Source organism: Macrobrachium rosenbergii, chromosome 36, assembly GCF_040412425.1.
Source record: "Macrobrachium rosenbergii isolate ZJJX-2024 chromosome 36, ASM4041242v1, whole genome shotgun sequence".
Lineage (NCBI taxonomy): Eukaryota > Metazoa > Arthropoda > Malacostraca > Decapoda > Palaemonidae > Macrobrachium > Macrobrachium rosenbergii.
The window spans coordinates 19,387,851-19,459,939 of NC_089776.1; the positions used below are offsets into that span (position 1 = coordinate 19,387,851).

General features: G+C 39.4%; 1 protein-coding gene across 1 annotated transcript; it reads right to left on the reverse strand.

Annotated features, from left to right (window-relative positions):
• Nucleotides 1-14,741: 14,741 nt before the first annotated feature.
• LOC136825006 (uncharacterized) lies at nucleotides 14,742-58,846 on the reverse strand. Its single transcript, XM_067081003.1, has 4 exons — nucleotides 58,667-58,846; nucleotides 15,957-16,095; nucleotides 15,677-15,842; nucleotides 14,742-15,401 (listed from the first exon to the last, which is right to left on the reverse strand). The coding sequence occupies exons 1-4, from the start codon at nucleotides 58,702-58,704 to the stop codon at nucleotides 15,391-15,393; spliced, it is 354 nt and encodes a 117-aa protein (XP_066937104.1). The 5' UTR covers nucleotides 58,705-58,846; the 3' UTR covers nucleotides 14,742-15,390.
• Nucleotides 58,847-72,089: the final 13,243 nt, after the last annotated feature.

Below are 72,089 nucleotides of genomic sequence, written 5' to 3' on the forward strand. Positions count from 1 at the left end.
CACAAAATTCTGAACTGAAGCTCCTTTGTGCAAATTACATCAAGAACAGAACAACGTCAATGGCCATAAACGAGATTCTATTTGCGTAGTGGAAATGGGAGAAACCTTGAATGTGACAACCTGAAATTGATCAAAGTGTTCAGCTGTGTAACTTGGGCTAAGCTGAGAGAGACTCCAAAGCTACAAGTTCAAGCAGAAAGAGGTGTCTACATGGGGAGTGTGTCTAAATGAAAAGGGGTAAAAGTTGTGGAGCATCGATAAACAAATCATGATCAATGCCATAAATGCTGAATTCAAAGAAGAGATTTACCCTTTCATGATCAAGGAACCAGCTGTGAAAACCACAACCAAGAAGCAACCAGCCATTTTCTTCTTATCCAACTCTGACGCTGACAACAACACTGATTGGGAGAACCTTCTCTGATGAAACCAACAACAGAAACCTAGAAACAATTGAGAAAATCATCAAGAATCATCTAGAGAACCATGACGAGGAACCACCTGATATGAGGAGGTCTCAAAGGACACGATGAAACCAAAGAAGCGCCAATGTTGCAAGGTCAAGACAGATTTCCAGCATTTGCCAAAAGATCCAATGACCGTCGAAAGAAGCACTCAACTCTTCCAACAAAGACAAATGGGAAGCTGCAATGCTGCAAGAAATGGAAAGATTAGAAAACCTGGTAAATAATGCCAAGACCAACAGGACCACAAGTGGGTATTCATAAGAAAATACAACAAACTTGGTGAGGTAATGATACACAAAAGACTCATAGCCAGAGTGGTTCTGCCTAACACCTAGTTTGGACTATCTCGAGACTTATGCCCTTGTAGTGGGAAAAGTGTTATTTTCATTATTAAATTTTCATATATACTTACCAAGTATAGTTTCAACTTGCACGGCAGCCTTTATTTAAAAAAAAATCCACAGTAGTACTTCAATAGTTTAGTGTGGTGACAAGCCCCACTCACTAACAGGAGAACTGGAAATGACTTGGCAGAAAACCTCGTTCTGTTTGTGCCTTATGTCCATGAGAGGAGGAGAGCGGGTTTTCATTCTGTAATTACTTGGTAAGTATATATGAAACAATTTTATCATGAAAACATTTTTTCATATAAGTAACTTACCAAGTAATTACATAGCTGAATCCACATTGACAGGTGGGGGGATACAAGGACATATTCTACTCAGAAACATTAATAGTAATGAATTTGAAAAAGAAAAGTTTGCTAGCATTGAAACAATGCTTGTCATTTTCTTAACTGGTATGAGAGCTACTGCAGGTAAAAACTGCCTCTGGCTGGTGCACATCTTAACCTGTAGTGATGTGGCGGTTGAGCCATGGGTCGCCTCTTCTCAAGTGGGAGCTTTGCAAAGGAGGATAGGCCTGACTGCTGGCAAAGCATACATTAAGTGCCCTTGCCCTGGGTACAGTACCAATATAAAAACAACCAGACAAAGCTTTCACCTACACTGGGAACACCACAACCCATCCACCAAGACTGGTGGGTACTCAAGTACATTGTACTGGCTCCTGAAAATTCGACACCTTACTTCAGGCGAGGAGACAGGAGGAGAAAAAGAGATTACTATTATTACGTGGTGTACTTAGGTTGAGGGTTATAAATACAGATGGCTAAACGTTGCATTTAATGGTTATAGTGCTGTTACATCTTGCATGGAACCGGCAGGGCTTCTCCAATCCCCAAACAAAACAAAAAAAAACACCCACAATGCAACCAGTCATAAGCAGAGCTTCAACATGCACATATTGCGCAAGGCTTAATACATAACAGTCCCTTCCCCAAGATAAGACAAAACTAAACAATAAGCATCAAGAAAACCATCATAAAAAATAAATCTTCACAAATTCAATGTATCAGGGTTTAACAACTCTGCTAAATCTCCTTAAAACTGGAGTATGGGGTACACATGATTCATCCTTCTCATTCTTTTTGAACATTACTGTACATGGTACATCATTATCAAAAGAATCTACACAACCTCCTGAGGCTGCAGGTAGATTATCATTACAAGACTTATCTGCGCTTACTGGAAGAAACATGTGAGAGAGAATCCTTTAGTTGGATTAACAAGTTAATTGGTAAATCTACGCATTAATTGGTCATGTTTTCTCTTCCATGGCATATTTCCAAAATTATGAACTTGCACAAAATAATTTCTTACTCCTAAAACTTCTGAAATTTTTTCCTTCAAAAAAATTTTTCCAAAAATTTTGTTGACACTGCATCTCAACATTATACTTAGAGCTTCCTGAGAAAAATTTCTTTGACAAAATTTCAAAATCTCTAGTGTCTTAAAATGGATCTTAACTGATTCAACGGTTGTTTTAAAGGAATGACCAAACAACAGTTCAGCAGGTGACTTTCAGTACTAGAATATGAACTTTTTCTATAACCGTACAAGAATCTACAAAGCCTAGAGTTTAGAGGATCCACTCTTAAACTTCAAGCCTTCTTTAAAAGTCCTCACAGCTTCCTCAGCTAATCCATTTGATGAAGGATGAAATGGTGCAGGAGTTATAACATACACCATTTTTTCTTATAAAAGCCTTAATCTCTTCAGAAACAAAATATGGTGTGTTATTTGATACAATTTCATCTGGAATACCAAAATTAGAAAAGGTTTTCTTAAGCAACTAAATAGTAACATTTGATGTCGTTGAGGAAGTAACATGGACATCCGTAAACTTAGAAAATGCATCTATAATCAAAGAGAAAAACTTATGCCCACAGGTCCAACAAATACTATATGTGTAATCTCGACCACACTTTACCAGGTGATGGCCAAGAAAGAACAGGAGCTTGATTTGTTGGTAATTAGTATAACAAATACGACAACTCTGTAACCTCTGCAATATCTTGATCAATCTTAACCACCAAACCCAATTCCTAGCTTCTGCTTTCATAACATTTATACCATCATGACATTTATACCATTATGACCACTATGTAAGTTATCCAACACTTTACACCTCAATAGAGTGGGTATGACAATTCTGTTTCTATACAGTACCACATCATCATGTAAACTAAGATCAGTTTTCACAGAGCCATACTCAGACAATCTTGAATCCCTTTAGACCAACCAAACTTAATACACTGAATGATTTGATTTAAAACTTCACCCTGTCTAGTACATTTCTGTATAACCTCAAAAGAAATATCAAAATCTACTGCTTCTACAAGCTTAATATATTCAGCAGGGGGTATGAAACTTCGGTATCATCCTTAATAAGAAACCTAAGAAGTGCATCTGCCACAACATTCTCTCTGCCTGCTTTAAAGACAAGGTCAAAATCATACCGAGATAACAGTAAAGGCCCAACGATGAATACTGTATGTGCATTGGCAGTGTGGAATTTGATGTCCTTTACCAAAGTAGTCAAGTAATAGTTTGTGGTCAGTCCTAGCTTCAAACTTCCTACCAAGTAAGAAATATCTAAATCTATTAAAACAAAAACTCGTGCAAGGCCTTCTCGATCTATCTGAGCATAGTTCTGTTGAGCTGATGTAAGTTTTTTTACTCACAAAATATACAGGAACCTCTTTCCCATCAACTTTCTATAACAAAACAACTCCAATGGGTGAAGCATCAACTTCCACAATCAATGAACTTTCTCCATCATAATTACATAACGATGGACTTCCAGCCAAATTTTTTTTTCACAGTTTCAAAAGCAGTTTGTTCAGTTTTACTCCATTTGAAATTGCTTTCTTTTTCAACAGGTATTACAAGGGAGCACACTTACTACAGAAATTCTGGATAAACTTACAGTAATACGTAACCATACCAAGAAATGACAACTTCTGCAACAGAAATATGATAACCCAAATATTTTAATGAAGATACCTTTGACAGCAGACTCTTTCTTATTAATCTGAATATTATGCTCTTAATATCTAAAACCTCACCAAATCCAAGGTCATGCTCCTCTTCAGTTTCTCCACTGATAATTATATCTAAATATGCATCAAAACCAACTTTTATAACAAACCAGCAATAAACCTTTGAAATAGAGCAGGGAAGAAGAAAGGCCAAAATGTAACCTTTTAAACTTAAACCCTTATAGGTATTAATTACTAAGTACTTCTGGCTCTCTTCATCCACTGGTATTTTTAAGTAAGCATTTTTAAATCAATAATGGAAAATATTTTCCTTTTACCAACCTCTGGTAATAATTCATCAATCTTTGGTAATGGATACTGATTACAATCTAGACATTGACTCAATTCCTGGAAATCGCCACAAATATGATCAGAGTTGTCAGATTTCATAACAGTAACAATAGGAGCTGCCCATTCAGTTGAACTGATAGACTGAATTATATCATTAACCCAAGTCAACAAAGCATCTTCAACCATAGACTTATAATGAAAAGTAACAGTTCTGTGCTTTCTAAACGTAGGTGTTGAATCACGTTTCACATGAATTCTGGCAAACAAACCTACAATAGGTTTTTCAGTGTCCACCTCGTAGTTATCAAACAAATCCTGAACATTTCTGTCTGTGTTTCGTATCTTGCATAATGAACAGCTTGAGTTCTAGAAGCTTCATACAGGTGTTGAAATATATTTCTGTTGTAGGTTGCTGTGGGTACATGATGAACCAAACAAAAACTTCTTTCAGTTTTCTTCTGAAGATGAAAAGAGAAACCCACAAGATTCCTGTATATAACTTGTTTACTTGTAAATATTTACATATTTGAATCTCGAGTACTTTACGGTCCTAACTGCGACCCTTTTTCAAGAGATGTGAAGGTGGTCAGGCTGGTTCAAGGCCCAGCAATCTTCTGGAACTACTTCTCCCTGTGTTGTCATTTATATGATGGCTGTCCTGGTTTCCATTCTCTTGAGAGATGTTAATCCCCTCCTGTCGGTCTGATATCCTGATCTGATGGTCAGTGGGATTAACCCTTGTTATAAGAGAGTGGTCACCATCAGTCTGTTGGGCTGGAGACCTAACCTCCAGGTCAGAAGGGTCGATCTTAGCTTCTTTTAATATTAAAGCTCGGCTTATGGGATCTTCTGAGGTAATCCTTTGTTTCCTTCCTTCACTTTAATCTCTCTGACGAGTACCCCCTTCCATTACCTTCCTAAGAGTTCCTCGTTGGGCGAGTTGGTAGAGTTGTGGGCTAGCACTCGCCAGGTCCGAGATCGGCGGCTGATGAAGAATTAGGAATTTACTTCTGGTGATAGAAATTCACTTTTTTCGGTATAATGTGCTTCGGATTCCACAATAAACTGTAGGTCCATTTGCTAAGTAACCAACTGGTTCTTAGCCACGTAAAATAAGTCTAATCCTTCGGGCCAGCCCTAGGAGAGCTGTTAATCAGCTCAGTGTCTGCAAAACTAAGGTATACTTAACTTAGCTTAGCTTTTTTAACTACCCTCCTATGACTGATGTTATTGCTTTTGTATATAAGCCTACTGTTTTTAAAATCCATCCTATGGTCCTTTTCCCAACAATGCCTAGCTATAGCACTCCCCTGTGAGTTGAGCTGTACTGCCCTTCTGTGTTCTTGGATTCTAGTCCTTATTCCCCTACCTATTTCACCCACATATTTGTCTCAATTGTTGCAATTAATTATGTATACCCCCCTATATCATCTGCACTACTGTCTTCTCCTTCCAATTTATTTTTACATACTTTGTTTTTATGGTGTTGTCAAAGGTATACACAAAAATATATTTAATTTCTTTCATTTTTATGTAATTTGTTTCATTTTAGGCATATAAGGGAGGGCAACTATTTTCTTGTTTTCTGTATTCCATGTACCCTGCATTTTCCCTGTAAAAAATCCTTCTAGCTTTGTTGAGTGCCCTTTTTCTGAACCATTCCGGGTATGCTAATGTATCAAAGCTTTTATCAATGTAATTTATTTCTTTATTTATCTTACAAGGGTCACACGTTCTCATTGCCTAAGAAATAAACCTGCTAGAACACCTATTTTTATACCATGACTATGAAAGAGAAGAAATGAATATACGAGTTTGTGTGTGTGGGCTTTATATATGTGCTGAATTCATATCCTATTTCTTTCCTTTCTATCAGGATGTCTAAAAAGGGCAGTTTATTATTGTTACTTTTCTCTAGGGTGAATTGGATGTTATCAAAACTATTGAGTTCGTCTAGAAAAGTTTCTATTTTATTTTCATCACCCTGCAGAATGGCAAAAATATCATCCTCATATCTCCACCAACCTTTCAATTTTAAGTTAGGGACATTAATATTAGGAACTAGACTGGTCTCAAAACATTCCATATAGATATTAGCGAGTATTTGTGATAATGAGGACCCCATAGCTACTCCATATTTGTTTGTATACTTGCCCCTCAAACGTAAAATAAGTATCACTAACACAATTTGATCATCTCAAGGAAGACTTATTTCTATGCTTGGATTGAAAATGCCCTCGAGTTGATCAAATTATGTGTTAGTGATACTTATTTTACGTTTGAGGGACAAGTATACAAACAGAAATATGGAGTAGCTATGGGGTCCTCATTATCACCAATACTGCTAATATCTATATGGAATATTTTATCAAATTCATTTGAAATGTTAGACAATTCAAATGAATTTAATAAAATGTTATCCATATCCCTTTGTACCTGTTTTTGATTCTTTACCATTATAGTTTTTTCTGTAAAGCATTAATTTCTTGAGATTTATTTAGCTGGGTTTATTAATTCTATGTGTGTGTTTTTGTTTCATTATTGGTTTTGTTATCGAAGAATATGTATGTTTCTTAGCAGGATCTTGAATTCTCTCATTTTCAATTCTAATTTAGACTTTTATAGACAGCCCTGTTCTTTCTTGTAACATTTTTAATTCCATATTGTATATAGTACACACATTCTTTGGATCTTGCATGATGCTTCTGCCCACAGTTTATACACTTTGGTTCATTGCATGTCCATTGTGTGGTATATTCAGGAGATCCACAATAAGTGCATACTGGTTCATTTCTACAATTTTTCTTGTGTACCCATACTTAATGCAATTTTGACACTGTAGTGGCTTTAGGACATAGGGTTAACTCTCTGTTTTGGCCTAAAAATTTTTATTTTTGTGGTAGATCTTCATCCTCAAATTTTATTTTTGCCATTTTTAATATTTGTTTATTGCTTTTTTTTACTTGGTACAACATATACCTCACAATCCTGGACATTGAGGTATCTCTTTTGAGAGAGTCTAACAGCACTTTCTTTTCGATTGTTGTCGTTTTTTCAGAAAGTACAACGGTACCCTGAATGCTGTTCATAGTATCGTGTTCTTCCACTTTCACGTTAATGTTATCTTTATTCTTCTGACATTTTGTCGTGGCTTCCATAAGCCAAGTCTTCTCCTTATTTGTCCGAGCATTTCTGCCGTTGGATGCCTTTTAATGAATAATTTTATAATTTTAAAGCTGAAATATTTTGGTCAGCTTCCTTGGTTAGAAACCTTGACCAGCTTCCATTCCCAAAGAGGAGTCGAAGTGAGTCAAGGTTAAGTTATGTCATTATCCACTCTTTTTTGGGCGTTTTATATGGTATTAAAGTTTAACTACCACCTGATTTTGATTATTTGGATTATCCAGAGAATTGTCCATTTCCATACCAGAAGATCTACTCTGTACTGGAGCAGTGGTTGTTAACTGTAATGAGACGGTTCCATCAGAGGGTCCAGGGAACTTGAATCTCTACAATTACTGCTCAAAGATTGGAGGTAAAAGGAAAAAAATTTAAACCTGAAAACCTTAAAAAGATATTGTCAACCTTTCATGGAGATTATTCTTCCACCAATGGCACAAGTGAAAACTGACTCCCAACGTCTACCCCCTACCCTACCCTACCCTACAGGAGATGGCACATCATGATGAGAGTGGCCCAAGTGTAAGCCAAACCCGCTTGCTAGATCAGAGTATTACAAGAATACAATCATCCCCACCCTAATCATATTATGGGCAAACCGCATAGAATGCAGAGTCCTATCCCCAGAACCAGACACCCTTGGACTCCATGGTCCAGTCCTAAAGAATAGTTCCACCTTTGGGCTATCAATCTGATAACTCAGGTCTGAACATGATCGCGCAGTTGATGGTTCTACCACAGTTCCCATTATTTAGCTTCGGATATAAACCCAATCCAAGCTGATACCTTTTCCTATTTAACAGGTCCAATAAATTTTAGCAAAAGTGGAAAATTCCACTAAAATTAATGCAAACAAATATATAATGTTATATGGGACTCTTGGACTCAAACCTGGGGAACGAATTCTGGGGTTCAGAGCCCTCACCACATCAAGGTGGTCCCACATCAAGGGGGACCAGGTTCGGAAAATCACCCCTTAGCATGGAAGACGTGGTTAGGCAATTAATGCCTGCATCTTGCAATAGCCTCTGCAGTGCGTCTTGAAAGTTTTACGTTCTGACAAGCTTCTGGATAGTCTGAAGCCTGTCAGGACAAGAGCGACAACCCTTTGGCATCTCTGAAATTGAGGTTGTCTGAGTAGAGGCAGTTTTGGGGAAGGAGTCTCAAAAAGTCCACCCACAACCATAGCAGGTCCTAGAACCTTTCTTTCATGGGCCAAAACAGGGCTATAAGAATCACTGTAACGTTGCAATGTGCCCAAGACTTGTTCTGCAATGACCCCAAGACTTGTTCTGCACTCCCCTGACCATGTTGAAGGGCAGAAAGGTGTAGAGGACCAAGTAAGACTGAACTAGCAGGATGACGTCTGTTGCCAATGCTAGAGGGTCCAGTGCTAGAGAACAAAAAGAGGAAGGCGATGGTTCCTTGAGGTAGCAAACAGGTCCAATGTCGGCCTGCTCCCTAGTTTCGCAGATTCAGATAGACCAGGGGATTCAAAGTTCACTCGGTGGGAAGGACCTGCTTTCAACGGCTCAGTTCGTCCACCACAATATTTAGTTTGCCCTGAATAAATCGAGTGACTAGACTCACTTGATTTTTATCTATCCACAATAGAAGTCTCTAGCTGTCTGGCAGAGAAAATAGAAGTGAGTGCCGCCTCGTTTTCATTTGTACGTTAGGGCTGTGGTATTGTCTGAATGGACTACCACAGTCTTCTTGTGAGCTAGGGTCGAGAAGCACTCAAGCCCTAAGTGAATTGCTTTTAGCTCTGACACTGAAGTGAAGATTCGGCTCTTCTGGCGGCCACGTCCCAAAAACTTCCTGGTTCCCCGAGAGGACTCCTGAACCTAGAATTGAGGAGTCTGATTAGAAGTCTAGGTTTGGGCTCAGATGATGAATGGCTTTCCTTCCAAAAGTCTGCATTTGGACTGCCACCATTGCCAGTCCAACTTGAATTCTGGGTTTATGGGAAAAGTGTGTGTCCGGCTGTGTTTCCCTGTCCCAGTTGGCCTTGAGGTAGAATTGCCAAACTCTCATATGAAGTTTGCCTAAATTGACAAGTGTCTTCATGGGCGACAGAGTCCCCAGTAGGCTCATTCACTGATGGGCTGAGCTAGATGAAAGGGCTAGAAAGTTGTGGACCATCTGAAGGCAGCTGGTGATTCTCTTGGCAGACGGAAAAGCCAAAAAAGTCGGAGTTGAGACTCGTCCCCACACAGAGGAACTCTTGCGATGGGGCCAATTGGGACTTCCGAGGGTAGATAATTCCCTTCATGCACTTTTCCCTTAAGGGAATTGAAAAGGCAAGTCATCCAGATATTGACTGGCATTTATGCCTATCAAAGGAAGTCATTTGTTAGAGGAGCAAGGGCTCGAGTAGACACTTGAGGTGCCGTAGAGAGGCTGAAGTCAAGAGCCAAAACTGAAAGATTTAGCTGGTGCCAGGTCTTATCCGAATGAGAGGAATCCTGTAAAGCCCCCGCTCAACGGTTTTTCTATAGTGAACCTCCCGTTTTCTATGGTGCCTTTCCCATGAGCTTAGGTCACGCTTAATAGCCATATTTTATTTATGTAAATATGTATCTGTTGCTTATTCATTTGTGCCTGTTTATGTTGTACAAGTGTCAGAACGCTATTGTGTTCATTCTTGTAATTCTATTTTTACATGTTATTTGTATTTACCAGTCTTGTTTCACATTGAGAACAATTGACCTTGGGTCACCTATATCCTATTGTATGTCTTTGTATTGACGTCCGCATGCCCCTTTATAAGCGGCCTGCTCTCTCAATAAACCAGCAGTAAATGTCCACCTGCTCTGTTTTTGCACCTTTCACAGTGGTGACCCCACGTCAGCTGGGGTGCGATGTGAGCGGAAGCGGCTGGCTGTGGCGCTGCCGGTCCGGGGGCCTTCTGAGGGCGGCCGCACGACTTTCTTTTGGGCTGGGCTGGCTGCGGGCATCATCGATGTCCTCCTCCAACAGGGCAGGCTTGAGACGGTCTACAGACACCCAGTTGTCTTTCCCATGGATGGCCAGCCAGAATGCTTTACTATTTCTCTCCAGCATGCGGAAGGGCCCCTGTAGGGCCTGGTTAGGGTGGGCAGACGGCTTCATTCCTGACGAAGACGTGGGTGGTGGAGGACAGGCCAGAAGGCATGAAAGGCGATATCCTGTCGGTATACGTCCGCTGGCAGGGGGTGAACTTTCCGACTGTGTCACAGAGCCTCTGGACTGTCAGGTTGTAGCGGTCCCCCGTGATGAGCTCGCCTGGGTCTACGAGGGGCTCCCCATAGACTTTTTCTGCTGCGGACGGGTTGCCGTTGGCTCTGGGGGCGGTCCTCAGCCCGAAGAGGACCCAGGACAGCTGGTACTTCCAATCCTCGGCGGTGAAGCAGGCCATGAGGAACGCCTTCAGGGACCCGTGGAACCTTTCCACCAATCCGTTGGCCATGGGGTTGTAGGCAGTGGTGCTGTGGTGATAGGTCCCCAGCAGGCATGCCAGGGCGGTCCACAGCTCGGACAGGAAAGCTGAACCCCTGTCTGTTGTTATGTGGTAAAGTCCCTGCTCAACGGGTTTTCTATAGTGAACCTCCTGTTGAGCAGGGACTTTACACTCCTAGCCAGACCGAGGCGAAGTCTCCGACTAAATCATTGCCATCTTTAATCTTCTTGGCTAGCACTCACCATCCAGTCCAAGAAACAAAGTTTCAAGTAGCTCATCGGTGAAGTTCTGCCAACGAAAAACAAAATTTTCGCCGACAAAAAATTATAGCATCAGGGAAGGAGGAGCTTCCACGGTAGGGTAGCAAAAAAAAACTCCAACAGATTAAGTGTGAGGGAGGAAAGATGAAGGAAGCCTTACCTTGCTCCGCTTAGCAGAAAGCCAAACTTTAATGTCCTTGAGTGCCTTCTGAGAAGATGAGGAAACACCATTGTGGGGAGTCTAGGTCTATCATCTGGATGGCTCCTCATCAAGCAGGTTGAGGTAGGCAAGACCAGGGTAAACTAGAGCCAAAAAGGGGTAAGAGAGCTTGCCCGCAAATATGGAAGGAGAGCTGCACAGGCTAGGAGACCCTCGGTCTGAAATGAGGGCGACGCTCCGAGCAGGAGATTGATACTGAGGAGTTGGCGCCAAGTGCTTGGGAGCTGGTCCCGAGAGCTTGCGGACTGGTGCCAGGAGCTCAGAAACAGGCACCAGGTGATCGGCAACTGGTGCCAAACACTTGGGAGCCAGCGCTGGGCTCTCAGAAACTGGCGGCAGACGATTAGGAGCTGGTGTTGGGTGCTCATGACGAGAAGGGCTGTTGAACGAAGACAACGGGTGTCTGAGAGGGATCATTGGGTTCTTGGGAGCCAAATACTGTACTGGCACCCAACAGAAATACGCTCTGGAAAGAAATACTCCGGCTGTCCCATGCACTGCAGGAAGGTTGAGGACTGCGCCCAGCTTCTTAAACTGCTAACTGGGCAGCGGAGAAGAGCTGTCAGTATTACCTGCGAGCCTCTTCAAAGGACAAGACGAATCTAGAAAGCACTTGCGGTGCTTCCAAATCCAGGCTGGAGTCTAGAGAGTAGACGACAAAAATGGGAGAACATCCAAGACGCCTTTCCAGCAACTGTCTGTCGAAACCTGGGATATATGTGCATCAGGTTCAAATGAGGGGCAAACAACCCATAGACAAACTCCACCGGCCTCCCTTGGACTTCTGGCATGTCTTCTCCCAGGTTCAGGGAAAACCAGCGGGACAAGTAGCTACCTCCTCCACTTGCATAACACGGTCTCCTGTTAAGACACCTTTCCAGTGGCTGTCTGCCGACACCTGGTGATGCTCAACAGGTTCGACTGAGGTGGCAGCTACCCGTGAGCCAACCCCATCAGCCTCCATTGGACTTTTGGCATGTCTTCTCCCAGGTTAAGGGGAGTTTGACAGTGACCTTGGTCTAGAAGAACCGAAGGGATGAGTAGCCACCTCTTCCATTTCACTGTATTCACTACTAAGTTAAAATCTTGTTAAACCTAGACTCAAGACTGGCAATGGCAAGGGTTGGAAGCAAGGGAGCCAGGTGCGTTAGTAGGTGGATTAAAAGTAGAAGAACTAGTAGCAGGAGAAAAAGCAGGAAGGGAGACAGAAGGAATAGCAGGGTTATCTTCCAACCTAGACTTAGCTAAGAGAAGCACATTTCTTGGCGTAGAGGCCACATTCTTCTTCTTATCACTAACTTCTCTAAGTGAAATTTTAGTACCTTCCACTTAAGCTCACTTGGTGCTGGGCACTACAGAGAAGGAGTTGGGCACTTGGGAGCTGGCGCCGGGCGCTTGGGTAATCATTGCATTCAGCACCAGTCCCTCCTTACTACATTATTGCACCCTACACTTACTGCAAAATATGCCTCCTTACTACAAGGGTCATATGAAGACTATCAATCTGTTTTGTAACCTTCACTACAGTAGCAGAAACTAAATGAACTTGAATCAGACAAAATAACAAAAACTGGAAAACTGATCCTGAAAGCTATCAGAGCTTGAAGGCTACTCAAAATAAGCAATAATACTTTACCGAAATCCAGTCATCCAACCAAAAATCAGTAAACAAAAGCTGCAGCAAATCCCCGATGTCACTCGAGAGCCAGCAGAAACAGAATGAGGTTTTCTTCTAAGTTGTTTCCAGTTCTCCAATTAGTGGGTGGGGCTTGTCACCTGCACTAAACTGTCGAAGTGCTATCGCATTTTTTTAAAATAAAGGCTGCCGTGCAAGTTCATACTATATGTAATTACTTGGTAAGTTACTTATATGAAATCAAACATTAGACTGCTCTTGGCCTTATCTACTGAAAATTCATAGTCTGTTGAACAGCTTGATATAAATTCAGCCTACATCAACAGTGGACTCAAGGAAATATTTCATATTACACCTGCAAGGTTTTTCTCCTGTTACACCTTCCAGACCTACCTACTCTCAACTTCCTTTCCAGCACTGAATCATTGGTAGCTTGTTACACATAGTAAACTGCACCAGGCCTGACATTGCTTTTGCCACCAGAACTCTGTGCCAGAAAAATCAAGAACCTCACAAACAAGATCAGAAGAATAAAAAACACCTGCTATGATACCTCAAGACGACACCAAATTTAGCCATTTGCAACCAGAAAACTCAAGAATGCCTAACAGCATGGGTGGATGCAGACCACGCATATGACCATGATGGAAGAAAATCCACCACTGGATTAGCAATAATTCTAGCAGGCGGGCCAATATCATGAAGAAGCAGGAAGCAGAGACTAACTACACTCTCAGCAAATGAAGCAGAGTATGTACCACTCAGTGAAGCAACAAGAGTAGTAGTTTATTTCAGAAACTGCTTTGGGAACTTTTAATTCTAGAATTCTATGTCGACAAACCAACAGAAATATATGTTGACAATCAGGGTGCCATAGCCTTAAGAAATATGACTAAAACCTCTGAGAGATCAAAGTACATGGACACCCAAAAGCACTTTATACTAGAGCAAATCAATCTGAGAAAAATCAGCATCAAGTACATTCCATCAAATATGAATTTTGCTGGTCTCCTTACCAAGATCATCTGTGCAGAGAGGACCCAAGAACTAATCACTAAGTTAGGACTGTCTGTTGTAAAAGTGTCATTGATTTAGACAATAACTTACTTTTCCCTTACACCAAATAAGGGTTTTATTATTGTCAAATTTGCAAGTTCATATTTGCCAATTATTTTTGCAATATTAATTTCTAGTTTACTTATTCTGTTACTAATACGCATTGTTTGTATATTATACCCATCATTATTTACTAGTTTTAAGTGCAGCTGTAAACTAAGTTTGACGTCTAAGCAAATCCTTTTATTACAGCATTGTATTCTCTGTTATATTTTTGTGTACTTACTATCATTTCATGTACTTAAATATTTGCATTTACGTAATTAGAATATTTTCTTTCTTCTCAACTGTCCATATCTGACGTTTAACCAAATAATTTTACTACAGCATTATGTCCTCTTTATCATGTTTGTGTGCGCTTACATTTCATTTGATATATAACAGTTAAATGTTTGTATGTACTCGATTGGATAATTTTGTAATGTCAAAGCAATATCTTTTTTTAAACAACATTTTTCTTCTTTACTCAAGTTATAACAAAACGGTTCATCAAGGAGAGATGCTAAAACAGTCTAAACATAAGATTCTCAGTTTTTCTCTTTTGTAATTCGTTTAATTTTAAATTTACCCGGGCCATTCGTGATACCAGAATGTAAACAAACCCACTTCGAGCTGGCGAGACACTGACACTATAGACAGTATAGAGTATAGATTTTGTAGTCTGTTGACATTAAAACGTGGAAATGGGGGAGATATGTTTTTACTCCGACTCAATACAGTATACTTGAAATTCAGTCGAATTAATAAAGAATACCACACTAACGTATAACTGCTTTAAAAATACTCAAAATACAAAAACGTTTCCAAATTCATTTGCAACTTGACAATTTGTCTTTCCACAAAACTCTGCTCGCCAAATAGAAGCCCCTACCTTGTACTCACAACTCAAATGCAAAGATAAAGCATTCCAAGTAAAGCTACACAGACGTTAAATAGGTCTTCATTTACAGGCTAAACCCTCCCTGCCTAAAGTTGATGACACTCTCCCCAAGTCCAACTGTCAAATTCAACCTCCACATAAATGTGATCTAGAACAGAATTAGTCTTGTGTGAACCCCAACCTTATCACCGTCCTGAAAGGCCAACTGCCAAGTAATGATGTGGTTGTGCATATATAGTTCTGCATCAGATACAGGGTATAAAATCAATGTCTCCAAATTCCTATGTATGTTTTTCCATACAACTTCACAATATTGCTTAAGTGACCTATATTGCAAGCAACCTATATTGCAAATTATAAGGCTTTAGGGGTAGTAGAAAATTATTTGTTTGCTTGACTCTCAAAACCTTTGCTCTGTTGAAGGGGAGGAAAGGGACTGCAGTTTGAGGCAATGGTTTACCTGGTTCCTGTCGAGTGTTATAAACTGCTTAAGTTCATTTTCTTGAAGTATAAATGGAACCTTGCACACATCCATTACACAAAAAACTTATTGTAAAATTCAAATGGGTCAAACTGGAAATTACATCAAAATTTCAATGATATGAAGTTTTAATTAGCTTTAAACTTTCATTTCAAACTCTGTACTGTATTGTTAAAATAATATGTCAATATCAAGAGATTCAACACTACAAAACCTGATAAAATACAATTGAAAAGGATTGCAGTCCAGCCTAAGCTTTACCTTTAATTTCAAAATTTGGTGCTTTTGTCCTGTTTCTACGTAACAAATGAGGCATCTGAAGAACAAATCCTCTTATATGGTCAGTCAATCCAATTCGTTCACTGCGTCCTCCCGGTGTTGGCTTTGCATCACAGCACAAGCGCATTCCTGGCAAGCAAGCTAAAACCTGGAAGTAAGTGAACACTACAGACATGACCATTATCTCTTACCGTTATCTCTTGATAGACATTTTGAATTTCTTATAAGCGGGCACTACGAAGAAGCAATCATTTATACAAACCCGATTAGAGAATGCAGATGCTACTGATATTAAGACAGCTTCCTTCGTGCATGGTTTGCTGTAAGGTAGGCATTCACATTGCCCAGTGTCAACAATGTACCCTGACAAAGGACCAACATTTAACAGGATAATGAGGACCCTGAAATGGATATAAATGACTATTAATCTATACTAGGCAAATATAGGCTTCTACAGAAAGGCAAAGTTTTCAACAGCTTTCAAAAGATGTTAATTCAGATCCTGAAGCAACTTCCTACAATGTCCAACTAGAATATGCCAAAGACTTACAGAGAGCCCTCAGCATACAATCACTTCATTTACAACTGTTCACTTATGATATTCATATAAGATTACAGTAAACATGTACTGTACAATACAGTATACCTGGAAACATACAAATTACATCCTTCAAAAGTTTATTTGTTCCTATTTAAGTACATACTATCACCTATTTTTATAAAACACACTTGTTGTCTCTGTCAACTGAATGAAGTTGTAGTGAAATTTTAATAAAGCGAAGGTCCTTGGTAGGAAATTGATATTAAGTCATCTGCTGTTTTCCTTTCTAAATTGGATTCTTTCCTTCAGGTCTCTTAACAACATAGAAACTAGAGATACAGTTGAAATAAAAAGACAGAGGCAACAATGTGGAGAAAAACTAATGCATCCACCTTCCCCCTCAAAATGGTCAGGATACATTCATTGTAAGTGGAAAGAAAATATTTACTTGTAAGCGGAGAGGAAATCTTTACAAATGGTTAGTGGATCTCCAAGCTCATCTAGGTAATAGGTAACAGTGTTTCTTTACAAATGGTTAGTGGATCTCCAAGCTCATCTAGGTGACAATGTTAAGAGGCCAGTTGTTGATAAAATAATTTTTGTCCAATTTTGGCAGTTGGACAATCCACCGAGAAACGCCATAATAACAGACAAAATGTGCATTGACTCCTGTCATCTCTTACTCTGTCTGGAATAATAGTGACAGGGTCCTTTAGCTTGAGTGAAGATACAACAGGCTCACCCAAGGTCGTTATTCCCCCATAAGGGACAACACATTGAAAGGTATCCATTTCTACTCACACAGACTGATGGGTTTAGAATCTAGCTCAACCACTTCTGCCTCCTCTCATCCTCTTGTTTCAGGTAAGCATAGAAAGATGCATCTTACAGGCCGAGCTCTGACACTGGATACTCAAAAGTGTAGTTACCTGCATCTAACCCAGTCCTGGCTGATACTTTGACCAAGATGCTGATCTTAAAAGGAGGAAGGGAAATAGTGTGCCCCACCCTATACTTACGCCCCCAAAGACTCCCACTAGGCATAAGTACTTAAGCCAGGCTCTTTGTCTGAATAAAACTGGGTACCTACACAACTTGTTAAGCAGCCACCACACATCTTAAAGTGTTCCAGGAGCTTGAGAGCAATGTCCACATCAAATGAGATAAAGTTTGCCTGTCATCACTAAGTATTTGCCTCATCAACTGACAAACTGTTCCTCCAAGAGGCCAGGGACAGTCCGATGTCAGACTTCAAGAGCTATAAGTTAATTTTATTACCTCATGAATCCAGAAAGGTGTGTTCCTTGGCACACCTCCCGTTGTGTATTTCAACTAACAAAAAGGCCCAACACTCCGGAAGAATACAGGCCTTTTCAGATAGTACATTATCTGATAATTTGCACTGGACATGAAAAGTCTCATTGGGGTCACAACCAAAGAACTAATGTATTTTGAGACTTTGCTACAAACTCATGAACAAAGGGAGACCACCCATACCTCTGAGTGCCCAAGTAGATGAGAAAAGACATTTTTATAATAAAATAAAGTTTTATATATACTTACCAAATAATTACATAGCTATTAGTTTCTACCTTACACAGCAGTTCAAAATTTAAAATCACGGTAGCACTCTTTTTGTGTTGGGTTTAGGTAGCTAGCCCTGCCCACTTCCGGGGAAAGAATAGGTACAAGACAGCTAAAGAACTCAATTTGTTTATGCCCTCTGTTCACAAGAGGGGAGGGGGAGGGCTCCGATTATGTAATTATTTGGTAAGTATATATAAAACATTATAAAAATGTCAATTACATAGCTGAATCCTACCTTGATAGGAGGTGGGATACATGGATATATATATTAAAAAAGCTTCATAGATGGAGATGAATTTGAAATAGAAAATTAGCTAGCATCATGAAATGCTTGTTGTAACCTTACCTGGTGAGGGAGCTACAGCAGGTAGATACTGACTCTGGTCGGAGCTCCTCTTGACCTGTAGTGGTGTAGCGGTAGAGCCAAGGGCCACCTCTACTCTAGTGGGGCTTTGCAACATAGGAGTAAATCACAGGTTGCCAAAACTAAATGCAATAAAATATATATATATATATATATATATATATATATATATATATATATATATATATATATATATATATATAATATATATATATATATATATAAATGTTGATGATCCATGCTAGAATTTGCAATATTTTGTTGTAAACAGAGAGCTGAAGGAAGGAATAAAAGAAGACTAGAGTTAACTTTCATTCCTTCCTTCAGCTCTGTGACAATATATACATAGATATATGTGCCCTTGCCATGGGTGTAGTACAACAAAATATGACCAGATAAATTTAACCTACACCACCTTAAAAACTTAATCCAACCAGCCCATAAAAAACAATGACTGGTGGTCACTCACGACACAGTGCCCCAGGCTTCCCAAGAAAAGACAACAATCCTGAACAAGAAGAGGGGATAGAGGAAATAGAAGGTATTCCTCCTATCCTTCATCCCCCCATACCATGCCTGCTATGAAGAATGGGCCTAATGTACTGCATTTCTCATACACTGTCTCTATATCACGAAGATAATACATAGAGAAAACTGACTTGCATCTCCAATACGTGGATTGCAAGATTGTGGGGAGCGAGAGATTCTGTTTGAAAGCCAGTGTGGTGGCAACTGCCTTATTTCATGGGTTTAACTTCACAAATGGGTAGGGTATCCTCTTGACCTCTTGTGTGTGATTCGGAAATCAGAGTCCTCAAAAAAAAAGTTAAGGGCATTTTTGGATAATGGACATCCAGGATCCTTAACTGAACACCAGAGATTCTGTGAGTTACCTCTAATTCTTTTAGTTCTCTCCAAATAAATCTTCAGTGCTCTTACTGGGCAGAGCACACACATGATCTGCTGGACCCAGGATATCAGCCAAGCTCTTGACATTAAACGAACAATGCCAGAATTAGAAGGGTCTTCGTTCTTTGCCAAGAACCCTAAGGTCAGAGAACACACTGCATTCCCTTGACAAAACCTGTCTTCTTATCAAGGGCATGTAATTCACTAATTCTTTTAGCAGTTGCTCGAGCCATTAAAAATAAGGTTTTCCTCGTCAAATCCTTTAGCAAGGAGGAGTCCAAGGGTTCGAATGGAGAGCCCAAAACTCATTTAAGGACCAAATCCAAGTTCCAGGCAATGTAGATTTCTCGTTTAGGTATATTTAATGATTTAATAAAATCAGTAATATCCTGGTTTGTAGGCAGGTCTATTTCCCTATGTTTAAAAACAGAATTTAACATAGCCCTGTATCCTTTAATGGTGGATGCAGCCAATCCTTTGGTAGACCTCAAACGGTAAAAAGTCTACAATTTGGGTACAAGTCATTTTAGAAGAGATGATATGCTCTCGGCACCAGTCTCTAAAGACTGCCCACTTGGCCTGGTAGACTGCAGCAGAAGATTGGTGCCTACAATTTGCAATTGCTTCTGCAGTTTTTCTTGAAAAACCCTTCCCTCTGACAAGCTTCCAGACAGTCTGAAGCCTGTCAGAGCGAGAGTAGATAAACCTTGATGAAAACAGTGAAAATGAGGCTTGTCTGAGAAGATTCCTCTTCTGAGGTGACAGTCTGGAAGATCCAGGAACCATTTTTTGTGTGGCCAAAAATGAGCCACTAGAGTCACCGATATGTTGTTGCGAGTGATGAACTATTTCAGCACTTCCCTCATCATGGTGAACGGAGGAAAGGTGTAAACATCAAGGTCCCACCAATCCTGCAGCATGGCATCTGTTGCCCATGCCTGATGATCTGGAGCTGGGGAAGAAAAGAGAGGGAGATGATGGTTTCTTGATGTTGCAAAAAGGTTTATTGATGGCTTTCCCCACCGTTTCCACAAGTCAAGTGCACACCTGTGGATTCAGTGTCCACTCTGTCAGTAGAACTTGTTTGCCGCGACTTAATTTGTCCACAAGAACATTCAGTTTGCCCTGAATGAAGCAGGTCACAGTACTGGTAATGTTGTCTTGTGCCCATAAGAGGAGATCCTTGGCTGCTTCGTAAAGAGAAAAGTAATGTCCCCCCCTTTGATTCCCGATGTAGGTCAGTGCGGTCATGCTGCCTGAATGGACCGCAACTGTCCTGTTGAAGGTTGCTGCTGAGAACTGAAGAGCTAGATTTCTTGCTTTCAGCTCCTTCACGTTAATGTGTAGGTTCCTTTCGGCTGGGAACCACATCCCGGACATTTCCATCTCATTGAGTAGAGTTCCCCAACCCAGATCTGATGCTTCTGAATGCAACGTTATGTTGGGGCTCAGAGGAGCAGCAACTTTCCTACTGGAAATCTGTCTTCTGCCAGCCACCACTGAAGGTTTTCCTTGATTTCGGGAGTGATATGGAAGACAAATGAGACTGGGAGGTTCTTCCTGCAACAGTTGGTCCTGAGGAAGAACTGCAAAACACTGGTGTGAAGCCTGCCCAATGGCACAAACTTTTCAGTGGAAGACAGTGTTCCCAGGAGGCTCATCCGCTCATTGGCCGAGTAGGACGGACAAGAGGTGAAGTTCCAGACTTTCTTGAGGCAGTTCTGGATCTTTTGATGGGACGGAAAAGCCAGAAAATTCAGAGAATCTATCTTCATCCCCAAATAGAGAATTGGTCGAGCAGGATCCAGTTGAGATTTCTTGAAACTGATTAAAAGCCCCAAATCTAGGTAAGCTGGAGCATCTTCTGAAGGTTCTCCATGCACGGGAGCATAGGAGCCAGTCACCTAGATACAGACATACATTTACTGTATTGTCATTAAGCAGAACCACTTTCCCAGATTATTATTATTAAAATAGTTTAACCAGACCACTGAGCTGACCATCAGCTCTCATAGGGCTGGCCCGAAGGATTAGGATGGAATGACAAGTCTAGGCTAGAAGCCTAGCACTGGGACCTAATAAGTCACTTGTCAATGATGATGGATGAAAATGAAATTAAAAGCTGTAAAAGGTATACGCTTTCATACTGGAACACACTCATACAATAAATACATTTAAACTCATGCTTCCATACATACTCACTAAAAAGGTATATAAAAATTCAAAATAAATTAGTAAAATCATAAAATTTACTTGTTTTAAAATTCATTATTCTGATTTTTTTTTCTTATATTTTTCCAATTAATTTGCAGCTTCTCATAAACATTAAAATGGGTGCTATTGAGAACGTTGAAGATTCTGACAAAATTTCTTCTATCGGTCTATTTCCGAAATTTGATAATCGCTGCAGGTTATATTGTGGACATTCACACAGTATATGCTTAACTGTTATCAGCACATTGCAATCTGGGCATTTGGGAAGAGGGCCACATGGACTGTTCATTAAGTGTCCATGTGTCAATCGAGTATGGCCTATTCGAAGACGTGTCAGAATTACTTGTGCTTGTCTTTCTCTCTGATATGATGAACTCCATTTTCCAACACTGGATTTTATCTGTTTTAATTTATTATTTTCAGGTTCTTCGTTCCATATATTTTGCCATTTTTTTACAAGGACTGTTTTTATATATCTTGTATAGTCACTGATAGGGATGTCTACATTTGTTCTTGTCATGTGGACCGCTTCTTTAGCTGCTTTATCAGCCTCTTCATTTCCCTTAATCCCTACATGGGCAGGGATCCAACATATTTCAATATTTTTTCCCTTATTATACAATTTATGGAGAGAGAACTTTATATGTTGTACAATATTATTTTTGGGATTATAGCTTTGAATAGCTTCTATAGCACTCCTGGAGTCGCTATAAATTACAAAATTATTATATGAGACTTCTCTTATTATTTTTATGGCTGATACTATTGCACATAACTCAGCTGTAAATACAGAAGCTTTGTCTGGGAGAGAGAACTGATACGTTTTGTTTTGGGATACCGCAGCATATCCCACTCCGTATTGTGACTTAGATCCGTCAGTATATATTGCGTAATGTGGATCTTTTCGGATAATATGCTCTGCTGTATGTTGTCTATGGTATTCTGGAGTATATGAATGATTTTTTGATAAATATTTCAAGTGTGTACAAATTCTCATTTTATTCATTGTCCAAGGAGGAGGCGATTTTATTATGACAGGTAATTGTATATGTATATTTAGCGACTCAAACAATCTTGTAGCTCTAATTGGGAAAGAAGGTGGATGATTGTTTATAAACACATCTCTTAATCCAAATAATTTTTTAGTTGAGAATCATTTGTCTGAATTCTCAGAGCACTCTTCATTGTTACTAGCTCTCTATGGAGAGACAGAGGTAGTTCACCACATTCAACTTGTAAAGATGATGTTGGTGATGATCGAAAAGCTCCTGAACATATTCTAAGGCCCTCATTATGAACTGGGTCTACCGTTTTCAGCGTTGCATCTGATGCCGAGCCATATATTTCACTTCCATAATCAACGATAGACAGCACTGTTGCTTTATACAATAAAGTAAGGGTATGTCTATCGGCTCCCAAGTAGTGTTTGATAGTTTTTAATTAGGTTTAATGCTCTTTTACATTTTGATTTCATGTATGTTATGTGGGCTTTCCAGTTCATATGAGTATCAAATACTAATCCTAAAAATTTTGCTGTTTGGCCAATTGGTATACTATGGTTTCTGATTTTCAAGTCTATTTCTTCTCCTTTTTTCCATTTTTTATTTTTATAAAACATGATTGCTTGGTTTTCTCTATGGAAAATTTAAAGCCTACAGATAAAGCCCATTCATCTATTTTTATTATGCTTTTATTAATCATTCGTTCTGCATGTTTTATTCGAGATGCTGAATAATATATGGCAAAATCATCCATATACAGGTTACTTTTAATACCAATAGGTAGATTATTACTGATATCATTGATTGCTAAAGTAAACAGCGTGCCACTAAGGACGCTTCCCTGTGGAACACCATTTTCAAGAGGAAATGTTCTAGACAGAACATCATCAATTCTCACCTGAAAACTGCGATTTGTCAAGAAGTTTTGGATAAACATAGGTAAATGTCCACGGATGTTATTTTTCATGTAACGTTTTTAATATTGCATACCTCCATGTAGTATCATATGCCTTTTCAATGTCAAAAAAACACGGCTATAGTAATTTGTTTTCGTTCAAATCCTCTTCGTATGTGATCTTCTAAGTTAGATAGAGAATCCAGTGTTGATCTGTTACATTGTGATCCAAATTGAGTGGGAGTCAAAATTTTGTTTTCTCGAATGTGCCATGTTAGTCGAGCATTTACCATTTTTTCTAGTAATTTGCATAGACAACTAGTTAAAGAAATTGGTCTGTAATTGTTTACATTACTGGGATCTTTTCCTGGTTTGGGGATAGGAATAATTATAGCTTTACGCCATTCATTAGGAAATAAATTTCGAAGCCATAAGTGGTTATAAAACTCTAATAAGTATGCCTTTGCCAAAGGTGCTAAATGGCAGATCATTTCAAAAACAAACATTGTAAAACCTGAGGGGCAGATTTATTGCAGTGTTCAAAACAGATACTTCCTGCAAATTCTGGAACTCTTCCATATCGATATAAATTTTGATGGATTATAATGACTAACTTTCTGGGGCTGAGACTTCTCGAGACAGAGCCAAAAAAATTTATTGTTATTAATTTCCATGGTTTATTTTTTGCCTCCTCGAAAGAGTGCCGAGACAGAGGGAAATGCTAACTCTAGAAAAAGGTGCTTTTTTCTTGGTCACTTACTTTGCAAGAAAACCTGGAGTCGATTTATTTTACATTAGCCCTCACTCATTCTTTAGGAGAAACAGACTAGTTTTTTCCCATCTTTTATTAGGAGGGATGTCTAGGTGGTTTAGTGGTGCATGAGCACCATTTATTTTCCTAAAAGACCCATAAAAATGATTGCTTTTTCCTGGGAGTAGCTCTTCAGCACATGAAAGTAGACCAATCTGAGTGATATTTTCTTCCATGAAATGATTCTTCCTTGGTCCAATTAGGAAACTCAGGATCTTTAAATTTTGAGGATGTCTTTGATTATCCAAGGTTTTAATGTACAAAATTTCCGAGGAGAATAATGTGTGCATCGATGAGACTGTAAAGTCCCTTGAGAGGAGGCAAAATCGGTAATGAAGGATTCCAGTTTATTTTACTGAATTTGTCATATTAAACATTTAGGCAGTCTTCCAGTGCTTTGCCCAGATCTCTTTTATTAATTCGATGTTAGTTTCTCAGACCACCTGGATGTCTCTTTGTGTTCACATCATGAAATTTGAACCTGGAGAAGTTGCTTCATCAGAAAGCATTTGTAATGAAATCAACAAAAAATTTATTGGTCGGTTGTTCCTTATGTTCCTTCTGAGGAAATAGACAAAGGGTCCATATTCCTGTGTGGAGGCTTCTGAAGGAGGCTCAAAATGTTATCCAACCAACGTTGTATTGAGCCAAACAGGTCCTCAATAATCGAGGAGAAATCGCACCTGTTTAAGGTGGTTATTGATATGTGCGCCTCAACAGAAGAGGCCATTAATAGGGGAGGAAACTGACGGTCGGGCACTGGAAGGTCGGGCACTGGACACTTCACTGAATCCAGCATCTGTTTTACTAAATGTTGGCTTTAGGCAGTTGGAGGATACTGAAGGCAAAGCGGAGTTATGGGGAGCTAAAACTGCAGGAGGAAAAATATCTCCATGGCTTGCTGACGGACATTTATAGAGTCATCTCACCGAGGCACCATGACTTTTCAAGGGCCTTCACACTTTTACCTACTGCACTTTATTGCGAGTCTGATTCGACAACAAGGTATGCACATCCAACCAGACTCCTTTCCAATGGCCATCCACTAAGGACTTGGGGAAAAATCACAGGTACTGAAAGTCACATGTGTTGAAGGGACAGGTAAACCAGCAAGATCTTTGAGAATTATCCTGACTAGCAGAAGCTCTAGCTTCATTTAGTGGTTGCCTTCCTCAGTGTCATGTTGAATTTTTTCCAAATGAGAAGTCAAAATTTTCCATTTCCCTGTTATCCTAGTCTTAACATCGTAACAGCTAATTTGAGCAAACTTGCTCTCTACAAGAAGAACAAATGGTATGGCTGTCATATTTAGCCAATGTGAGTTTTGTCTTGCAGCCTTTACTGCAATACCTAACACTAGACAAGCTAGGTCTGACATAGTGAGTCAAAAAGTCACTTAGAAAAGTCCTGAATATTAGATGCTAATTAAGATTGTTTCAAAAATACAGAATACTTACCAAATGAAAGAGAAAATTACAGCCATCCAGTAAAAACGAATCCAAAGAACTTCAACAACCAATGTTTATTCATTGACCAGCAGAATTTGAATTGAGCTTTTAGCTGTGTTGTACCTATTCTTCCCAAAAGTGGGTGGGACAATACCTACACCCAAAACAAAATTTGCTTTTACGATTTTTAAATTTTGAGTTGCACTTTTTAAAGTATTTCAATAGCTATGTAATTTTTTGTTACTTATATAAAAGCCCATGTAATAATTAACAAGCCTTGCAAGGCTAAAGCTAGCAAAAGACAAAGATGCTCTTAGGCAAAGGCTTCCATATTTAAGCCATTCTTTTGAAATTGATAACCCCCACTTGGGGAGTGAAGCTACTGAGGGGGCATGACTTTCAAAAGCTCTCATAATCATGAATAATACTAAACATGAGTGATCCAGCCCATTCAGTATAAAACCAAGTTCAAGACTTAGTGAAAGCCTTTAACCATTGATACCGACAAGTTTGTCTCAGCATAGATGAATGAGAATACTGGACTGAACAGACACACTAGCTGGAAAAGACCCCTTTACAACACTGAAGATGGCCTACTTTTCTTGGTACAAATTACAGGAGGAAAGGAGGAATGACAAAGAAGTTTAACATCTTCAGGCCTTCACATTATAAATCAATTTGAAAGATGTTTTCAGGCTGGTGGCACCTCTTCTGTGGCTTACAAAGGATAGGTTATGTTTGTCTTGATGCCTTGACCAGGAAAAAAATCAGCAGGCCTGGATTAAGCCTGAGGCTATCAAGCAGCAACCAAAATCATCCTGAGACCCATAATGTTCAAAACTCTGTTGATCACCAAACAAATCTGGCAAATTGAAAGGTTTAGTCATCCTGACTGTTCAATTGTCTCTTTCATTTCATGGATCTGGTATAGGAGAACAGGACACCAAAGTTTCCTTTACTTGTGGAAAACAGGTCAAACATTGAAAACCTCAGATGCTCAAAAATATCTTCCTCAAAATGCAGGGACCAAAAAGGCCATTGAGCTGACCGTCTAGAATATTCCACCTGAAAATAATATTATACCTGGTTAACAGCTGTTAGATGAACCAAATGATTATCGAGCATCCGCATTTTCAAATGTTGGGAGATGGATGGATGGATGTATGAGTTTTAAAGCCCAGGCACTGGGGCCAAATGAAGCCATTTAGCGCCGTAATGGAAACTAAATAAATTATATTATGAAAAATGAGTTAATGAGTGTATGATGAAGATGGTTCATAGATAAATTCAATTGATAAATGAATGAATTAATGAAAAAAAATGCTTAATAAATAAATATATATATATCTTGATGTGATTAATTAAATATAATTAAATTTTATTAAAAATTTTAATACACTTTAAAAGAGATGAGAGCAGAAATATCTGCTTCATCTCCCAAAATATCAGAGAGGGATTTACCTCTAAAATATCTCTCTCTTTGGTTAAAATATCTGGGGCAGACCAACCAGAATGTGCTCCACTGTTAGCATCTCACCACACAGTAAGCACACTCTGGAGGCTGCCCCTTCTAAAATAAACTGATGGGTCAGATAAGTGTGCCCAATCCTTCATTCTGTTAAAATAATTTCTGTTCGTCTATCCGACTGGAATGACGAAGACCACGGCAATATATTATTTCTGATTTTTCTATACTTTTTATTATTGGCAAGAAGGAGAAGTCCATCTTTCTTGCCATTTGTTTAAAAATATAAGATCTAAAAGGACCTTTTAGGTCTGTATGAGGCACTTTACTAAAGCTGTTTCTGAATAAACACTAGCAGCTTTGCTTCCTATCTGCCATCTCATTTCCACAAATCCCCACATGAGAAGGGACCCAACAGAAAGAGACAGATTTACCCAGATAATACAAATGGAAAAGCGATTCCTGAACTTTTTGAACTAATGGATGAAAGCTATTAAATTTTTTAATTGCTTCTAAGGTGCTTTTAGAGTCTGAGTATATGACAAAATTAGAGTCGCTACTTTCAAAAACTAAATCCAGGGCAGAGACTATGGCTGTTAGTTCTGCTGTAAATATGGATGCAAAGTCAGGTAGTTTAGCTGTGTATGCTGTATCACCAAGGATAACAGCACAGCCAACACCACTATCTGACTTTGATCCATCTGTATAAATTTTTGTAACATTAGTATGGGTAACATCGTGCTCCAAGAACTTTCCCTAATCTCTTCTCAGTGCAGTCTTTTTTGTTAAACAGTTTTTGCATATTGATGCTTCTGGGATAAGCCATGGAGGATACACAGGATGTTTCTACTTCCATGACTTTCTGGGATTTAAGATGATTATTCCTAACATCTTCATTTAGTCTAATTTGGAATGGTCTAGAGGCTCTTGTACCAGAAAAGACCGTGAGTCTGCTTCCTTCAGCACTTGGAAGGAGGATTTTTGGGAGCACTTTTCATTCTAGCCATGTATCTTAATCCTAGTTCTTGCCTCCTTAGATCAAGGGGAAGTTGGTCTGTATCAACATAAATGCTTTCAACAGGCGAAGTTCTAAAAGCCCTGAGCATATTCTCAGCCCCATGTTGTGTACAACATCCAGTTCCTTCAGCTTGGTTTTACAGGCTGAGGAATAAATCTGACAGCCATAGTCTAGCTTGGATCGACACAAGAGTCATACAGTCTCAGAAGGGATTTTTTATCAGCTCCCCAACTAAATCCAGAGACAACCTTTAAAATATTGATAGATTGTTTAACATTAAACTTTAAGGCATTTATGTGGCTGGCCCATGTTAATTTATGGTCAATGGTCATCCCCAAAAATTTAACTTCCTTTCATAAGGAATGATGGATCCTTTTAAACTAAGGGTGGGAACCTCTTCCACACGCTGGCACCTAGTAAATCTTACTGAAACTGTTTTGGAAGGAAGAATTTAAAACCATTCTCATCAGCCCACTTTGTAATAGCATTAACAGACCTTTGCAAATGTTTACATACTGACAAGGAATCATATCCTGTGCAGTATATTGCAAGGTCATCAACAAAAAGCGAGCATTTAACAGGTGATGATATTTTTGCAAATACTGTTTATTGCAACTGAAAAAGTGTTACACTTAAAACACTTCCTTGTGGAACACCTTCCTCCTGCATAAAAGGTTGGGAGAGTGTTTGCCCACTCTAACCTTAAAAATCTGTCTGTTAAAAGGAATATATGAATTTAATCATTCTTCCACATATGCCCATTTGTGCAATTGTTTTATGATGCCAATTCTCCAGGTAGTGTCATATGCTTTCTCCAAGTCGAAAAAATATGCCAATGGTCTGACATTTTTGGCAAATCCTTGCTGGACATTTGATTGGTCAGCCTCAGCAAAGGATCAAGGGTGGAGCGGATTTTTCTGAAACCAAATTGAAATGGAGTTAGTAGTCCTTTGGTTTCCAGGTGCCAAACTAATCTAGTATTTATCATTTTCTCCATCAGCTTACAAACACAGCTGGTAAGAGCTATTGGTCTATAGCTGGTGGCTTGGGAAGCATCTTTATTAGGCTTTTTTATGGGGACAATTATGGATATTTTCCAGTCCTTGGGTAAAATTCCAGTTTCCCATATTTTGTTTATAATCTTGAGTAGATATTTTTGGCATCATCTGGGAGGTGTTTAAGCATTTCATATAAAATTGAATCCTCACCTGGAGCTGTTGATTCAGTTGAAGAGAGAGTGCTTCACGAAATTCTCTTAAGGAAAATTTGTGGTTGTATGGTTCAGATTTTCCCTGAATCAAATTTCAGAGTCATTTCAGAATTCCTAATTCTCTGAAATTCTGAGAATAATTATCAGGGCTGGAAACTTGAGAAAAGTGTTTTCCCAGCTCACTGGCAACTTCAGTGGGCTCTGTGATCAGAGTGTTATTGATTTTTAATGAGGGCAATGGTGACGCAACAAATTTTCCACTCAGTTTCCTAATTTTGCGCCACACCACTCTTAGTGGGGTTTTGGAATTGATTCCATTGATATAAGTAAAGCCAACATTCTCTTTTGGCTTTCTTATAAAAACGCGCTGCTTGGCTAACGCACGTTTATAGATTAATTTAGACTGAGGGGAGCCACTAGTTTTGTATCGTCTGTAGCATTTCCTAGTGACTTTTCTCAGAATACCACATGTCTTATTCCACCAGGGAACTGCAGGTCTACGAGGTTTGCCTTTTGTTTTGGAATCGAGCTTTCAGCACTCTTCAGAGTGGATTCAATAAAGTAATCATAGGCATCCAGGTGAGAATGAAATGACTCAAACTCCTTATCTAGATTGACACCTTGACTGAATTTATCCCAGTCAGCATCCTCTACCTTCCACTTAGGTAATGTTTCAGATGGAGCATTTACAGCATATTTCAAATGGATCGGGTAATGATCACTGCCATTCAAATCTTCATTAACAGACCAATTAAAGTCAAGGTGGATATTTGTTGAAGAAATACTAAGGTCCAGTGCAGAAAATGATTATCGATGAATGTTGTGGAAGGTCATTGACCCATTATTATACAGGGTAACATCATTCCTGTCAATAAGGTCTTGATTATTTTCCCTTTACTATCTAAAAACTGACTTCCCCAAAGGGGGTTGTGGGCATTAAAATCACCTAGCAGAAGAAAAGGAGCTGGAAGTTGGTTAATTAACGACTGAATATCTCCAATGTTAAAAGAAAGGTCTGGTGGAAGGTATAAGGAGCAGATTGTTATCCTCTTTTCCAAAATGACAGAAATAGCAACAGCTTTGGAGTGTTGTATTTAATTGTATTGTGGAGTGCTGCAAAGACATTTATTAATAATAATTGCAGCACCTCCATGGGCACGATCACCAACTGGGGATATGATTTAAATATTGAATAATTTAGTCCAGGATTATAAACAGAGTTGCCTAACATTGTTTCTTGCAGGCATATAATCCCTGGATTAAATTCATGCATTAAAACTTTAAGATCTTCTGAACGGGCTCTGAGACCTTTACAGTTCCACTGAAGAATATCGAGCAAGAATGCTAAGGTGGTTAAATGTACTACTTCCCACTCACTGGAGGGTACTGTTCCTAGGTTGGAGTGGGAAATTCTCCTTTATAAGGTGATTGTTTTTTAATCCCTTTTCATCTAAAATTGGTGTTCAGGGTCTTTGGATTTTGATCTTATATTTTTATTATGAACCTGATGTTCAGAATTATTGCTGTTGCTGTTCTGTCTTAGCACCACTAATCCTATTTGTCTTAGGGCGGCAAGACACCTTTCTGGCTGGGGAGATGTTTTTGTTCTGAAACTACTTTTGGAACCACCTTTCTAGGGGAGAGATGTCTTCCAAAACACTGAACCCATTTGAAGTTTTTATTATAAAATTATCATTATTTGGGGGGAACTATTTCTTGTGCGTTTCTTGGTAGTTGCAACCTGTAGTTTTATTATTATTTTTGTTTGTGGCTGTGGCTGATTGATGGCTCTGAACTAGCTCTATCTAATTGGGATTGTTCCTTTAGCTTATTTTGGTTTGAAGTATTTTGCCAGAATATTTTCCTGAATTATTGGCACTGATTTTGGCACCCTTATTTTTGGAGATGAATCGACAGCTGTGGATGTGGTGGAAGATAAATTTTCTGTTTTTATTAAGTACAATTTTTGCTATTGGACTTCAAAGCACTTGCCGACGAAATTTTTTTCTCACCAGTTTGGAGATTTTCATTATTATTTATGGTTGGAGAAATACCAGGTTTTGATATCTTCCATCAGACACAGTTTATTTGGCCTTACATTGTTGGAAGTTACCATAAGTTTTATTACAGAATTACGTAGTGTTGGCACTTTTGTTTGCCCCCATTTCAGGTGCGAATTTGCTTCACTAATGCTAATATGTTCATTATCTGCCACTGCCAACACTTCTTGTTCAAATTTATATCTGGGACAAGCCCTAGAGAGCACCTTTTGTGAGATGATCACCCTTGCAAAGAAAACATGCCAAATTCGGGCTGCTTTGCAATCATCAAATTATCGTGCTCTGCAAGAGCACACAGGACATCTTTTATTGTTATACTGCAAGAGTTTTGAATGTGGCCATATTCAAAGCATTTGCAGACACTGTCTAGGACTTCTTTTTTATATTTTTAACCTGCATCCTCTCATGGCCAACAATGATGGTATCAAGGTAGGTAATTGGAGGAGAAGGTTAAGGATAGCTGCATCACCACCCAGTCTTTTTACATGAGATACACAAGGAGGGCATCGATGGAGAATCTCCTCCTCTTTAAAAACATGCAAATCTTTTGAGTAAACTACTCCTTTCAGTGTATTAAAGAATCTATGAGATGAAATAGATTCAATCAATTTCCACTTTCAGGAGGTTTAAAGTTAGCTAACAGAACTGCTTGCTGAGAGTCTCATTTCCAGCTTTTATTAGAAGATTCTTTCCATAAAGCCAGGAGTCCCATCCCAAATTTCCAATGGGAATGGAACCAATGGTTGCTCTCAAGATAGCAATGGCAGGGTCATCACTACCTTTTATCATGTCATTTTCCCTAACCACCACCTCCCTTGTAGATAGCAACATGCCCTTCTCAGGGGGGAGGAAGAGCTCTGGTACATGGGACTGGTCCATGTTCTTCAAATGTTTGGAACAAAGTCAAATGGCTCATCATTCAAGTTTTCACTGAAAACACTTTCGTGCTGACAACTGAGTCATTTAGAATGTGGCCATGGAGTCAAGACCCTTCTGTTTGTCCCTCACTAGCTTCCAAGGGGGAGAGGAAAATTTGATAAAAGCACAAAATGACTGCTTATTTTTTCTAGAATTAATTTTAATTCTTTCCACTAGCCTATTCAAATTGCTTCTTTACACTGTATAAACATTCGTAATCTAATGATAAGTTTATAGAAATTAGTGCAATAAAGGATTTATTATTTGAATCAAATCCACTTTCTGATTTATCATTTTAACATCTTGGTCCAACTTCTCCCAGTTTACCACAATTCCCAATTCATGGCAAGTGTTTAGTTCTGTCCAACAGCCAAGCCATATATCCATGTTCATGCCATGGTGAAAATCCCAGTGCCGTTCACCAAACTGTCAGAACTTTGAACTGGAAACAGTTCCATTGGAGTGGAGAACTAGAGAGTTGCCAAATCCATAAGTTTAAACCAGTCTAGTGCAAACATCCAAAAGTGCACACCAGACACCCAAGATGGATGGATGGATGGATGATGATATTTAGGGCAAAGCCCAGGCACTGGGGCCAACAAGGCCATTCAGCGCCGTAATGGAAAGAAAATAAATTATGTTAAAGTTATGAATTCATGAAGGAAATGATTAATAAATAAAATGAAGTGATGTGACCAATAAATAAGGGTATGAAGTTTAATGAATGATGTGCTATATACATAAAAAAAAAATTAATGTCATTAAAATTCTACGTGATGTAATAAATTAAATAAAATTAAATATCGTTAAAAATTTTAATACACTTTAAAAGAGATGATAGCAGAAATATCTGCTTCATCTCCCAAAATATCAGACAGGGATTTACCCTGAAAATATCTCTCTCTTTGGTTAAAATATCTGGGGCAGACCACCAGAATGTGCTCCACTGTTAGTGTCTCGTCACAGTAAGCACACTCTGGAGGGCTGCTTCCTTCTAAAATAAACTGATGGGTTAGACGAGTGTGCCCAATCCTTAATCTCGTTAAAATAACCTCTGTTGTCTGTCAAGCTGGAATGACGAAGACCACGGTAGTACATTATCCCTAATATTTCTATATTTCTTATTATTGGCAAGAAGGGAGAAGTCCACCTTTCTTGCCATTTACTTAAAACATAAGATCTAATGGGACCTTTTAGATCTGTATGAGGCACTTTTCTAAAAGAGGTTTCTGATAAAATACTAGCAGCTTTCGCTTCCCTGTCTGCCATCTCGTTTCCTGAATCCCCACGTGAGAAGGGACCCAACAGAAAGAGACTGATTTACGTCGACAATATATACGAAAAAGCCACTCCTGAACTTTTTCAATTAATGGATGAAAGCTATTAAATTTTTTTAATAGCTTCTAAGGTGCTTCTAGAGTCTGAGTATATGACAAAATTAGAGTCACTACTTTGAAAAACTAAATCTAGGGCAGACACTACGGCTGTTAATTCGGCAGTAAATATTGATGCAGAGTCAGGTAATTTAGCTGTGTACGCTGTATCACCAAGGATAACAGCGCAACCAACACCACTATCTGACTTAGATCCATCTGTATAAATTTTTGTAAAATTAGTATGGGTAACATCGTGCTCTAAGAATTTTCCCTAATCTCTTCTACAGTGCAGTCCTTTTTGTTAAACAGTTTTTACATATTGATGCTTCTGGGATAAGCCATGGAGGATTTACAGGATATTCTACTTCCAGGACTTTCTGGGATTTAAGGTGATTATTCCTAACATCCTCATTCAGTCGAATTTGGAATGGTTTAGAAGCTCTTGTACCAGAAAAACTTGAGAGTCTGTTTCCTTTAGTGCTTGAAAGGAGGGATTTTTGGGAGCACTTTTCATTCTAGCCATGTATCGCAACCCTAGCTCTTGCCTTCTTAGATCAAGGGGTAAATGATCTGTGTCGACATAAATGCTTTCAACAGGCGAAGTTCTAAAAGCCCTGAGCATATTCTCAACCCCATGTTGTGTACAACATCCAGTTCCTTTAGCTTGGTTTTACAGGCTGAGGAATAAATCTGACAGCCATAGTCTAACTTAGATCGACACAGAGAGTCATATAGCCTCAGAAGGGATTTCTTATCAGCCCCAACTAAATCCAGAGACAACCTTTAAAATATTCATAGATTGTTTAACATTAAACTTTAGGGCATTTATGTGGCTAGCCCATGTTAATTTATGGTCAATAGTCATCCCCAGAAATTTAACTTCACTCGTAAGGAAGGATGGACCCTTTTAAACTAAGTGTGGGAACCTCTTCCACACGCCGGCACCTGGTGAATCTTACTGCAACTGTTTTGGAAGAGGAGAATTTGAAACCATTCTCATCAGCCCACTTAGTAATAGCATTAATAGACCTTTGCAAATGTTTACATACGGACAAGGAATCATATCCTGTGCAGTATATTGCAAGGTCATCGACAAAAAGCGAGCATTTAACAGGGGCGAGATTTTTTCAATCACACTATTTATTGCCACTGAAAAAGTGTTACACTTTAAACGCTTTCCCTTGGGGAACTCCTTCCTCCTGCATAAAAGGTTGGGAGAAGGAGTTTCCCCACTTACCTTAAAAAGTCTGTCTGATAAAAAGGAATATATAAACCTGACCATTCTTCCACATATGCCCATCTTGTGCAATTGTTTCATGATGCCAATTCTCCAGGTAGTGTCATATGCTTTCTCCAAGTCAAAAATATGCCAATGGTCTGACACTTTTGGCGAATCCTTGCTGGATTTGGTTGGTCAGCCTCAGCAAGGGATCAAGGGTGGAGCAGTTTTTTCTGAAACCAAATTGAAATGGCGATAGTAATCCTTTGGTCTCCAGGTGCCAAACCAGTCTAGTATTTATCATTTTCTCCATCAGCTTACATACACAGCTGGTAAGAGCTATTGGTCTATAGCTGGTGGCTTGGGAAGCATCTTTATTAGGCTTTTAACTGGGACAATTATGGATATTTTCCAGTCCTTGGGTAAAATTCCAGTTTCCCATATTTTGTTTATAATCTTCAGTAAATATTTTTTGGCATCATCTGGGAGGTGTTTCAGCATTTCATATATGATTGTATCCTCACCTGGAGCTGTGGATTCACTTGAGGAGAGCGCCTCACGAAGTTCTCTTAGGAAAATTTGTAGTTGTATGGTTCAGATTTTCCCTGAATCAAACTTCAGACACATTTCAGAATTCCTAATTCTTTGAAATTCTGGAGAATAATTGTTAGGCTGGAAACTTTAGAAAAGTGTTTTCCTAGCTCATTGGCAACTTCAGTGGGCTCTGTGATTAGAGTGTCATTTATTTTTAATGAGGGCAATGGTGACGCTACAAATTTTCCACTCAGTTTCCTTATTTTGCGCCACACCACTCTTAGTGGGGTCTTGGAGTTTATTCCATTAATATAGTAAAGCCAACATTCTCTTTTGGCTTTCTTATAAAAGCGCCGCTGCTTGGCTAAAGCACGTTTGTAGATTAATTTAGACTGAGGGGAGCCACTAGTTTTGTAACGTCTGTAGCATTTCCTAGTCACTTTTCTCAGAATACCACATGTCTTATTCCACCAGGGAACTGCAGGTCTACGAGGTTTGCCTTTTGTTTTGGAATCGAGCTTTCAGCACTCTTCAAAGTAGATTCAATAAAGTAATCATAGGCATCTAGATGAGAATGAAAGGACTCAAACTCCCTATCTAGATTGACACCCTTTACTAAATTTATCCCAGTCTGCGTCCTCTACCTTCCACTTAGGTAAAACTTCAGATGGAGCATTCAGAGCATATTTCAAATGGATCGGGTAGTGATCACTTCCATTTAAATCTTCATTAACAGACCAATTAAAATCAAGGTGGATACTAGTTGAAGAAATACTAAGGTCCAGTGCAGAGAAATGATTATCGTGAATGTTGTGGAAAGTCATTGACCCATTATTATACAGGGTAACATCATTCCTGTCAATAAGGTCTTCGATTAATTTCCCTTTACTATCTAAAACCGACTTCCCCAAAGGGGATTGTGGGCATTAAAATCACCTAGCAAAAGTAAAGGAGCTGGAAGTTGGTCAATTAACGACTGAATATCTCCAATGTTAAAATCAAGGTCTGGTGGAAGGTATAAGGAGCAGATTGTTATCCTCTTTTCCAAAATGACTGAAATAGCGACAGCTTGTAGTGTTGTATTTAATTGTATTGTGGAGTGCTGTAGAGATTTATTAATAATAATTGCAGCACCTCCATGGGCACGATCACCAATTGGGGATATGATTTAAATATTGAATAATTTAGTCCAGGATTATAAACAGAGTTGCCTAACATTGTTTCCTGTAGGCATATAATCCCTGGATTAAATTCATGCATTAAAACTTTAAGGTCTTCTGTACGGGCTCTGAGACCTTTACAGTTCCACTGAAGAATATCGAGCAAGAATGCTAAGGTGGTAAAATGTGCTACTTCCCACTCCTTGGAGGGGAAGTACTGTTCCTAGGGTGGAGTGGGAAATTCTCCTTTATAAGAGATTGTTTTCTTAATCCCTTTTCATCTGAATTGGTGTTCAGGGTCTTTGGTTGATCTTCATATTTTTTATTATGAACCTGATGTTCAGAATTATTGCTGTGGTTCTGTGCACCACTAATCCTATTTGTCTTAGGGCGGCAAGACTGAATTGAACTCAGATGTTTTTGTTCTGAAACTACTTTTGGAACCACCTTTCTAGGAGGAGAGATGTCTTCCAAAACACTGAACCCATTTGAAGTTTTTATTATAAAATTATCATTATTTGGGGAACTATTTCTTGTGCGTTTCTTGGTAGTTGCAACTGTAGTTTTATTATTATTTTTGTTTGTGGCTGTGGCGATTGATGGCTCTGAACTAGCTCTATCTAATTGGGATTGTTCCTTTAGCTTATTTTGGTTTGAAGTATTTTCAGAATATTTTCCTGAATTATTGGCTGATTTGGCACCCTTATTTTTGGAGATGAATCGACAGCTGTGGATGTGGTGGAAGATAAATTTTCTGTGCTTTTGGAAGTACAATTTTTGCTACTGGACTTCAAAGCACTTGCCAATGAAAGTTTCTCACCAGTTTGGAGATTTTCATTATTATTTATGGTTCGAGAAATACCAGGTTTGTGATATCTTCCATCAGACACAGTTATTGGTGGCCTTACATTGTTGGAAGTTTTCATAAGTTTTATTACAGAAGCATACGTAGTGTTGGCACTTTTGTTTGCCCTCATTACCGTGCGCTTTGCTTCACTAATGCTAATATGTTCATTATCTGCCACTGCCAACACGTCTTGTTCAAATTTATATCTGGGACAAGCCCTAGAGTTTGGTGTGTGATCACCCTTGCAAAGAAAACAGTATCGGGCTGCTTTGCAATCATCAAATTATCGTGCTCTGCAGAGCACACAGGACATCTTTTTTATTGTTATCGCAAGAGTTTTGAATGTGGCCATATTCAAAGCATTTCATGACACTGTCTAGACTTTTTATATTTTTTAACCTGCATCCTCTCATGGCCAACAATGATGGTATCAGGTAGGTAATTGAGGAGAAGGTTAAAAGAATAGCTGCATCACCACCCAGTTTTTTACATGAGATACACAAGGAGGGGCATCGATGGAGAATCTCCTCCTCTTTAAAAACATGCAGATCTTTTGAGTAAACTACTCCTTTCAGTGTATTAAAGAATCTGTGAGATGAAATAGATTCAATATTTCCACTTTCAGGAGGTTTAAAGTTAGCTAACAGAACTGCTTGAGTCTCATTTCCAGCTTTTATTAGAAGATTCTTTCCATACCGTTTCAAATTTCCTATGGGAATGGAACCAACCTTGCTCTCAATGCAGTCAGCAGCTTTTATCAAATTTTTCCCTCCTCCTTGTAGATAGCAACATGCCATAGAGGGGGAGGAAGAGCTCTGGTACATGGGACTGGTCCATGTTCTTCAGCCTTTGGAACAAAGTCAAATGGCTCATCATTCAAGTTTTTCACTGAAAACACTTTCGTGCTGACAACTGAGTCATTTAGAATGTGGCCATGGAGTCTCTGTTGTGCCTCACTAGCTTCCAAGGGAGAGGAAAATTTGATAAAAGCACAAAATGACTGCTTATCTTTTCTAGAACTAATTTAATTCTTTCCACTTTGCTGAATTGCTTCACTACACTGTATAAACATTCGTAATCTAATGATAAGTTTACATTAGTGCAATAAAGGACCCTATTATTTGAATCAAATCCACCAGATTTATTAACACCCTGGTGTCTCAGTGTTTGGTTCTGTCCAACAGCCAAGCCCGTATCCATGTTCATGCCAGAAGTCGTTGCCAGTGCCGTTAAGTCATCGGATCCAGGGGAGGGAGAACTAGAAGCCAAATCCATAAGTTTAAACCAGTCCACATGCAAAGGTCCAAAAAGTGCACACCCGACACCCAAGAGCCCCGCACAGACCCCGACAACATATCAAAAGGACAAACTGGGCAGCTCCACTGCTCAGCTTCCCACCCCAACACACTCCCAAAGCCCACGAAGAGACCCCAAGATGCCAAGCATGCACACATCAGACCACCACACACAAACTGGTTCATCCACCCACCCAAAACTGCTTGGTCATATCAAGAAAGTATCGTAAATCAGTCAGGTATTCGCATTCTCCACCAATGGCACAAGTGAGAGTTGACTCCCAACAGTCCACCCCATACCCTACCCTTTCAGGATAGCACCAGTACGCTTGCAGTGGCCCAGGTATAAGCCAATCCGCCTGCTGGGAGTTCTGCCCCACTAATGGGGACTGACTCCCCACTCCAACCGTACTCGTGGGCTTCCGGACAAAAGCCAGGAGTCCCACCTCCAAAAACCAGCCCCCCCTGGATTCCGATGGGCTGATCCCCAGAGATGGTTCCGCCCTCAAGATAGCAGTGGGAAAATCCCATCACCATCTCTTAGGTCCAAACTATCTCAGGTGGCGACTCAACCACCACAACTCCCACAATTAGCTTCGAATGCGAACCCCTTCCAAAAAACGATCCCTTCTCAGACTCACCTAAGCAGTAAAATTTTGCGAATGTGGAAATGTCCACGCCATTTAAACCAAAAACTATGTAGGATGATTCGTCAGGACCCGGGCCCAAAGGCCAGGGTCCCTTAGCCCCTCACCTCGTCAAGGCGTCCTACTCGAGGGGCCTCTCAGATGGGATCTAATATAACCATGCTGTTTCTAACTAACACATTTACAAACTCATTTAAGGCTAAGAAGTCAGTGGCCTCTGTCCAGCCCACAATTACCTTCTGCACCAGGAAAAGGTAATCTTCAAACCCTGAAGACTAGTTCTCTATGGCTACTATAGTGCCTTTCTCAATCACCTCACCTCTACAAACAAGGCTAGAGATTTCAGAAAACCTGGATGGTAGGTCTGAAACAGTATCAGTGTCTGAGTATGGGGAGGATGATGGTCATTCAAGGGAATACAGTAGCTGTCTTAGAGAACCAAGACTACCCATGGCTCCACTTGTCTCTTGTCACTTAACTCATTGGACAGATGGCAACCGCCTACTTGTGGCAGCTGAGGAGGGGAAATGCTATGTTCATCACAAGCAATCTGAGACAACAGCAACCTGACTGACTGCTGATCACTTCAGGAACACACACACAAAGGTACGTTCAACTGATGAGACATCAAGAATTTAGATAGTTTCTGACTATATATAAATCATCTTTGTAAAGACTTTCATAGATCATAGGCCACGTGTGAAGCTATGGAAGACTCCATGAGATTATTATGCTTACAAATGACTGTGATGATCTCTTGAAATTCACATCTAGACAGCTTGCCGAGAAGTTAATCCCTCTATACTCGAGGGATAGCTCACCTATCTGCTAACCTTGCCCATTCACAGGAACATGGTTTCTGGTCTATGCTGTGGATACCTGGAGGAACACAAATGTGCTAGGAAGACCCAGCCTCCAAATGACATTCAGAATCTTGGTCAACCAACATGCAGTATACACTTCTCTATGCTTGGTAGCAGACAAGCTTTTTAGAGGCAATAAGGAATGGGTACACATTGCCAGGCACATAAACCCTGAGCTTGTGGCCAACCACAAGCTACACAAGGAGGCAGGGTCACATGTGAACATGTCCTCCAAGAGCCGGCATACCCGAGAGGATCTGTTCTGAGTGAAGCCAACACTGGTACTTACATAATCCAGGGATCTTGTGCCAACAAAATACTAAATAAAAATATGTAAATTCACACTGATATATTTAGTGCTGAGGGAAGTTATGTAGATAAGATTCTAAAACTGAAATAATAAATTATCTATGTTTCATTTATCAAATTAAATTTTTAACCCTTTACAAGCAATGAGTGAGAAAACTTAATTCATATTGGTCTCCAATTTGTGAACATAACTCAAAAACCTGTCGCAGGATTTTTTTTAACTTTCTGAATGAAGATAACACAGATCACCTTTAAATATTACAGAGATCCTTAAATATTTCAAATTTTAATTTTTCAGTCTAAATTCTGAGATTTGAGCTAAATTAACTGATTGGTCTGCACTACTTACATCCAGGAAATAATATACTATAAAAGGCAATGGTTTGCATTTCCATAGGAAGAAATAATTGTGGCAAAATATTATCCAAAATTAACATTTTTATCCAAGGCCACTTAACCCAATCATTCATATCCCTGCTGCCCCAAAACTGTTTAACACTACAGTCACTATGGTCAAGCTGCTCCAAGGGATTTATAGCTTCTTGCAAGCAACTTCCTTTGAAAATATTCTATATATGGACTCTCTGCCACTTTATTAAACTGGCCCATCATATCCATTTGTTTTAACAGTGGTATGAGCATTCTTCCTTGTGCAGTGATTTTCTTCTCTGAAACCCTTTCAAAAAAAAAACATTCGGCTACCTATGGGTTGTTGCTTATACAGTAGAACCAGTCGCAACTTCATCAAAAAAGCTATGCAATCCAGTTTTTGTGTCGTAACTTGAGAAAACACTTAATATGTTTGAAAGATCCCATAACTTGAAAACCAACAACTGATATGTAATCAATATCCCATGTTTGAAGTTGGGTTCCCTTGTAAAAATGACGTTATAAAATATTTTAAGTTTGATATGTACTGAACAAATAACTACGCAGCTCTTAGTTTCTAACAACTGCAGCAGTTCAAAATTTGAAATTAGCAGTAACGTACTATTGTTTTGGTGTGGGTAACTAGACCTTGACCACTTTTAGGGAAGAATAGGTATAACAGTGCTGGAGAGCTTTGACCTTGTAGTTACTTGGTAAGTATATATATATATATATATATATATATATAAAACATATAAAACTTTATCATAACATGTCATTTTTATATAAGTAACTTACCAAGTAACTACATAGCTGAATCCCACATTGACAGGAAGTGGGATGCATGGACATGTTCTACCCAAAAACACTCAGTAGAGGAGAAGCGCTCATCTCAACCTGTAGTGACGCCACAGTAAAGCTGAGGGTCGTCCCTACTTCAGAGGGGAACCTTGCAGTTGAGAAGTACTCCAAAGACTGACAAGGTCTTACAAGAGCAAATGCCCTTGCCTTGGGTCCAGTACAATGAATACAACCAGAATTTGTTACCACACAACATTAAAAACAAAATCACCCAACCATTAAAAAAAACCAACAATTGGTGGGTACTCCCAGTACACAGTACCACCAGGCTTCCCAAAACTCTACATCCTTTAACAAGGCGAGGAGATAGAGGAATGGAAGGGGGTATCCCTATCCTTCTTCCCCCAATACCATGTCAGCCACAGCCAATGGACCTAACATACTGCAATTACTATGGATTGTCTCCACATCGTGCAAATAATGGGAGGCCAACACTGATTTTGACTTCCAGTATGTTGATTGGAGAATTGTGGAGAGCAAAGAGTTCTTAAAAACCAACGAAGTGGCGACTGCTCTTATCCCATGAGTTTTGACTTTGAAAACAGGGAGATCCTCCTCTTGAATCTTCAAGTGTGACTCAGAAATAACACTTTAAAAAGAGAGCCAAGGCGTTCTTAGATAACGGTCGTGAGGGGTTCTTCACCAAACAGATTCTGAGAAGGACCTCTGATTCCTTTGGCCCTATCCAAGTTACTCAAGTGCTCTAACTGGGCAAAGAGCTCTCTCTTGGTCTGCTGGCCCAAGGATATCCAACAAACTCTTGATCATGAATGAAAGAGGCCAGGGGCTGGACTGTGTTTCATCCTTTGCCAAGAATCCAAGCATGAATGAGCAGACCGCATCTCACTGCGAAAAATCCACTAGCCTACTAAAGGCATGTACTGTAATCCGCTGATCCTCTTTGCCATAGCGAAAGCAACTATTAAGAGAGTTTTCCTGGTTAAGCCTCAGCAATAAGGAGTGAAGGGACTCAAATGGAGGGCCGGAGAGCCATTTGAGAATGGCATCCAGATTCCAGGCGACTGACATAGACTTCTCTTGCTTGGAAGTGTCTAGGGACTTTATTAGGTTACTTATGTCTTGATTAGTAAACAAATCCAGACTTCTATAACCTCTAATTGTGGAGGTTGCCAAACCTTGAAAGGACCTCAAAACAAGAAAAAATCAGCGATCTATGCTACAGAGGTTTTAAAAGACGATACACCATGTCTTCAACACCAGTCACGAAAGACTGTCCACTTTGCCCAGTACACATTAGTGGAAGACTGATGCCTGCACTTGGCGATTGCTTCTGCAGCTTTTCTTGAAAAGCCCTTCACTCTGACAAGCTCCCTGTCAGAACAAGAGCAGAGAAGCCTTAATGGAAGTGATGGAAGTGAGGCTGCTTTAGAAGACTTCTCTTCTGAGGTAGAAATCTGGGGAAGTCTGTTAGGAGACTGAGAAGGTCCGGGAACCACTCCTCCTGTGTGGCCAAAATGGAGCTACCAACATCATGAATGTGTTGGTGTGAGCCATGAACTTGGTTAAGACTTCTCTCACCATGCTGAACAGTGGGAAGGCTTAGACATCCAAGTCCGACCAGTCCTGGAGCACGGAATCTGTCGCCCACGCCAGAGGGTCCGGGGCTGGGGAACAGTAAATGGGGAGGCAATGGTTCCTCGACACAGCAAACAGGTCTATTGACGGCTTTCCCAACCATTTCCACAGGTCAGTGCACACCTGTAGATTCAGTGTCCATTCCTTAGGTAGGACCTGTTTGCAACGACTTAGCTCGACCGCAAGAACATTTAACTTGCTCTGGATGAAGTGAGTTATTAACCCTGGTGCGGCTGTTCTCGGCCCAGAGGAGATGATCCTTGGCCCCTTCATAAAGGGAGAATGAGTGAGTCCTCCCAATTCTTGATATAGGCCAATGCAATCGTGTCGTCCGAATGGACTATGACTGTCTTGCCACATGTTGCTGTCACAAAATGCTGAAGGGCCAAATGTCTCGCCTTCAGCTTCCTTACATTGACAGGTAGCCTTTCTTCTAACAACCACGTCCCGGAAATCTCCATGTCGTTTAAAAGAGCCCCCAACCCAGATCCAACGCACCTGAGTACGTTAGGTCGGGGCTCAGCGGTTGCAATGACTTTCCCACTAAAAACACCACCTCTGCAAGCCACCACCGAAGATCCTCCTTTATCTCGGGAGTGATGCAGAAAATGAAGGAGTCTGGGAGAGTTTTTCTGTGCCAACTGGCTTTTAGGAAGAATTGCAGGACTCTTGTGTGTAACCTTCCTAAAGGCACGAACTTCTCGATGGACAAGTGTGTACCCAGCAGACTCATCCACTCATTGGCTGTGCATGCCAGGTGAGACGAAGTTTCTTACTTTCTTCAGTCAGTGTTGAATCCTTTTGTGGGATGGAAAAGCCTGAAAAGTCAGAGCATCGATCCTCATCCCCAAATATAGAATCGATTGCGTTGGAGCTAACTGGGATTTCTGAAAACTGATTAAAAGACCCAACTCTTGGGCAGGCAGAATAGTCCTTTGAAGGTCCTCTGTGCATCTTGTTCTCGATTGGGAGCGTAGTAACCAGATGTCCAGACACAGACAGACATTGATACCCATGAGATGGAGCCATCTTGCCTACAGGGGCAAGAACACGGGTGAAGACTTGCGGGGCTGTAGAGAGGCCAAAACACAAAACCCTGAACTGAAGGACCCTGCCCTGAAATACGGACCTCAGATATTTCCTGGAGTCCGGACGTACTGAGACATGGAAGTATGCATCCTGCATGTCGATCGTTACCATACAGTCTCCCTGATGAATGGCTGATAGGACTGATCAGTTCGTTTCCATCTTGAACTTGGTGGTCTGCACAAAAAAATTCAATGCGCTGATGTCCAGGACAGGTCTCCAACCTCCCAACACCTTGGGGATGATGAACAGACTTGTAAAACCCCTCTGTGCTTAAATCTTCAACCACCTTTACAGCTCTTTTCCTGAGTAGAGAAGAGACTTCTTCCTTCAGGGTCAAAAACCTCTCCGGGCCTTCCGAATAGGCTGTTAAGCTGATGGGCAAGGACGTCAAAGGAGGTTTTTCCCCGAATGGGATGGCATAGCACTCTTGTAGGACTTTCACTACTGAGGGTTCTGCATTCCTAGTTTCCCATTTGCCCCAGAAATGGAGAAGCCTGGCTCCCACGGAGACACAGAGGACCGGAACCTCACTTGCGATAGGCCAGTTTGGAGGATGGCTTCTTGACTGGTAGGACTGTCAACAGGTTCGAGCACAGAGAAGCTGAAACTTGGCTCTTCCGCCTTGAAATGGCTGCTGCTGCAACAGGGAGACAGTCCTCGTACTGAACAAGACTGAAGTGCCAGGGTTGGTTCCTTGGAACGCCTTATTGACTGCATTTATTGACTGCGTTAAAAGATCCTGTGTCGACTTCTTCTGCAAGTCCGACGCGACATACTTTATTATAGCTCTCAGGAATAAACCTGACCGATCTAAAGGTGCGAACAAGAGAGCCAATCTTTGAGAGGGAGTGACACCTTTTGTGGTAAAAGGGCACCACAATTACCTTTTCTTGGGAACTCTCATGTAGAATAAGGCAGCCAGCTCCTGGGAGCCATCCCTGATGGCCTTATCTGCACATGAGGGTACTTCCAATCAATCTGCAGTGAAGTTCTCTTGAAGTGTACTGCAGTCCTCTGTTTTCTTGGCTAATGCCCCCACTGTCCAGTCCAAAAAGCTGAATACCTCAAAGACTTTAAAGACATCTCTCACGAAACGGTCTAGCTCCAAGGATGCAAACGTGATCTTAGTGGAGTTAAAAGTGGAGCTCTGCATGGAGTCAACAAAGCTGGAGAAGTCCCCCTGGGAGGAGACAAGTTAAAAGCGGAGCTCTGCACGGAGTCAACAAAGCTGGAGAAGTCCCCCTGGGAGGAGACAAACTCCCAGAGAAGGAGTTTCCCCAGTGGAACAAGACAAGTACCCACCTGGCAACAAGCAAGATGGAAGTGCACTGAAAACCACCTTACCAAGCTCCCTCTTCTCCACAACCAACTGTCAATGCCCGCTAATGCCTTCCTAAAGGATGAGGGGAGGACCATCTTTGTAGCCTGGAGGACTTTACTGGCTGCCTTATCTTGAATGCTGAACCTGGCAACAATGGGGCCCTTGAGAGAAGAAAGTTGGATAGCAGAAGAGGAAGTACTTCAAGAGCACTGCATACACTGATGTAGGATGCTCTGTTCGATGGCTTCTTCATCGGCTTCATTGGATATAATGGGAGAAGGAGCTAAGCCCATCTGATCCTGCATAGCAGAAGGTTGCTTCTGCAAAAGGCTGAGGATGTTATCCAACTGCCATTGGATAGGCTCCAAAGAAGGATCCATGACAGCTGGGGTTGACACCGAATGCTTGGCTGCTGGCGCCAAGCATACTGGAGTTTGCACTGGCACAGGCTGGAAACTGGGCACCCAGGCTTCTTCAAACAGGAAGGCGCTCATCACAGAAGTGTCATACACAGTCCACTTGGGACTATGCCAAAAACTGCAGGAGGGAAGAGGACTATGCTCTTGCTCCCTAGGAAGCTTACGGGGAAGGGAAAGCCAGCTCAGCAGAAGTAACATGCCTTTTCAATGGCCTTGACACTTTCGAAAAACACTTAAGCCCTCTGTCCACACTAGTATCAAGTCACTGGACAACAGAGAATGAACATCCATATGACGCTTTTTCCAACAGCCGTCTGCCAAATCCTGGGTACGGTCAACAGGCTCGGTTGAGGGGGCAACTACCTGTGGGCAAACCCCACCAACCTCCCTTAGTCCTCCAGTTTGCCTCCTCCCAGGTTTTGGGGAGTTTGACATTGGCCTTTGCCTAGGAACATCGGTGGGACAAGTAGTCACCTGCTCCATTGACACTGCACTTGCACCAACACTAATCACATTCACTTGGTCCTTAAGGGCCTTAACAGAAGACCCAATCTGGGCTAGTGTTTTAATAAGCAGACCAAACTTTTGGTCTATCCTAGCTTCGAGGCTGGCAATGGCATCGGGTTCAAAAGAATGGGAACCAGGTTAGAGCCAGATACGGGAGTTTGAGGAGAAGTCAGAGGGCTGGTGAAAGGGGAGAAGGCAGTCAGAGGCATAAAAGGCACAGGTTGAAAAGCAATATCTGATTTCAGAGTGGAAACCTGACTAGCTAAACCCCTAGCCTTGGCTCTAGCAGCCCCTTTCTCTGTCTGGAGTTCATCAAGATGTGCATCCAAAACTTTCCACTTCCCCAGATCCCAGTCTTTGCATTCCTCACATTGAAGTTCAAATTTGCCCTCTACAATGGCAACACAGTGTGCGAGTCTAGTATTACAGTCTGTGTTGATACTCATACTAAAGCTAGAATCAAACATACTGTACTAAGTCAAAATTAATAAAGTCTGAATAAGGAACTAGCTAAGCTAATACTTATTAGCACGCTACCAACACGAATGAATACTGCACCAAAGGTGAAAGATACAACCATCAGGCGATATTCAAATCAGAGCTGCTCAACCAACCGACGAATTGAGCTCTCCAGCACTGCTGAGTGTTATACCTATTCTTCCCCAAAAGTGGGCAGGGTTTAGTTATCTACACCAAAACAATAACACGTTACCACAAATTTCAAATTTTGAACTGCCGTGATAGTTAGAAACTACTAGCTATGTAGTTACTTGATAAGTTACTTAAATAAAAAGTCCCTTTGTAAAGGGATAGTATCGTCCACAAAACTGATGTTCATCTAAATGCTAGCAAGGTAAGTTACATCTCACACAATTGACAGGTGTTGGCAATAATTCGTGGGGTACAGAATAGTCTGATTGAAATTACATACTAAAATACCCAAAACCAGCAACCATTGGAAACCATGGCTCAGTAAGCTAAGATATAGAAATCACTTTGGATGGTAGGGCAAAAGAAAAAATTTACTTTACCTAAAATGGGTTCTATATTTTGCAGCTCATATTAAATTTACCCTGTACCTAAATTTCACTCATAAAATCTTGCTGGTGTCTTAGTCCTATCTACAAATGCAACCCACCAGAAACCTAACACAGCCAAGTCGAGTTAACAATCTTTATTCAAGTCACACTTTAGATTAACTTCCATCGGATATTTTCTAAAGGTTGATGCAACAGACCATTACATATCCAGGTATTATTACACCTCATTGCCTAATCAACAAATATTTGACATTGCTCACATTACGTAAGTATTACAAAGACCTAACCTAACCTTATAAACTATGATTTTATGACATTTAGGTTGTCAAGACAGTGAAAAGGGAGCTGGAGTGGTTGGACAGCAGAATAAAGAGGCCTACAGAATAAAATGAGATGAAATACAAGGATCCAAGTGTGGAACTGGGAAAAACTCCACACTTGCAGAAGTAATGAGAGGGGTTGGACAGCAACAACATTATTAAACAGCATCCTCCCCTCCCCCCGGCATTTAAAGAGTTCAAAAGGTTAAGGCCAAATATTTGCACTACAGCTAGAATAATCTACTACTACAGTTTCTAGCAATATCAGAATAAATCCATGCAGACCCAATCACCTAAAATTAAGAAGTATCTGACCATTATCAATATATTAATTAAAATTTTATGTGATTTTCTGAACTTTAATACTGCCCATCTTGCCTAGGTCTACATATATAACCTTAACGTCATTTCCAAGCTTCTTATAGGCCTTCAACCTGCTTCCATGTCTACCTTATCACTAACCACCTGTGTCTGAGAATTTTAAGTATTTTCCAGCCTTCGGACATAACATCCCTGCAGCCTCCCCTGCAACCTCCTCATCTCCAATTCAGTTTTACGTTTCCCCACTGCATGAGCCTATCCAGGTATGAACCTTAACATTTTTTGGTCAAGCCTCTTCAAAACCTCCATATTCTTTCAAACTGCCCGTGACATCACACTGGGATAAATTCTGATCCAGTAAATTATTATAAGTTTCATTTGACATTATGAGTGTAAGGCCCTCTGGCAGGCCCTCAAGGTGCTCACCATCTAAACAACAAAACACTACCCTCCGTAGAATGTCAGTTTCCCCAGAAAACACAAATCGATAACTTACAGCTGAATCAGTGATTTTTGTGGATTTTCAGGAACTACAATATTTTATTTGTAAAACAAAATTCAACCATAAATGTAAAGCATGTCAAGCTTTTGAATCATATGTATGAGAAAACTCTTCTCATGTTGGACAAAGAATTATTAGGTATTTTTCCTGTGTGAGAAAGCACAACTGATCATAATTATGCCCTTCTTGTTCTAATGTTCTACACTACTTTTCCACTCACAGAAATCAATGTCTTGTCAGAATTTTGTAATAATAAATCAGTTAGAAGTTGACAATGTGTGTGTCTACACTCGCATCCTAAACTGGTGACCACCAAGATGACTGATCCTGCCAGCTCTCTCAACATCATCGCAGCTGCACCCATCCACCTAACCCCTTTCACAACACACAACCTAGAGGCCTGGTTCTTTAGGGCAGAGACACTCTTCAAAAAATATCATGTAGTCATTGTCATAAAAAGCTGCCTCCATCCTCAAATTCCTACCCGACAATGTCTTAGAACAAATAGAGTGGTTAGCTGAGCCAGACACCACAGCCACATATGAGACTTTGGAGGCACAACTAAGGTCATCCTTCAGCATGCCCCCTGCCCTCAGAGCTAGAAAATTCCTAGATAACATAGGAATGACAATAGATCATTTGTCTTCACACACCTACAAGCAACTTCAACGGCTAATAACAATCCCTGCCACAAACAGCCAACCAGAGACTACGCCGGACTTAGTGCACGAAGTCCTCCAGACAAAGTTGCTATGCAAAACAGTCACTGCAATTCCCAACGCATCCACCATGCTCCTTGTGGAAATTCTCAAAATGGCAGGCGCAGTTCATTTGACCCTGACATCATCAGAGACCACTCAACCACCTGCAGCAGCAGCCGCCACCACAACCACAAACCCAAAGTGACAAAGAGACAGACATCGAGCCAGATTTCGCCACTGCTCCCATACGCTACTCCTGAAACTACAAGAGGGAAAGCAAACAACCGCCAGATCAGAAAATACAAACCGACACACGACAAACCAAGGATCAAAAAAAGAACCAAAGGGCTTTTGCTTCTTCCACTGAAGATTCAGGAGCAAGGCTCAAAAATGTGAACAAGGCTGTATGCTGTCAAAACATGCAGTAGGGCCGCATCAGCAGCCCAACCAACTAACCATCAGTGACAGTCAGACCGGTTGCCTCATAAGGGGAATGAGTCTGCCTTTCGCTGTCTTTCTTCCAGGAAAAGGCAAAAACACAGCACCAATAGTTGTTCATCCCAGCCAACCTGAATGAACGGCTAAAACCAGCCCCCCAACACTCTCCATGTGTCTACTGCCAACGGCACCCTGCTAAAAATTAATGGAACCAGAAGTATGAAAGTATTCAATAGCAAACCATACAGTTGGACATTCATCACAGCACACATCACCATTGCACTACTCAGAGCAGACTTCCTGAAGGTGCAAGGCATGCTGGTAGATGTATCAAGACAACTGCTCTTTCAGAGATGCCCCTATAGCCCCTATCATTCCAAGGACAACAACAAACTCCACATTGGGAGCAGAAATCTCTCACCTCCTTCAGAAATTTCCTGAAGTGTTCAAGGACGACCTCCAGCATGACTTCACGTGCCCTACAAAACACACTTCAAACATCATACTGTATCATCACTGAGGGCCCCAAGTACACGCACATTCTAGATGGCTGGCTCCATACAAACCAAACACAAAAGTACTCCATGATACGGAACAGACAGGAATCTGCCAGAAAGCCTCCAGCCTGTGGGCATCCCCCCCTCTACGTGGTGCCTAAGCAGACGGTACATGGTGGCCCTGCGGTGACTATCGGCGCCTTAATGTTAAAAAGTACCAGAGAGGTACACCTTGCCTACTATCGCAGACTTAACTAATCACCTCAAAGGAGCAAGAATATTCACAAAAACTGATCTTCAGAAAGGATACTACAAAGTCCCAGTAGCAAAAGGAGACGTAGAAAAGACAGCAATCATCACTCCTTCCAGGACACATACTTTTAATTACAGCTGTTTTGGCCTTCCAAACGCAGGGGCTACTTTTCAACAGCTTATGGATGACATCCTCAGAGAATTAGCCCCTGCATCGTTTATATCAACGATATTTTCAGACCCAACTGTAAACAGCACATTAAGGAAGTAAAACAAGTCCTCAAGAAACTAAAAGAAAATGGACTAGTAGTCCAACAAGATAACTGTGCATGGGCGAAAAATACAAAAAAATTTCTTGATCATCAAATAAGCTCCAAAGGAGTTAAACCTCTCCCAATGAAGGTCCAAGGCGTAACAGAGTTCCCAAGGCCAAGAAACATTAAATCACTTCAAGAGTTCAGTGGCATGATCAATTAAAGGATTTTGACAAAGGAATAATCTATTTCTGGAGAGGGGCCCGTGTCACCCGGTGAAATAGTCCATTCAGCACTTATTTCTAGGTAATTCTGTTGCTAGATACCAGAGAAAGCTAAATGAAATGCTGGAGTTACTACCCCCAGAGCGAGCTCCACTAGATGGAGTCGTGTATGGAAAAGGGTGAACTACAAAAACACGGAACCTTATCCTATAGAGATTCCCAATGTCAAAAGTCCCAACGAGAGAGGTGCCGATACAAGCCCATGCACTACTCGCGGACTGTATGCAAGGCAACACTAGCCGCATTCCATGTTAGCACCCACCTCACTAGAATGAAGTTTACCAAGGGAGGGAGAGAATGAAAAACAGGGGTGGGTCACCGGGTGACACGGGCCCCTCTCCAGAAATAGATTTTTCCTTTGTCAAAATCCTTTTTCTGGATCGGGGTCCCGTGTCACCCGGTGAAATAATAACAGAAATAAACATCATTCTTATGCTATTAAAGACTTAAATAGAGACGTTGAAAACTAGAAGAATTCTACCCTGAACATTAGTAAGGTCCTCTAAGTTCATGTAATGAAAATAATGTAAGTGGTCACCGTCTAAGGTCATGAGCTTAGAATAGCACCTGAATAGGCTACCACAGTTTTATTACAAATCTTTAAAAGGATAACCCAAATCACTATACTGGGCTGCTTAGCAAGGAACACCTTTTCAAGGACCAAAAAAAGCCCTTGGTTCTACTGCAATACTGTTTCCTCTCTCCCATAGGTCTCTTACACTGACCACAGATGCAGGTAGCACAGCGATGGGCGCAGTACTCAAGCAGGACACAGACGATGGTCGTCACCCACTGGCATTCTTCAACAAAAAGCTATCTCCAGCAGAACAGAAATATGCCACATTCAACAGAAAGCTGCTGACAGTCCACCACACCATCCGACAATTCAGGCCTATGCTCACGGGATGAAAAAACGTGGTGCAAACTGACCATCAGCACTTGGTCCACGCCTTCACAAAAGAGATTGCCGGTTGGTGCGCCAACAGCGACAACTATCAGCAGTCTCTGATTTTCCTGCATCATCAGGTACCTGAAAGGCTCCTCAAACGTGGCAGATGTCCTTTCCAGAAAAAATTTTAATGCTGTCCAGATGGGGATGTCATATCCTGGAATTGCAATAGCCCAGAAGTGACCATTGCCTGCAAAATGAGTACTAGACGCCCTCGCCCCTATCTACTGCTGGCCTTCAGGAGAAAGGCTTTCAGTCTCACCCATGATCTGTCACACCCATCAGGCCACTCCACAGCCCATATCCCAACAGAACGACACATTTGGTGGGCAATGAAGATGGACATTAAGAAATGGGCTTGCAAATGTCTCCCCCTGCCAAATGTCCAAGGTCATGAGGCACCCAGAATCGGGGATAGGAGAATTCCAAACAACCAACTGCCGCCTCACCCATATTCACGTCTACATTGTAGGAGCCCTACCCCCTCCGAAGAGTACAAATACCTCTTCATCGTTGACCAAAACACCAGATGGCCCAAGGTAACACTTGTCAAACAGAAGACTGCAGAAAGTTGCAAGAAAGCTCCAATGAACTGGGTTAGCTGACACAGAATCCTCAGTACGTCACCAGCAACAGGGGGGCTAATTTCACATCGGCCCTATGGAACTCCCCCGCCGCCAGCCTCGGGACAAATATAAACCATATGACAGCCTACAACCCAGAAGCCAATGGTATGGTTGAGCAGTTCCATCGCACCCCTAAAGCAGCACTCACCACCAGATGTCAAGATGGGAGGTGAGGAAAGGAGTTGCCATGGATTTTATTATGACTGAGAGCAGCCCCACACACAACGTTCAATGCTTTACCGTTTGGGGTACGCTACTACAACCATTAGCAATACCAGCAGGCATATTTCAAGATGCGAATGAACCCACCACCCCCTCCGATGTCCGTAGAGCGGTAGAAAAATCATACCAGCAAGGAAAACAAACGTCGCAGCTAAGAAATTCTATGTCCCGACAGAACTCGAGTGTACAAAATATGCATTCGTCAGGACAGTGCACACTGACACCCCCTCCCGCAACTTACGGGATCTCACCACATCCTGCAGCGCAAACATAAGTGCTACAAGATGTCATTGGATGGAAGAACTACCCGGATCTCGGTACACAGACTACTAAAACAGCATACAAAGCTTTTGAGTCGTATGTATGAGAAAATTCTTCTCATGCTGGACAAAGAATTATTAGGTATTTTTCAGGTATGAGAAAACAACTGATAAAATGATGCCCTTCTAATGTCCTACACAACTTCCCGCTCACACAAAAACCAATGTCGTCAGAATTCTGTAATAATAAATCAGTTAGTAGTCGACCGTGTTTCTGTCTACACTCACATCCTAAATGAAAGTAACAGAATGACAAAATCTGGCAGACAATGTAGTCTCAAAGAAATTTGCCAATATTCCTGGTGTCTAAATGGGATCCGAAAAAAATCTACACTACAAATCATCTTCACATACAAACAAAATGCTTGGGAAATTTGAAAATAAAATTTTTCTAGCCAAACAAAACGCCATATACAGTACTGTGCTGTATTTGGGGACTGAGTCTCAAAGCATGCAAACATATGAAACAGTCTATACTATAAAAATTATTTAGCACATACATTATTCAGTTATTTTCTACCATTTTTTTGTGGAAAAATTTGCAGTTCAGCAAACTTACTGTGAATAAACTACCTACTTACTCTTAACTTTATACACGTATCTAGTATTCATGGTAGCCTTAAGCTACTGAACTTCATGTTATAGTGACAAGTACTGTAATCCAAAATTGTATAAACTTGTGTAAATTCATCATTATTACATAATGAACACGGCATAACTTTCGGTTCTATTTATTCCAATTATTTACTAAAATCTGCCAAATCTAATACACCTATGTGGCCGTCAGTTTTGCATATAAAAATTTGACTAGATTTCATTGATTTCATAGATACTTTATTTTCTGACACAGATGAACTAATGCCAATAAGATACTTTATTTTCTGACACAGATGAACTAATGCCATTTATTATTTATTGTGGGGTTAGAATGTTTATTCATTACAATTAATTCTTGGGCATAATGGTGCTTTTGATGGTACGGTGTTACTAGATGGGAATTAATCTCCCCATCAGTATTGAAAACACTGAAAGACCTGTTGATGATTATGTCTTTGCTTTACTAAGAAACTACACTACCTAACTAATTAAAGATTAGTTAGTGGTGTGCAATATAGAGATTTCTCCAAATGCAAAATCATTAATATATGAACTACCAAAGCTGTATCATCTGTTAAACAGAACACTGTAGTGGCTTAAGTTTGCATAGAAACTATTGAAAGTGGTCTAAACGTGTGTGGTTGCACAAACTTTAGGTTTATAAGCAATGAAACTGACGAGATGTACAAACAAAAAACCACATGACTCACTGAAATAGAAATATAATCCACATAGCGAACCGGAGAAAGCTATTAAACTATCCGCCTTGTCCTGCTCCTGGGTCTTCATGTGCCTACCATCCATCATCTGGCTGTAGCACCTTCACTGTCATGACCAACTCCCTTTAACAAAGAGCTCTGCTTTATATGTTATCAGAGTCTTTTCAGAATAACCTACACAGAGTTACTGCATAGCACACTGGGCTATCTCTTGAATCAAGCCAAATTAAACTATCAAGCTCAGTACATCAGTCAACTTGGAGACGGATTAACATATCTGATTCTCATTTGTTGCACCACTAGCAATACCAGCAGAGTATCATACCAGAATCAACTGGTTCTGGCATACTCGGTGCATAGATCAAATGACAAGATTTCGGAGTCTTATTTAAATCCCAACTGAAACTCCAATAGGTGGTCTGCAATGTTCAATGTATGGTGTCTATATGAGAATATCCTCTTGACCAACAATTTTTTGTAGATCTAAAAACCTACAGGGATTATCAATATCAAAAATCCCTGACATGTTTCATGGACCAGAGTGAAAGAACCTGAGCATGTACCCCTGAAGAGAGTAAGAAATTCTAAACTTCTGGTTGAAGAGAAATGACATTACATGGCTATAAAGGCAATGGACAATACATCTATTCTTAGAAAATCCAATAGTAGAACTGTAAAATTGACATCCACTGGCTTGCTGAATGATACAAGCGTTTTTTGTTAGGTCCACCAAATACCATCACAACTGGCAAAAACTCATTACAAGTCAGTAAAGATGCATTCAGCCTAGCACAAAGTAAAATATCAATGACACTTTCCTGAGATGCCATGGAACCAGGAGCCAACCAATTTAGAAACTCGGATGATAACTGCCAGAAATGTGAATAGGATGGAGAAACATTTGTATAAAATTTATGAATACATACAGTTAAGTATGATACACTCAATTGTAACTGGAGCATAAATATTTGTTTGACCCATACCCTACTTGTACTAAAAGTTCATGGACTTTTTCGAGAAATCCCGGGCTTATCTGTAAAAGTTAAAAGTTACTGCCAGACAATGCTTAGTCTATTGCACCAATATATAAGCCATGTTACACTGCAATATTGGTAGGTCTTTATGGTATTTGATGTCCTGTTGCAATACCAGCAGAGTATCATACCAGAATCAACTGGTTGTTCTAGCATACTCAGTGCATAGATCAAATGGCAAGATTTCGGAGTCTTATTTAAATCCCAACTGAAACCCCAATAGGTGGTCTGCAGTGTTCAATGTATGGTGTCTATATGAGAATATCCTCTTGACCAACAATTTTTTGCAGATCTAAAAACCCAGAGGGATTATCAATATCAGAAATCCCTGACATGAGGTTTCATGGACCAGAGTGAATGAACCTGAGCATGTACCCCTGAAGAGAGTAAGAAATTCTAAACTTCTGGCTGAAGAGAAATGACATTACATGGCTATAAAGGCAATGGACAATACATCTATTCTTAGAAAATCCAATAGTAGAACTGTAAAATTGACATCCACTGGCTTGCTGAATGATACAAGCGTTTTTTTGTTAGGTCCACCAAATACCATCACAACTGGCAAAACTCATTACAAGTCAGTAAAGATGCATTCAGCCTAGCACAAAGTAAAATATCAATGACACTTTCCTGAGATGCCATGGAACCAGGAGCCAACCAATTTAGAAACTAGGATGATAACTGCCAGAAATGTGAATAGGATGGAGAAACATTTGTATAAAATTTATGAATACATACAGTTAAGTATGATACACTCAATTGTAACTGGAGCATAAATATTTGTTTGACCCATACCCTACTTGTACTAAAAGTTCATGGACTTTTTCGAGGAATCCCAGGTTTTTTCTGTAAAAGTTGAAAGTTATTGCCAGACAATGCTTAGTCTATTACACCAATATAAAAGCCATGTTACACTGCAATATTGGTAGGTCTTCATTGTATTTGATGTCCTGTTGCATACAGGACAGTGTTTCCCACAGCAAGAGACTTTTTAAGCACTAACCGGATAATTATAGTTTACTGTTTATTTTTTTCTCTGGTCCCACCCTGTCGAAGACACTGCAGGAGATATATACGGTACTCTACATAGCTCATAATGCTCTGAAAACAGTCAACTTTTCTTGAAAGAATTTATATTATTCCTCGTGTCAATTATTCAATTATCATGGAACATTGACTTTTCAAGGCAATGTTTTGAACTTCCAGCAGTCACAGTAGTGCATACAACATATATTTCTGTAATTGCTTGCTTAAAATTTTGAACGGTATTATTTTACAATAGTTCCAACTCATTCTATAATAATTATAGTGTTATAGATGCATTTTGCATAAAAAACAATTGAACTTTGTCTCTGAACACTTTTTGGGGAAATTCACCATATTCGAGATATATATGAATGTTTATATAGCCTAATCACCATCCTCAAAAAATTTCTAAGTGTTTTATTTACTTTAACACGGACACATTTTGTGCTCTGATGCGAATTTGTTTTTGTTTAGAACTGCAATGTGGTTCTGATGCAAATTTTTTCCCCCTTAAAATTGCATTGTGGGTAGTTACGTGTTGTCTAGGAGTCACGTGACCTGGTGAAAATCTTACAGGTGTCAGACATTTTCGCTTGTCATTTGGTTGAAGTCTGGCAAAGAGTGAGGTGATGTCCAGTCTGTGTTCATCTTGTAACTTTGATTATTTTCGCTTAATTCACGATTTCTTTGAAAATGAAACATGATGCATTGATTTTTAAAGACAACATGGAGTGTTACTTGCAGCAGTACAGTTCAGTTTTACACCAATTATTACTTGAAGCTGCTAAATTATATCCACCTTTAAGTGACACTCAGCCACCATCACCACCTAGGGAATCATTTTCTGATGATGACGACGATGACACTGTAGATGAGCCACAACCATCTTGTTCTGGATATAACCCATCAAAACGTGTGTCCATCCAAAAAAGCTAAATTTATAATTGTTTTTAAAATAATATTGCAACATGGTTTACCTTCTGTAACCAGCACAACATTACCTCTTGCCAGTATATGCGTGCCTGCCAAAAATCCTTATAAATGCGGATAAATTTTTACTTCTCTGTTGCCATGGTTAAGGGATGTTAAGCTACATTACACTAGCCTGCGTTGCCTGACTATGGCTCGCTAAGTATACTATGATTTACCTCATTTTATTCATTAATTCAAATGCTGTTTTGTCCATGGTGATTTACCCCACCCAAAACCCCCATTCCCAAAGGGTACCTAACCTTGTTGGATGTAGTAGGGGTGTATAGGCTAGTAACTCAAAAACAACTCATTTCCCCAATATATTACTATCATAACCATTCAGAACACATTAAAACACATGAAAATACATAATTACTTTAAAAAAATGGAGTTGGAACTGTTGTAAAAATTTACCAATTGAACCATCATCACTGCTTAGAAAAAGCTCCAGCTAGCCTAAATCAATCCCATTTCTCTTACCTTAAGTGAACGGTTTGCTCGAACAAGTTTTAAAACAGATCACTCAGGTATGAAAAAAGTATTCATGCTAAGAGATTAATAAGCCAATGACATTAACAGATACCGTAGCTAAGCTAGTATACAAATGCATTATAATCATTCGGCTTCGTGCGAAAAATCGTGAAAATTATCCTCACTCAAAAAGAATGATGGCCAGCATTTTGAAGGAAAACAATCTGGTCGCATGTTAGCACTTTCGTCAAATGAACTCCTCGACAGTTTTCGTAGATTGCCTCATTGATGCTCTTCGAAGCAGTCACTGGGCATAAGAGTAAAACCGGCCTACGATGACTTGTTAGTCTCTAACGAAGCACATAGTTGAATCACAAACCTCCGCTAGCTCGTTTCACCCACAAAATCGCATACCATACTTCTGGTATTTCCTAATGATTTAACATGCAAAACAAAAGGCAATTATACCCTCACAGAAATTAAAAACGTTCTAACGTCTCTAGCCAACCGTAACCAAAACGAAAACAACCAACAAACTTGTAGACAAAAAAATACACTACATTCACAAACTTACCCTTTTAACGTTAATCTAAAACCACTTTTCAACGCCATACCGAAACGTTAAAAACCAGACTTCGAAAATAAAATCAATTTTACAATATGTAAAAACTTAAAAAAAAAGTTATTCAAAGCGCAAAGGTTGTACGGGGTAAGCACGAGAACTGAACCGTCACTGAGGACTGACTGACTGACTGGTCAAGGATGATGGAGTCGATGGACAACGCGCGCTTCTACAAACATTACCCCAAGGAGTCGTTAATAGAGTCCATCTTTGCTACGCTCATGTTAGTTTGAACTGAAGAATATTTTTTGTCCAAAGTATTAATTTCAGTGTTATGGTATTGAGGAAGGCCTCCAAGATTAATAATTAAATGTTTCATTTAATAAAGCTAATGAAAGGTGTAGATTATCCGTGCACTATCATTCCCTGTAAAGAAGTAATAAGTAAATCAGTATACTTCGTAAATTTTTTGTTTCTTTGTGGGAAATTCATGTACATGGTCGAGTGTAATTGTGTTTATCAAGGTGTCTTATAAAACATATCAGTGATGAGAAAATAGTTCATATGTCCTTTTATACAAAAAGTTAATTTGGATCCGAATTGCTTTTTGACACAATCTAGATTATACACAGGGCATTACTTTTGGTTTGTTTTTATTTGGTCAGAAGCATGTGTTAAACATGACCGTATTTCATCTATGATTTTTTTTTAAATAAGACTTGAAATAAAATCTGGAATCGGGAGCTCGAGTAATTATAATGATTACAAAAGTATATTTTTCAAACTTGAAATGATAAAGCTAATCATAGTGATTTTCATAACAAAAATATCACATATTAATCCTGTATATACCAGAAATAACAACAATATTAAAATCAAATGTACTCCGTAAACAGACATAAGAAATTATATAGAAAATATACAAGACATCTACTAATGTTTTTGTCTTTTTAAACGATACTGTCGCTTTTCTTTGTATGGGCTTTATTTTTAGTATCTTACGCAAACACCAGGTAAACATGGAACAAAAATCTGGTGAGTAGAATTACGTAACAACTATAAAGAAATGTTATGGCAAATGAAAATGTGAGAGAAACATAATTATAGCTCTGAATTAAACTTTTTGATGAGATTAATACATACATATTAATCTCATCGAAAAGTTTAATTCAGAGCTATAATTTATGTTTCTCTCACATTTCCATTTGCCATAACATTTCTTTATAGTTGTTATGTAATTCTACTCACCAGATTTTTGTGCCATGTTTACCTGGTGTTTGCGTAAGATTGTAAAAATAAAGCCCATACAAAGAAAAGCGACAGTATCGTTTAAAAAGACAAAAACATTAGTAGATGTCTTGTATATTTTTATATAATTTCTTATGTCTGTTTATACATATGTACACACATAATATATATACAGTGTATATATATATATATATATATATATATATATATATATATATATATATGTATATGTATATGTATATATATATATATATATATATATATATATATATATATATATATATATATATATATATATATATATATATATATTGCCCAGCATTTTTGACATTTTATATTTCACCCCTTCTCACCCCCATTCCTATCAGGCTGAACTTGTATTTAAAGGGCAGCAGGACTGTCACTATTCATCTCATTAGCCTTTAAAATTTATGGATTAGACACTAATATCTGTCATTTTTGACATTTTATTTTTCACCCCTTCTCACCCCACCTTTCTATTGGGGTTGAACTTGGACTTAAAGGGCATCAGGAGTGTCACTATTCATCTCATCAACCTCGAAAACTAAGGATTAAACACTAATATATGTCGTTTTCAGTTATTTTTACATGTCACCCCCTTCCCAACCCCACCCCTTCGTTGCCAGTGATATCTTGCTCTCTCGCCACAGTATTCATTTCCAGATAGTAAGTCATATGTATACCAAAATGAGGTATAATAAATTTGTAGAGTTTGTTTAGTTACTAAGTCTAAAGGCAGAACCAGCCCCATTTCGGGAAACCCTTCGCACCCCCAACCCCCTTTGGTGCCCATTGGTGTTAGTGATGCCTTACCCCCACAGCATTCTTTTCCAGATAGTAAGTCATATGTATAACAAGTTTGGTTCAAATTAATCAGTGCATTTCAGAGTTATGCTGGAACACACGGCTCTAGGACAATTGCCAGCCAGACTATTGCCAAGCTGACAATAGCCATCCGGACAATTGCCAGTGCCAGTGTCATGCAGACAATAGACAGTCAGACAACTTCCAGGCCGACAATTTCCATGCTTAATTCATTTGTTTCTTATAAAAGACGATTCCTAATAAGCACTCCTTTGCAAATTACTTGTTTGGATATCTGTAGTTTAAATAAGTGTTCCAAAGCAAAATCCTTGTTTAGAAATCTTAGTTGAGTCAGAATAAGTGTTATTATACAAAATTGCTCGTTTAGTTAATATTCTGTTAAGTATTTTTAAGCAAAATGCTTGTTCGTGAGCCTAGGCAATACTTTAGTCCCTCATGGGTTCCGTCTATTGTATTTCACACTTCCAGACTCCGGTAGTGAACATTTTTACTTATTTTCTACAGCCCCTGGCTATGGCTTCTACCATTAAAAGTGAGCGTGGCAAAGATACTGTAGTTGATGGTCTGCAGTACATGTACCATCAAAATGGATACAATAGTGTCAAATCTGTAATTTACTGGGAGTGTCAAGAGGAAACAAAAATCCTGTAAAGCAAGATTACACACAAAATCAAAAGCCGAAAACTACGAGTTGATAAAAACTATCATCGAACATAATCATGAAGCATCTAAAAGTACAGTTGATGCCACCCCTCTATCCTACGAGGACCTTGGCACCTCTATCCAGAAGAGGGTGTCAGGCTTCCTCACCTTTTTATTTTCCTTATAACTCTGTAATTTATTCTTTTCATTTAACATTTTTCCTTTCATTATTTTGTTCAATTAATCATATTATTTCATGCCTCACAAAGGATTATATTTTTACCTTGCTTCCCACTCTGCCCATGCAGAGTGCAAATTGGCAGACATTTCAAAATCATAAGTCCTATGACTTCCCTCTCATGGCTATACACACATGATACGTTTTAAAATCCTATATGCTCAAAACCATTAATTATTACCATATACTGTACTGTAAGTGCCTTCTTGGCACAGTGCCATTATCATAGATGTTGGCAGATAATCCTATCAGAGGAGTCGTGTCCTTTGACTGTTTTGAAGCCCCTTGCGTACAAAGAGTAAACCTAAGCCATTTTTCATAGGTTAAAAAATATAATTTAGGCACATCAATCATCATTTTTTCTTCAACAGTCATTCCACATTCTGGAATCTGTCATTTGTCTTCTTTGTTATTCCCTTGTAATTTAAATCCCAAGTCAATGACTCGGAAAGACCGTGTACTTTACATATTTGTCTGTCCTTCATTGTGCTTAGCTTCGTGCCCATAAGCACCACTGACCTCAGTGCCACGTCTGGCGCTGTGCCGCTGACTTTAGTAACATGGTAACACCTAACGAAGATCATGTATGCTTCATTGTAATGCCTCATCAAAGCAAACTAACTGCATGTCTTTGACTGTAGCAACTACTGAAAGTTAATTGCATGATTATTCTAAGGAAATCACTTACAGTTATTGGGTTTAATATTTTAATACTTATATTTTAATACTTATGATAATTCATTCAAATTTCTTTTGAGATTTACCTTAAGGAGGTCAATTAAAATTAGTGTATTTTAATATTTACAGTAACATAACAATCTTATAGTTGTAAATGTTCCTGTTTAAAGTAACAGTAATCAAAGGTTAAAACCTCCATTTTTTCCCTTAGTCTGCGATTAACGTAAAATATTGACTTCTTTATCAAGTAACTTTTCAGATATCTCATATGACACAGAGATTTAGGTTAATGAATATACACGAGTGCCGCTAATGAGGACATTAAAGTAATAAAGTATTTGTCAGCTGAATCATTTTGTTTGGTAGACATTCATACCCGAGATGCCAACTTGGACGTGGAGTTGCTATATCTTTGCAAGCATCCAAGACACCAAGCGCTTAATTTAAAGCGGGAAAATAAAGCAGTGCATTTTAGCACTGCCTGACAACGAAGGGCGAAGGGAATATTGGCCCCTCCCTTAATCCGTTAATTGCACCCTGTATATCTCTTCAACTTTTTCTTGAACATGTGACTGCAGAGTCCTTTGTTTACAGACACGAGGTTGTGAGGAGATTAAGTATGGCCGAAGGCAGAATAGATCTTGTGTCATAAATGATGCACGTGCACAGGGAAATGACACCAACCCCATTTACCTGTGGATGACCTCCTAACCCCTGACTGAAGGCATATAAGGGCCTCACTGAAGGAACAAGAGTGAGAGACATAGCTGGATGCGAGTGAGACACATCTCCCCCTTCCATTCAAGCCTCCTTCAGAGAGCCATGCCCTACCATGTGGTCCTATCCTGTAGGGACCCTTAGTATTCCTACCAGTGAAGCCCTCAGCCCTCCTCCGCCCCCACTACCCTTGCTGAAGCCACCTCTTCTACAAGGTAAAGTGATCTTGTGCAAATGTTCTTCCAGTAGGTCACACTGTTTTAATTCTCGTACTAAACTTCCTATTTCCATTTCTAAGTGCCAGTGTTTCCATATCAACCTTGCCTTGTTAGGGCAGTGTTACATTAATGCCTGTGTTCAAGACTTCTTTGGCACCCTAAGTGCTTGCCTTGTCCTATGCATATTTTACTGTGTCCTTACTGGCTTTTAATTCGTAATTCTCTCCGTTTACAGAGGGTTTGTTAGCCTTGGAAATCTCTCTTGACTGTACCTTGTATCAGCATTGTCACACTGACGGATATAACTTCAAATGTTCCCAGTAATAATTAACCTCTCAGGCCTTGCTGCCTGATTAGTTCATTTCATCTTCCAATAGTTCATTTACTGTAAATACACGTAATCTTGAACTTACTCCAACGTGTTTACTTACAAATACTTTGTACGCAGAGCCCTCGGCTCAGTTAAATTCCCCCTTCTTCCCTGTTTTTTTACGATTTCTAAATCAACAGCAGTCAGATTTAGTGTCTATAACTGGCTCATAATATGCATTTCCCCAGGTTAAATCATATATATACAAATATATATATATATATATATATATATATATATATATATATATATATATATATATATATATATATATATATATATATATATATAATGTAATATCGTAGAAACATAATAGTAACGCTTCAAATATCTCTTTATCTCTCTCCAAGTATGAATAAACGGGGGTTAGTTCAATGATAAACACCCAGCTCTCTCTCTCTCTCTCTCTCTCTCTCTCTCTCTGTCAGTGATAGGGAGTCAGGGTAGCAAAAGACTCTCACTATCAACATGCCAATGAGACAAAGCTAGACTCGCAGTGTTGCTCAGTATGTCATGAAAAGGGGCCAGACTAGCAGCTCTCTCTCTCTCTCTCTCTCTCTCTCTCTCTCTCTCTCTCTCTCTCTCTCTCTCTCTCTCAATTAAAGGGGGAGCAGGCTGGTTAGGAATTCCACTTAAAAAAATAATGCTTTGAGAGACACTGCGTTACTGGTACAGGGGAGTTAAGGTTTCTGTACTGATTACAAACTGCTGGGTTAGAAGCCAGCTGTTTTGGAAGCACACTTCTACTTATTTTTATATGAGTGATTATTTCGTAGCCAAGAGGCGAATAAGTTACAAAATCATATTATTTGTATTACACTGATAAATGTGCGTATTTTGCCAACCCTAACAAGAGCATTTTCCTCCAGTCTAAAATACTGTAGGTTCAAAACTTAATTTTACCATACACTGGCACTGTTTGCCTAAGTTCACGTGCGTAGGAATTTACATTTCCCTATTTTTCCCTACTTCGCACGTGACTAAAAGGTTATGTTTGTTCAGATGGGTAACCACTTGGGTTTGTGTCTGGCTCAGTAACTGACAGCTCAAGGTCATCTGATATGCACCTGGCCCAAAGGACAATGACCAGCGTGGGAATTTTTCCACGACTGACCCCGCTTATACAAGCATTATCCCGCTTAAGTATATTTAGAGGAACCCAAATATAAAAGGTTCTCCTAGGCTTTACAAAAATTAACTGGGAGCGATGCGAATACCACGTGGTCACAGCGAACTTTAAGCAAAACGAAAGATAAACAAATAAACAAAAAAAAAAAGATACCTTATGCTGATGAATGGAATAGTGGGCGGTTATTGAGTGGAAATGCTTTGAAATGAAATAGAATTTATCGCATGCAGCGCTGTGCAGAGGAATGTGTACAAATGAAAATATGAAGCACGTTAATTTCCTCACATGGCCTGAACAAATTGAATGCCTTTTATGAGATTTTACTTTATAATGAGGAATTATACGTTTGCCTAATGGATTCCTAAGCTCTACAAGAGAGAGAGAGAGAGAGAGAGAGAGAGAGATTAAACTCTCGAGGTCCAGCGATACAGAATTTGCCGGCTGACCCATGTTGGATCTAAAACATGTGCCTAGCTAGAATTCCAAGACGACAAATTGTCTGGATAACACAAGGAGGAAATACATGCACTATTTCCTTTTTTCCACACTTCGTAATTCCCTAGCTTGCCAATGTTAAAAACATTGAGGCCCTCATGCAGGGGCTTTCAAAACTTGTGTAACGGATACTAACTCTCTCTTCTCAATGACTGGATTGCATGCATGTGCCTAACGTTTCCCTATTGCTATTTTCAGTTACGATTTCACTTCCTATCCTAACATAAAATAAAAATACTCACTGTGTGGAACTGCTTGACTTGTGCACTTGCGGATTTTATGCTAAAGGTTCGTTTCTTTGTCTTGCACCCAGCCTAGCTTCACTAGTCGCTGATACGGGAAGTTACAAAGGGGGGAAAGTTCAATTCTGCAACATTGCTTGCAAGATCTAAGGCTCAGTCGCCATTTTTACGATTCATGATTTCGTTACCTAGATTTTTGTATAAAATCTGATTGCTGTTGATTCAGGAAATCAGAAAAAACAAGGAAAAAGGGGGAATTTAACTGAGCTGAGGGCTCTACTCACAAGGTATCTGAAAGTAAACACATTAGGGTAAGTTTAAGATTACGTGTATTTACAGTAAATGAACTATCAGAAGATGAAATGAACTAATCAGGTAAGCAAGGCCTGCGAGGTTAATTATTACTGGGAACACTTGAAGGTAACAACAAACCCTCTGTAAATGGAGAGATTTACGAATCAAAAGCCAGTAAGGACACAGTAAAATATGCATAGGACAGGGCGAGCACAGAGGGTGCCAAAGAAGCCTTGAACACACGATTTTATGTAATTATTTAAACACAGGCATTTACGTAACACTGCCCTAACAAGGCAAGGTTGATATGGAAATACTGGCACTTAGAAATGGAAATAGGAAGTTTAGTACAAGAATTAAAACAGTGTGACTGACTGGAAGAACCTTCGTAACAGATCACTTTACCTTGTAGAAAAGGTGCTTCAGTGAGGGTAATGGCGGCGGAGGAGGGCTACGGGCTTCACTGATAAGAATACTAACGGTCCCTACGGGATAGGACCACGTGGTAGGGCATGGCTCTCTGAAGGAGGTTTGAATGGAAGGGGAGATGTGACTCGCTCGCGTCCAGCTATGTCTCTCACTCTTGTTCTTTTAGTGAGGCCCTTATATGACTTCAGTCAGGGCTTAGGAGGTCATCCACAGGCAAATGGGGTTGGTGTCATTTCCCTATGCGTGTGCATCATTTATGACTCAAGATCCAGGTGTTCATGCCAGATGTCCTTTCTCTTAACCCAATAAACGTTTTCTACGGGAAGCAGCTTTGGTGCCCCCAGCTGTCATCTAAGAGCATGGGAAGCAAACATTCAAGGTGCCCAGACTTTAAGCAAAAAGTAAAAAACACAACATGGCAACTACTCTACCTGGTGCGTTATCTTTTGAGAGCAGGGGGCTATGTTTGCTTTTTTTTTTTTATTAGTTTCTGTATCTTATTACATATATTTTACCCCATATAAGACAATTAACATATATCTACGGCCGTTCCTTTTCGCCATTGTCACGTATTTATGCGTCTTCTCTTTCCAGCCATGATACTAATGATAATTTATCCCTTGGCTATAGGATTATAAATGTGGCGACATTTGGTAAATAATATTCTCTTAGAACCTACCCTTTTTTGAAGTTCTAGAATTTATAAATAATAGGTTACAACGATTGGTCATTCGAATCGTAATTGTTACTAATTATCAGATTTTTTTCTTTGACAGGCCATATAATGCCATATATTCAAGTTGGTTCTAAAAGATCTTGCATATTGTAATCCGTATAACCCTGTCTTTGGGCTAAAACTAGATTCTTGTTATGAATTCTACATCATCCGTGAGGCAAGTCTGTTTTGTAAATAAAAAGTTTTAAATAAAAGTAAATGTTTGGAATTTATGTTATATATATATATATATATATATATATATATATATATATATATATATATATATATATATATATATATATATATATATATATATATATATACAGTATATATTTATATATTTATTTACATCGTAACCGGAGGGGGTGTTTCTGGACAGCAGTTATAGGATTATAGACAGTAAAAGGAACGAAAAGGGTTGCAACTAGGGACTGAAGGCACGTTGCAAAGAACCCTAAGTAATGCCTACAGCGCACCGCATGAGGTGCACTGGTGGTATTAACCCCCTACGGAGGAGGGTCGGAATGAGAAAAGAAAGCAGGAATAAACATGAAAGGACAATAAAAAAACAGGAGAAAGGAACATCGGAAAGTCAACTGAATGAACAGAGAGAGAGAGAGAGAGAGAGAGAGAGAGAGAGAGAGAGAGAGAGAGAGAGAGAGAAAATAAAATCATGTTTGTCAAATTAAAAAAAAATATCCATTTGTGAAATTAAAGAAGAGGAAATAGCAAGAATAATGAAAGTAATATTACCATCATTTCATTACGAGAAAAGCACACACTGTCGTGACCCCTTAGCTAATGAATGAGGTCAGCGAACTTAATAAATGACCTCCGGTAACGAAATGAAGATTCCTCTCTCCTAGAACTGCAATGCTGTTTTAATATTCGTGAGACACTGCGAAAAATGTAATTGGATTTGAAATGACATTCCTTTCAAAGAGTGTATTTCAGAAAGATGTAACAGAAATGAATTATTTTACAATCGTTTGAATGTAACCGTAATAATATTCGTCCTGCTTAAGAGCATAGTTACAATAATGACTTTGAAGATGTGTTATTATTATTATTATTATTATTATTATTATTATTATTATTATTATTATTATTATTATTATTATCATCATCCAGAGGATAAACCCCTATTCATATGGAACAAGCCCTTATGGGCCACTGACTTGAAATTCAGACTTCCAAAGACCATTATGGTGTTCGTTTGAAAGAAATAACAGAAGATAATAGGAAATACAGAAAGAAGAGATCAGTTATTACAAAAGAAAAATAAATTAACAAATAAATAAATAAACAGATAAAAATGTAATTAAATTACTGTTATGGTTCAGGAGAATTACATTACGGTAACAATGCATTGCATCTTCTTTTGAATTTTTTGAGGTTGCAATTGCACAGCATCCTTAACAGAAAGTGTTCCACAGTGCAACGGTGTGAGGAATAAAGGACCTCTGGAACTGAGAAGTTCGACACAAACGCTCTCAGACTGCAATTTAAGCATTGGTCAATTTCGTGGGGACAAATAATATACTTTTGTTTATCTTTTCCGTTAACATTGACGTAATCTGCAATATGCGGTGTCGCTGTTCAGCAAATCCGGAAGCTCTCGGCAAGAAAAGAGGATCAGAGATCAATTGCGAATGCGAAAGATCTTTGTTAAAATGCGATGCAGATTACGTCAATGTTAACGGAAAAGATAAACAAAAGTATATTATTTGTCCCCACGAAATTGAGCAATGCTTAAATTGCAATCTGAGACGTTTATATTATACAAAATCCAGCGAATAAATTTTGAGTGTAATTAACAAAAGCTTTGATCTCACACTTAATTTCATCAACTTTTGAAAGAAGTTACGAGTCAGCCATGGCTCCGTAATTAATGCGATGCGATTTTGTAATTCGTAATTATTTGCAACGCCAGATCTCCAGGTCTGTCAATCATATGCAAGAATTTCAGTTTTATTCTCAGTTACAGGAATAATTTTTCTATGTGCCTTGTTAATATATATATATATATATATGTATATATATATATATATATATATATATATATATATATATATATATATATATATATATATATATATATATACACACATATATATATACACATACATATATATATATATATACATACATACATACATACACACATATATACAGAGAGAGAGAGAGAGAGAGAGAGAGAGAGAAGACCTTTCAAAATATAGTGTACGGTAGGCCACGTTTTTCATTAGCAATCCCATCAGTCTAATAGACTGTACCAATAGTTTTTTAAAAGAGACAATCCACACCTAATTTCAGTGCTAATTACCTCATCTAACAACGGGATATCAAATTTCTAATTTCCCATCAGGAAATCTGCCACCTGCATTTACTCTTCGGTATGCGGTGGCGGACAGAAAAATTTCAGTTGCCGAAATTGCAAAATACAATACGTGAATAGTAAATAAGTAAGAAGAACGTACAGAATGGGAATTTATGAATGAAGATATAGTATCCTGATTCATTTGAGTGAGCGCATGCGTGTAGCCAAATAAGGTAGATAACATAACATATGATAAAATAGCAAATAAACTTTGGCTTGAGACTCACGTTATATAGCCTTCTTGACAAAAGCATTTGTATGGCAGGTGGGCCATAGTTCCAATTACCTTTTCTACCATGGCTTTCCTTATAATAACTTGTTCCGTTATTTATTATTATTATTATTATTATTATTATTATTATTATTATTATTATTATTCAGACGACGAACCCTATTCATATGGAACGATCCGCTGGGGCCATGACTTAAAATACAAACTTCCAAAGAACATGGTGTTCATTATACCATTCCATTTTTTCTACTTCTTCAGCAACTGTGCGGATACTGCCGATAATTATTTTTGTCATGTTACCTTATGTATCTAGATTGTGTTGTATTTTATTTGTATATTCCATGTATATGGCCCTGAGCCGCAATAAAGTTGATTATTATTATTATTAGAAAGAAGTAACAGAAGGCAATAGGAAATACGGAAAGAAGAGCCGCAATAAAGATGATGATGATGATGATGATGATGATGATGATGATGATGATGATGATGATGATGATTATTAGAAAGAAGTACCAGAAGGCAATACGAAATACAGAAAGAAGAGCCGCAATAAAGATGATGATGATGATGATGATGATGATGATGATGATGATGATGATGATGATTATTAGAAAGAAGTACCAGAAGGCAATACGAAATACAGAAAGAAGAGCCGCAATAAAGATGATGATGATGATGATGATGATGATGATGATGATGATGATGATTATTAGAAAGAAGTACCAGAAGGCAATAGGAAATACAGAAAGAAGAGCCGCAATAAAGATGATGATGATGATGATGATGATGATGATGATGATGATGATTATTAGAAAGAAGTACCAGAAGGCAATACGAAATACAGAAAGAAGAGCCGCAATAAAGATGATGATGATGATGATGATGATGATGATGATGATGATGATGATGATGATGATTATTAGAAAGAAGTACCAGAAGGCAATAGGAAATACAGAAAGAAGAGCCACAACAAAGATTATTATTATTATTATTAGAAAGAAGTAACAGAAGCCAATAGCAAATACAGAAAGCAGAGATCAGTTATTAGACGAGAATCAGTTAATAAATTAATAAATGAACAGATAAAAATGTACGCAAACGATTAAAAGCACAAGGCGAATTGTTTCGGGGTAGTAATGCATTGCATCGTCGCTTGAACTTTTGAGGTTCCAGTTGCACAACATCCTCAGTAGGGAGGCTGTTCCACAGTCCGACCGTGTGAGGAATAAAGGACCTCTGGAACAATGGTTCTGTCAGGAACTTCGCTGCGTCACACTCAGCCACAAGTTCTGGTAGTAAGGACACACATACTAATCACGTGTTTGTTTATATGTTAGTGTGTGTGTGTGTGTGTGTGTGTGTGTGTGTGTGTGAGTCGCAGGTCATAGACCATTCTCTTTCTGGAGCTTTCTTTCTGGTAGAACAAAGCTATTTCATTTCTCTGGGTCGAAGGTCCTATTGATTGATTGATTTATAGATTTTAGGCATACATGCTGCCAAGCACTGGGGTAACTAAGGCCATTCAGCGCTGAAACGGAAATTGACGGTAAAAGTCTGAAGGTGTAACAGGAGGAAAACCTCATAGCAGTTGCACTATGAATTAATTGTTAGGAGACGGTGGACTGTAAGATGGAAGAAAGAGAATATGAACGGAAGGACTGTTAGAGGAATGAATGCAGTTGCAGCTAGGGGCCGAAGGGACGCTGCAAAGACCCTAAGTGATGCCTACATTGCACCGCATGAGGTGCACTGACGGCACTAACCCAATACGAGGATGGTCAGAAGGTCCTAGATTCTTAGCTTATCTCCTCGCAGTCCTTGTTAACTAAAATATGCATTCATTAGTGTATTCAAGTTCTTTATTTCTGTAGCTTGAAGTTCTTAGATTGCTAAATTATCTCCTCGTAGTTCTTAAATAAAATCGGCATTTTTAAAATACTCAAGTTCTTCATTTCTCTAGTTCGAGTGTCCTACATTCCTCGATTATCTTGTCGCGGATCTTGTTAAATAAAATCAGCGTTATTTAATGTATGCAAGGACCGGTTCGAAGTTCATCTCCTTCGGCAATCATGGTCCTAGAGTCTCCAGTTATTTTACATCTTTAAATGTAAGTCTTACTTCTTTTAATGATCTCTGTGCCTTTGTCACTGTCAAAAGAGCTCACAAATCTATTTACAATTATGCTATTTTCTAACTAACCTCGAACAAAACAACAATAAAAAACTATTCTGAAAGTCTATTGTACCCTCTTGTCAGTCCTGATGTATAATAATAATAATAATAACAATAATAATAATAATAATAATAATAATAACAATAATAATAATAATAATAATATAATCATGGAAGCAAAATATTTCCCAACCCCAATCTCGCGCGCCTCGTCGAGATGATGAGAGAAGCCCTCGTGAGCGGGAAGCAGCAGGCGCCTTCTATTGGAATTTGAGGAGATCGGCTGAATTACAGCCAATTTACCTCTCCCGACCCAGCCAATCACTGGCGACCCTCCATCCCTGGCGATTGAAGTCGTTCTCGCACTCAAGATATAGGTTGTATTAA

Bases quoted from the DNA above. Each gene is read 5' to 3' on its own strand.
- LOC136825006 (XM_067081003.1), bottom strand. From the start codon at position 58,704: ATGGCGTTGAAAAGTGGTTTTAGATTAACGTTAAAAGG. The intron at 16,096-58,666 runs GTAAGTTTGTGA...TATCCATTTCAG, and splicing joins TTTAGATTAACGTTAAAAGG to GGTCCTCATTATCCTGTTAA. The intron at 15,843-15,956 runs GTTTGTATAAAT...ACTTACTTCCAG, and splicing joins CATCTGCATTCTCTAATCGG to GTTTTAGCTTGCTTGCCAGG.